The 71,865-nt window shown below is 45.2% G+C and overlaps 2 protein-coding genes across 2 annotated transcripts; one reads left to right on the top strand and one right to left on the bottom strand.

Annotated features, from left to right (window-relative positions):
* Nucleotides 1-42,905: 42,905 nt before the first annotated feature.
* On the top strand, nucleotides 42,906-49,993 carry NEFL (neurofilament light chain). The gene is made up of 4 exons (XM_038385105.2): nucleotides 42,906-44,075; nucleotides 46,484-46,608; nucleotides 47,761-48,077; nucleotides 49,426-49,993. Exons 1-4 carry the CDS (start codon nucleotides 43,017-43,019, stop codon nucleotides 49,593-49,595), a joined length of 1,671 nt encoding a protein of 556 aa, XP_038241033.1. The 5' UTR covers nucleotides 42,906-43,016; the 3' UTR covers nucleotides 49,596-49,993.
* An 11,553-nt stretch (nucleotides 49,994-61,546) lies between these two features.
* On the bottom strand, nucleotides 61,547-67,180 carry NEFM (neurofilament medium chain). Its single transcript, XM_038385068.2, has 3 exons — nucleotides 66,079-67,180; nucleotides 64,908-65,032; nucleotides 61,547-63,480 (listed from the first exon to the last, which is right to left on the bottom strand). The coding sequence occupies exons 1-3, from the start codon at nucleotides 67,138-67,140 to the stop codon at nucleotides 62,115-62,117; spliced, it is 2,553 nt and encodes an 850-aa protein (XP_038240996.1). The 5' UTR covers nucleotides 67,141-67,180; the 3' UTR covers nucleotides 61,547-62,114.
* Nucleotides 67,181-71,865: the final 4,685 nt, after the last annotated feature.

The raw sequence follows: 71,865 nt of genomic DNA, 5'->3' as shown, positions 1-71,865 counted from the left end.
TTCCCTTTACTCGTGGCTGGATGAAGCAGTCTCCAAATACCATGCTCGTACAATATTTATTTCAGCATTGCAGGGAAGGGGCAAATCTGTGGAGGAGGCACATGATCAGCCTGCCTGGCTGGAGGAGCTTTTAGCTCTTTCCTTTAAGGTGGAAAAGGAAAATTAGCAGGACCTAATTCACCACTAAGTTGTTCCAGCTTTTTTGCTGGTGTGCCCCCGCCCCCACATTGGGGTAAAGCAGCAGTGAATCACCTCTACACTCAAGGAAACACTGATGAGTTACAATCAGGCAGTAAAGAGGGACATAATCCATGGAATTCTATAAGGCAATGACAGGTTTCAGAGTAGCAGCCGTGTTAGTCTGTCTTCGTAAAAAGAAAAGGAGTACTTGTGGCACCTTAGAGACTAACAAATTTATTAGAGCATAAGCTTTCGTGAGCTACCGCTCACTTCATCGGATGCGTTTCGATGAAGTGAGCGGTAGCTCACGAAAGCTTATGCTCTAATAAATTTGTTAGTCTCTAAGATGCCACAAGTACTCCTTTTCTTTATAAGGCAAGGGGAAGTGATGGAAGCCCCCTCATTTGGGACAATCAAGACTGTGGCTAGAGTATGTGCTGTAAGGAATAATTCTGCCTTGGGTGAGGCACCCACTCCTGAGAGGGGCTGAGCAATTCTTGCCATGACAGTACGCCCCTTGCAATCAACACGATTGATCCGCCCCACTCACTTATTCTCATGCTATAAGGAAGAGCCTCCTGGAGAGCTACACCGTTGCTAGTGTAAGTGAAAGGAGAATCAACTGCAGAAAGGATGCTCAGCACATTAAAAGGTTTCGGCACCTGATGTAGGACCAGATCCTCAGCTGGTGCAAACTGAGGAAGTCACTGGAGCCATGCTGATTTACACCATTTGAGGCTGAGCCCCATTGCCCATATTGCAGTCCTTTCTCTCATCACTGGGGAATGGGTATGAGTCTTTAATTTCTATAGTTTTCTGATCCTCCTCTCCCTGTGAAAAGAAAAACAAATAAGGAAATGCAGGAAACCCAGCAGACAGGGTCCATTTCAGAGTCTGCTTCTGAAAGGCTGCTTCCGCTCTAATTACTGCTGCTTTGGCAAGATAGCTTCTCTGAGATGAAAAGTGCATTATCTCAGTTATCATAACCTTCAAGCAGCCACAGTTGCATCCTACAAGAGCATCCTCTGTCCTTTACTTTCCTTCATCCCCAACCTGCAGAACTGGCATTCAGGGACCAAGAGAATGAGTTCTAAACTAATTCAAAGTCTCTAGACTAGATCCTCAGTGATGTAAATTTGGCCCAGAAGCAGTTTGACTTTTAGGGAGTGGTGGGGGAGGAGTGATGCTTTTCTTGCTTGATTTATTTTAAGTGCAGGGTCCATGATTTTTCTTTTGAAGAAACATGAGGCATTCGTAGCTGTAGTGTTTTTTGTTGTTGGGGTTTTTTTTTTTTTTTTTTAACTCTGGTATGCGCTTTTAGGTCACATCTCAAAAGTCTGCTGAAGAATCTAATACTGAATCTTGTGGTCATGTGACCAAGAAGGTGCTCAGGATTTAGAGCCAGATCCTCATCTGGTGTAAATAAGTGTAGCTACAAAGTTTAATGTTAGTGAATTATTTTATCCACTGCAGTCAGTAGAGCTGTGCTGACTCACAGATCAGGGTGTAGTCAGATATGTTTCTTAACTACCCAGTTAGGGAGAGGTTTAAGGTCCTTCCGGAATCTAGGTTGAAAATCCTGACTACAAGGCTTCTGATTTTTGTGGTCCAGGGTAGATTCAATCAGTTTTGCTTTTGGAGGTCCCCAATGCTGCTGCTTTTGGAGGTCTCCAATGATGCTGCTGCCCTGGAAACAAGGGTGTCATTTAAAGTGATCCAAGATATATCAGTAAGCCAGTAATCTGTTTGTGGACACTGCCAGGAATTGCACTCTTGCTACGGACCGACACTTGATGGCAGTAGAACTCAGGCAGGTGACTACAAATGTAACAGATGAATCAGCATCACTAGGAATGTTGACTCAAGATGATGAACAATCTCACCTAGGTCTGTTTGCTTTATACTGGAGTTATCACTCAAGTTTTGAAGCCTGCCTCTGAATATGTAGCTTGTAAAATCCTGTATGAAATAATATCTATTTACAATTCTTTTGCTTTCCCTTACAAGTTAACATTTTATTTGAAATGTAACTGAGGCTTGGAATTCCAGTGGCATAGAAGGAATGAGTTCTTGCTGTTTTATTTATATATAGTGCCAAAAGTACTGTGGGCAGATGGCCTCTGCCCTGATATGATCATAGGCCCAATCTTGCAAACAGCCCTGTAGAGGTGGACCCTCATGCCATCATGGAGACCTATTCACTTCCGTGGGATGCCATATATTGGGCAGAGTCAGGGCCATAATCATGTAAATGGTGCTACTAAATCTACAATCTAGGCCCAGTCCTATCACCAGCAAGGTTAATGTGACATTTGCCATCAGCTTCAATTCAGTGGACACAAACCCAAGCCCCTGGTTGTATATTATGAACAAAACTACAGTTAAAAAAATCCCACCAAGAGAGGTTACATGCATTTTGGTACATTAGAGCATTTCTTTTAATAATGCAACTTTAGTGAAATAATAAGCTACAAGCTGCTTTGAGAAAGCTTTAGGTTCTTGCTGCTTAAAACAAACAGCTGTGAGGTTTTTGGATAGCTCTGGAGTGCAGAGTGAACATGCAGTTTTACAAGATTTATAACTAGGGCTGTAGTTCCAGATATACGTCTGTACATTTTTAATGTCACACCACATTCCTGGAACCAGTGAAGACCTTGCATAACCATGCCAACAAGTAACCCATAGGGACGCATCTGGTATTGAACTACCACCTGCCTAGTAAAGCAACACTAGCACTGCAGTTCTGCTGGCTTAGCAGAAAAGCCATCCCGACACTTTCTGATATTTAAACACTCCAGCAACAACTGCATGAAATGTGAAAAGTTGCTATCTTCCATGCCCAGCGGGTTAGTGGGATTATTAACCATTGCAAGGAACTTGAACAGCTCACACGAGCTCAATGGTATTTTTGCTAAATGGATTCAGCAGTGCCATAGCACATAGTGTCTGACGACTACACAAAATGACTAAAAACCATAATCATTCTATATAGTACTGAAAACTCTGGCTAACCTTCATTGTATACAGCTGAACAAGGGATCCTTTCTGCTCAGTGACACTTACAGCATCAGTACCCCTGAAAAAGTTTGACTAAGCGGAGCAACAACTAACTAAACTGAGGATCAATCAACTGGATTGGTGACACACCCTATTAAGAGAAAAAAATTGAGTCCTTGTGGCACTCTAGGGACTAACCAATTTATTTGGGCACAAGCTTTCATGGGCTACAGCCCACTTCATGAGATGCCCTATAAAGAGTATCCCTTAGTTCAATAGGCTAACAGTTTCAATGACCAATGACTAGGTAAAACCTCATTGCAGTAGAGACTGCAGCAAATGGGTTGGACAGGACCTGTTAAAGATGCAGTACATCATTTCTGCCCTTCATACATACCTCATCCCCTTTGCTGCAGTGCTGTCGACAAACAGCAAGCTTAACCCTTCGGAGCAACCTTCAACACTGCATTGGCAAAGAAAACAGACATCTGACGCAACGTCTAAGCTGAAACCACTGGGACGTGTGGGGGCTGGGTTGATGCAGGATGCTTTTATGTTTCAAAGCAAAACAGTTTCCATCGATAAGGCCAGCAGATATTTCAGCCGGCAGCTTCTCAGCTAGGAAGTGCCTGCTGCAGAGAGAAGTTTGTCAAATTGCCAGCATGGCAGTCTAGACTCCTGGATCCTCTGGATTCAAAGAGCTGGTACAATGCAGACATGACAGTGCAAGCTTCACCCAACCCACCAGTGTTTAGACTATAAGATTTTTGGGGCACAGGCTGTCTTCATTACAATACATGTGTACCTTTCCAGCACAATGGGGCCCTGATTGGCATTTCTCATTGCCAGAACTCTCCCCCACTGACTGCTGAGCATTAACTGGCCTCCCTCCACTCACAGCCCCAAAGCTAGGAGAGGAGGGAGCATGGACAATGATTGGCAGCTCAGCTACTCTTGGCTGCCTGATGGCTCCACAGGGAGCTGTCACAGGCAGTGTAAATTAGAGCAGCCCCAGGAGCCAGTCCAGAGTTTAGGAGGAGCTAAGCCACCTTTGTCCTCACCCTTCCTTAGAGGTGCAGCACAGAATCTGGCCTTCAGCCTTCACCTAGGTGTATTCTGGGAGAGGCCTATGGAGTTTATTAGCTGCTGAATGGGCAGCTGTGCCATGTAGACAGAATTGATACTGCCTTGATTGCAGGAACTCCCCAACAAAAGCAAATTACTGCTTGAAGCAATTAAAATATATTGGCTGGCAATTTGCCAACATATAATATTAAAAAGAGGTCAAAATAGGATTGCAAACACAAGCAAAGGGGACCCTTTTGCATAAGCATGACACAGGAACATAATGGGGAGTAGGCATCATTTTGTATTCACATTGGAACCTGAACCTGCATGTAAGGAAAAAAAAAATATGAATGCAGGCCCTCTATTCAGTTTCTCCATCTGTACCTTTGCCAGATGACCCAAGGATCTCATTAGTCGACAAGGATTTGCCTGCAGTCTGAGCAGGAACTGGGATTAGGCTTCAGGATTTTATGATTGGGGAGGGAAGACTGAAAAGGAAGCGTATCTGACACGGTAGACATTAAACAGAGCATAAACAAAGAGTTGAGCACTTTTCATACATAGACTCTTATTTTAAGAGGCAGAAATGGAGGCCAAGCAGCAAAATCCACATCTCGGTCAAGCTCCAAAAAACCTCTCAGTCAGAGGATGTTTGCATGATGGTTTTTGTTCCAGCCCACTGTGGACTTAGGGATCAGAATGGATGTTGGGGGCCAGATCCTTAGCTGGTATAAATTGGATTTTGATGGAGCTTGGATTTTCCAATACCTCAGGCCCCAGATTTGATTTAGAGGGGGAAAGCAAGGGATTCCTCCAGCATCCCTGATTTTTCAAAGGCTTAACATCACAGGGGCTTTCCCTCTGCTGAAGAGGATTGGACAAGCCTAGATCAGAGAAGGCTCTTTCCACAATACCCCCAACCTATGCTAGCTATACGTGCTCAGTTTGAAACCCCTTAATTTGGGGTCTGACATAAATCCCAGAAGCTGATGAGGCCACTATTTTCAAAGGTGGCTTCTAATTTGGGGCAATTCCATTCCTAGGCAGCCATGTTGAAACACCCTGAGCCTGATCTTTAGAAGCATCGATCACTCAGCACTAGTTGAGTAGAACAGGATTTAGCCCCTCCTAAAACTCACGTCTAGTGGTCAGAGCAGGGGACCTGCGAGTCTGAACTCCTGGGTTCCATTCTTGGCTCTGGAAATGGAAATTAGTGATTACAAAAGGGGCCCCCCTTGTCTCAAGTTGGGCAATCAAGATCAGTCTACTGTTGGAAATTTTGACCTTTAGCAGTTTCCAAGTCTTTATCCACAAATCTAGAATGTACTGGGCAAGCATCTTTTCAAGCTGCAAAATGTGATTGGCTTGCAAGCTTGTTTCACAGGAACTCTTACTTATATCTACAATCCTTAACTAAAGTTCAGGTGCCATGATTTGTAGTGGCACATCAGCTGAAAAGTCTGTTAATCCCCCGTATGCGATTAGGTGCCCTGTCAAACCATGATGATGCACAGATGTTCTGACCAAGACCAGCAAATTTAAGTTAGTTCATTTAAAGTGTTTTAAATCAGGCTAGCAAGAAACCCCAAAGACAGTGTCATTATAGAAAGGTTTCAGCTATCTTCAGTACTTGATCAGACAAATTTGTCTGCTATAACTTTTGCTGGTAATTTGTTACAGATTTTGTACACTGGTCCCCAGCTTCTGATATGCTAGGGGCATTTTCTCGATTACAGTCAACAAAACAAAACACAGAAATTGCACGGCATTACATTATTGGACTGAAAGTTCAGGAATAGATGAACTAATGAGAAAGTAGACTGGTCTGTAGTGCACCGAATCCTGGGATTACATTGGAGGACTGGTAACAAAAGGGGATAATCTGAAGTAGGGGGCAAAACACTGCCCCCTTTTTTGAGTGGGGAGGGTCCTATGGCAGGGAGCTATTGAGGTTCTGCCACGCAAAGGGAGGAGCAGGATTTATGGAGGCCCCGCAAGGGCTAAGCACACATGGTACAGAGCCCAGCTCCATGGGGGAGGTGTAGAAGCAGGAGCATTCCCTGCTTCATGGATCTTCCTGGCTTTCCCTCGCTCCATCAAGTAGCTTCTGTATGTTTTCAGTGAAAAGCAAAGGTACAAATCTAGCGCAGGTATACCTACCCAGGCCATCTTTAATCTAGCTAGTATGGGTAACTATAGAGCAAAGATAGGGCAATGTGAGCTTTTACAAGTCCATTGGGGACCCTGGTACATTCTCTGGGCACTAGCCCTTGCTACCACACCCCACCTGTGCTACCGAGATGAAAGCCTACCTATGCTAGGATCACATCTTCCCCTTGCCATGTAGGCATGTCCTTAGAAGTGCCATTAGGCCGGAGGAGGGTATGCTTCCTAGGAGAGGGAGGGTTCTTCTCTCATGAAGAGCCCAAGTCCTGTTATTTGGTACAGATGGGGAAAACTGACAAACCTTGGGGCTAAGTGACTTGCCCAAGGCTACAGAGGAAGTCTGTGTCAGAGCTTAGCATAGAACTCAGGAGTACATGGTTGCTAGTTGTCCACTCACTCGGAACCCTGCAATCACTCCAACCTGGTCCAAGAGCAGCACCCTGATTGACTTAGCCATTGACACCGTAAGCTGGAGAGAAGGTTATTTTCAAGAGATTAAAGGTTTTTTGGGGGCTTACTGATGTATCTTTGATACTCAAGGACCATCAACTTGCTGTTATCTACCCCTGTAGAAGTGTGTCGTTTTTTGTGTCATTGTTCATTGCTGCAAGCCTCACAGACACTGACTGTTCTGCTACAGATATTCAAAAGCAGGTTAGATAAGATGATCTTGGGAAAGATACACAAGTAAACCTTGTTAGCATCTATCCATACAAAACATCCATTGACTCACCAAGCAATAAGTAAGCAGTTAAGATTTGATCATAGTAACAAATGCTTCACAGTTTGATTCTAGAGAAGGATTGTAGGATTCAAGTAAAGTTTCCTAGCCTCATTCCTGCTGGCATTTGACATTTCATCAGAGGTATAAAAAAAGCTTATCAAATATATAGGAACAAATATGGTAAGTATTAGCTGTGAAGAAGTACAGTGACACCCCCCCCCCCCCCCGATGTGCACAGATCCATGAAGAGCATCAACCAATACTGGAACAATACACTGAATAGAAAACATTTCAAACAGAATTGCCAGTTATTTAAATATCCATGGGGCTACCCACAACTAACATCATATCTTGATTTATAAGCCTTCACATCATGGACCTGATTTTTCCAGTCACTCAGGGCTAGATCTTGTGCTGCTGGAATCATTGGCAAAGCTCCCATTGACTTTAGTGGAGCAGGTTGTTCCGATGACCTGATTCAAAGCCCACTGAAGTCAATGAAAAGACTCCCAGTTTCTTCAGATGAGGACTTGTACCAAAAGAAACTCCAAAGTCCATGGAGTTAAACCAATGCAAGTGAGACCAGAATCATACACTGAATCCGTTTTTGATTTGGATACATTCCTTTTTGGTTTGGGTGAATTGCAACAAGGTAGGCAGGGTTGTCTAGTGGATAGGACACAAATGGGTCACAAGACACCTGGCTTATTCCGATTCTACCACCAAATTGCTGTGTGATCTTGGGCAAATCTACTTCCCTGCTTTCTGTATCTTGTCAATTTAGATGGTAAGCTCTTTGGGGCTGTGACGGGGTCAAGACTCACCACCGCTGGCGCCTCTCACTGGTTACTCCAGGAATTAGCTCTGTCCACTCATGGAGCACTTTTTTGCGTGTGGTGCCTTACCCTTTGTCTGCTCTGCTGCTTTGGGGACCCGCGTTGCTCCCTGCTCAGCAGCATCCTCTTCAGGACACTGCCCTCCGGCAGTGCCCACTGCTCCAGTCTCACCCCCTTCCGGGGGTTTGGTGTCATCAGAAGTCTTCAATTTACACCAGCTCTAGTGGCCAACTGCAGCCTCAAAGTCTAGCCCCTTTGTTGCAGGGGCCAGCCACAGTGTGCATCAGGCCAGGCTGCTCCTCAGCCAGGTGTAGTACAAGGGGGAAGGCTGGGGGGTCCTCTAGCAGCAGCCTCTCTGCCCTCCTTCTCTCCCCTTGTCAAACTATCGTCCCTGGGCCGCTTCCCCTTCAACCCTGTGCACCTGCTCAGCCCTTTGAAGCAAGGCCTGCAGCCTGGGCTTTTCCTGGGCCACAGCTCCTTCTATCCTTCCCCACCACTGCTCTGTCCAAGGTGCTACCTTTCTACTCAGAAGCCAATCCTCCCCCCCTTGCCAGTCAGGGAGAGGCTGCCCTGCTTCCTTGCTGGGCAGCCTTTATATAGGACCTTGCCCGGTCCTGACTGGTTGCCCTTTCCCCCACGCAGATTGGCTCTCCCCAGGCCTTCACTGATTGGCTGCTGGTTCACGCAGCCTCTGTGGCCTGGTTCAGCCCTTTTCTCACGGGGTGGGGCTCGTCCACACCACAGGGGCATGGACTGATTATATGTCTATACAGCACCTACCACAGTAGGGCCCCAATATCAGTTGGGCCTTCTAGGCAGTATTATAATAATGCCCACATTATAACGATATTCCAACTAGAGCAACAAGTACCCCTGTGTAAATGCAGCAAGCGGAAATAGCTCATTTAGGACATGTCAAGAGAGCCAGTATTCACTAAATTGCCCGTTTCCATGAAGATTGTATTGAATTACTATCGCCTGCAGCTAGCTTCTTCCGGAGGGGAACTAGGCGAAAGAATGAGAGTTAATTGCTGTGCTAGAGTCTACAAGCATGGCCCAGTGGAAATCAAGACTGGATAGCAGAGGCTTCAGACACCTAGCTCCCTTCACTTACACTGAGGAATGGCATAGTGAGGAGCTGTCTTAGGCCATGTTTACACTCACAAACATACAGTGGCACAGATACAGCTGTGCTGCTGTCAGGTGCTTGTTAGCCATCTCCCACCGACATCACAAAACCAGCCCAATGACGCTCTCCCGCTGACATCGCCCTGTGCGCACGAGCACTTCTGCCCCCGGAGTGACAAAAGTTTTGCCAATGTAAGTGCTAGTGTAGACATGGCCCAGCCTCCCCCTATAGAAATGAGCAGTTAAACAGCTGCATCCTAGCGAGAGACTGAATGGGCAGGTTGTTTTAAAATAGGACATGCGAGTGCCAGAGGGCTAGTGTTTTATTTTTAAATCATATTTGGGCTCAAGAGTACAGTTGGCAGCCATATCTGCTCAACCCAGAGCAGCAGTTGCCCTTCTAATAGGGCCTTCAGACATTTGGAAGCCAGTCCATTGATTAGTTGCAAGACATCTACATTTTTTGTCATCATTTTCATTTATTTATTTGCTTGCTCTGAGCAGGACTGCTAATCAATGAGCACACTCTGAGGCAGGCAGAAGTAATTTAATAGAAAAAAAGCTTCCTGGGCAAAAGCACTGCTAATCAAATTGGGCTCAGTGACTAATCAGCGTGGATTTCCCTATTAAATGCAATTGCAAGTTTAGAAAGATTGTAGATAATGAATTATTAGAGAGCCTTCCTCTTTACTCTTATTGTTTATTATTTATTCTAGGATAACTCCCAAGAATTCCTGTCATGGACCAATATTGTGCTAGGCACTGAATGTTTCTTTCAAATAAATATGCAGAGCAGGGTCATCCAAATAAAATTCTATATTGGGATGGTGGTGTACATCTGTGTCACAGTAAACAAAGCTTCCTTTTTCTTCAGAGAAACAGGCTACTCAACTAATTACAGCAATGGCCTAGAAATCAGGACCCCTGCGTTCTCTTCCCGAGGCTGTGGGGGGACAGTGGTGTCCAGTAGATAGAGCAGGTGGGGCAGGGAATCACAGCCCCTAAATCCTATCACTGCCTCTGGGAGGGAATAGGGGCTAGTAGTTGAAGCAGGGAACTGAAAGTCAGCATGTCTGGGTTCTATTCCTTGGTATCATTGTGATGTGCCTCAGTTTACCTACCTGTAAAATAGAGACAGTAGTATGTACAGATCCAAAGTTTAGCATGAAGTTATTGTTATTGCTGACTTTGCATATCTTCAAGGAACAGCAGCGGAGGTAGGTAGATACTACAGCAGTGGCTGCTTTCAAAATACCACAGATAGGGTGCTATTGGGCCTGATGCTACTTTTACTGAAATGAATAGCTAAGTTACCATTGGCCTCAGTGGGAGCAGGATTAGGCTCACCACAGGGGATCTAACTTCATTGCAAGGTACTTGGCAGCACGAACAGCTAAAGAGAAAGAATCCTGCAGCCAGACATCTATGTCACATAGCCCTGCATCATCTCTCTCTCCCACCTCTCCCCAATGCTAGTCTGCTGGTCTGTGTGAACAAAGGATAACTGTGCCCGGCTACTCCTTTGTTTGTAATTTACACTGTACCGAGGACATGACTGAGGGTAGCATATGGCATTAGGTAATGGCACCGACATCCATCACCTCCTGATAAGGAGAGGATTTAATAGAGATGGTGTGTACACCCTTGCCTCGATTGAATTGAAAAAGTGTTGCCACAGCTTAGCATATAAGAAGCTACAAGATTTCCTTTTATGACATTAAACTGGTCACTGACGCAGCAATATGCCAGCAGAGAGATAGCCAGACGCTGGAGTCAGTTGTTAAGAGGCACAGCAGTGTGCACAATGAGCACCATTTATCCAGGCATTAAAATTCAGAAACACAACAAAAATGTCATATACAGGCAGTGTAACTATTAGGCCAGGGCTAGTCTGGTTCTCTCTGTGACTACGAATCCTCCACCTCAGAAGGTAGGATAGTCTAGTAGTTAAGCTGTGAGGCTAAGATTGGGAAGACAGTAGGGAACTGACCACTCCCACAGACACCTTGAGGTAGTTACCTAGGGCCAGATCCACAAAGGTATTTAGGTGCCTAGAGAAGCAGATACCCTGAGAGATTTACAAAAGCACCTAAGCAGGTTACGTGCCTAGCTCTCTGTGAAAGAGAAAGTGAGTGAAGCCCCTCCCTCCCTAAACTCACCTGGCACTGATAGGTACCTCAGCACCTTCGAAAATCCCACCTAAGCCTCTCTGTGACCCAGTTCCCCATCTATACAATGGGGATAGCAGCACTTCCCTACCTTACAGGGCTGTTGTGAGGGTAACTACATTACTGTTTGTGCAGTGCTCAGATACTACAGCAGTGGTGGCGGTATGAGACGCTGAGGCAAATTTTCTTGTTAATGTACAGTCCCATCATTATCGCCAGAACACTTGTTATGCTTCTTCAGACACAAATGGATACTTGGGGTCAGAATAGCCTTCATCTTAGAGTTAGAGAACAAAGACAAGAACAAACAAAAGGAAAGTTGCCATGAGGAAGTGCGTGACCCACACTCCTTCTTGATGTGGTGTTCTGTCCCATTTAGTGCCACCAAGAGATTAATGAGTCTGCTCTGCAGCCTTAACTAAAGGCCATGCATCTTTCAGCTCATGCAGTAAAGGCTCATGCACTAAGCTTCAGCGGTCCCAGGTTTGATCCCGCCCGCTGACGACCGGGGTCTGTCGGTGTTACAAGTGGGGGCTCGTCCGGGATTTCAACTGGGAAATCTCTGAAGCTCAGCATTCATTTCCCCAGGTAGGGGGAAGTATGTAACCCACACTCCCGAGTGTGGTGCTCAGATCCATCTAGTGGCACTCAGACACTTAGAGAGAGATTAAGGAGTCTGCTCTACAGCCTTCGCTAACAGCCATATGGCATTTAGCTCCAGAGGTCCCAGGTTCTATCCCGCCCACCGACGACCGGGATCTGTCTGTGTTACACAAGCACAGAACGCCTGCGATAGCCTTGAATGACCTGGACACAAAATGGCCGCCCATCTCTGCAGACACCAAAGTACAAAGGAAAAGGCAGAAAAGGTAGCTAGCAAGATGCATCGTACAGCAGACAGATAAGAGGCATTATTCTAAATATATGGGCAGACATTCCTGTGGGGGACTTCCATTGCTGTCCTGCTTTGGGGGCAGCTCAAAGTGGCATAATAGACCCCATAGGGACCTGGCTAGCGGAAGATGCAGCAGGGATGTTCGGAAGCTATTTCAGCAAGATACTTAAATATACACCTAACTGCAAATCTGAGAGCAGTGCCATTGAAAACAGGATTGCAGTGTGGCCTACTGGATAAAGCACTGGACCAGGGGAGCAGAGTTCTATTCCTGGGCTACTGGCTAACGTTCCAAAAGGTCACTTGACCTCGCTGTGCCTCAGTTTCCTCATTTGTAAAATGCGGGGAATGATACTGACCTCCTTCATCATGTGCTAAGTATTATTGTTTAGTTAGGCACCTGCCTAAGTTCCTTAATGAATCAGGGCCTGAATCAATGCGTTGCCCAGCTATTCAGTCAGTTACACCAAATTTACACAAGTATTACAGGAGAATAAGGTGCTTTTCAGCCAATAACTAATCACTCCGATCTACTACAGCCGTTTTCCCTCTCACTACAATCTGGACTGAATTTTAATATACAAGGTAACTCCTGAGGTGGGTAGCCTATCCTCATAATGACTGTGCTAACTAACTCCGCTCCCTGCTGATGCATCTATTTCACACTCCATGCTACCAAGGCCTATAAGTGAAACTGCAGACTCATGCCTTTCCCTTAATGAAAGCCTTCAGGACGACAAGGAGACGGCATGAATAATTCACAGCATGTTACCAGGAAAAGCAGCCAATCTGCAACACAGTTCCCTTTTCTCTGTTTGCTTAGATGTAGGGTTAGCAAACAAGTAAATAAATAAAACCTCACCAAGCAACTACAAACAACAACAACAAAGCAGCAGCTTCCATGCATCAGATCCTGGAGAAGATGAGCTAATTGCTGGAAGAGTCTGATGGTGAAAAATTTAGGAGGGAACATTTCTCAAAACCACTTCAGCTCCTGCTGCTTGGAGCCTTCAAAGCAGAGCAACTGAGGGTGAATTGGGTGAAATAACCCCAGAAACATCAGCTTCTCTCTGTGTGTTAACTTGCTGATATGACAGGCACATTTTTAGCTGTTTTAGGAGTTGTAGCATAAGGTACCATTTTTAGCTGTTTAAAACCAAAAGGTGACTAGTACCCACCCTAATAAATCACATCACAGCTCTTACCCCACCCAGTTCCATAGGCTCACCTGGGAATGCCTCCTTCCCTCCCAAGTGATACTGCTCCAGAGACCCCTCTCCACCAGCCATCTGCTCCTTCTCATTCTCCCCTGCCTTACTTCCTCTGATCGAGCAGAGATGTGTGACAGCAGCTAGTCCAACACGGCCGGTGTTGGTACCACTCGACCTTCCTTAGTCCACACCCCCAGGAGGAGAGAGATTCACAAACCAGAGCACCCTCTCCTGGCTGGGCACAGCACTGAAGGACCTTCCCCTCAGCTGCCTCCCTTCTGACAGCCAGTCAGGCCCTGTGGTGGTCTGGTTCTTCTGGTGACACAGCCCTCCAGCCAGGTCACATACCATCTCTCCCATTCCATGCTAGCAAAGTCCCAAATAAAGGGCATTCAGCACCAACCTGGAAAAGAATAGGATATCTTCCACCTCTCCTGGGCTCCTCTTCAATCCCTCTCTTCTATCAGAATAGGGAGTTTCCTGGCTTCTCCCTTGCAGAACTCAAACCCCCCCAAAGGAAGCCTTTTAATCCCTCTGGGCTCTCATCTCTGTTCTTGTTCCTCAACACCAATACATAGAGCTACCTCTCTGAAGCCTCACCCCAACTTCAGGACCCACCAGAAGACTAGCTCCAGTCTTATAGTTTCTTCATAGACAGAGAGCACCCTAGACCCCTTCCCTCCTGGTCTCTCCCCTTTCAGTCCTGGGTTCCTCCCCAGCTGCATCAGATAATGAATTGTATCCAACACATCCTCCGGGTGCAACCAAGTGAGCGCACTGGGCACACAGGCTCCTGTTAATCCTTTGTTAACCTGTGAGGGGTTCTGACATCCCACCACAGCATGTGAAGCTGCAGCTCGAGCTCTATAGAGCTTTAGCAGCTATAGACAAGGCAATTCCCATGGGACCTTCTCTGTGGGCAAGTAACATGCCCAGCCTGTGGGGGGCCTAACGTAAAATTGTGCCCACCAGTTCTGTCCTGCTGTGTCTCGGCTGAGTGATCTCTCTATCTGCACACAGAGGCAGCCTCGCACCCAGACGGAACAGCTGCCTGCATTGCTCATACCAACTAGCTGGGACTGTGCTTAGGGAAGTGTTTCAGGTGGGCTTGAACCCAAATCTGCACCTGAACAGCAGGATCCAGCTCCAGATCCCAGCTGTAGGACTGAACCTTGTTTCTCTGGAATGGGCCAAACTGGAACCCCCGATCCAAGCATCCCCTGAGCTTTGAGGCAATCTCCATCTTGGATCTGATCTTTGTGGGTCACACCATTAGCTGTGCCGAAGCACCTGAGGATGGGGGGGAACAAAGTGGCAGTAAGCTACCTATCTCATCTCACCAAGGAGCCAGTCAGAAACTGGGAAGCACTGGAGCACAGAAACACCCTCGTCACGCCACCCTTCTGCCAGACATCACTCCTCTGCTAGCACTCTAGGAGAGGAGGAATAAGAGCTGCTGCATCACCTCTATCCCACCCCAGGAATCCTAAGGGAGCTGGATGAGCTGGCTTTAAGGAGAGGTGCTAGAGAAGAGTTGGTCCCAAGGATGACACCTATGTAACCCCTGTTCGGGGCTGCCTGATCTACAGAGGCTATGAGTCTGCTATTATGCCCAAGCGGGGATTAAGTCTGTTAGCTCAAGCTGTGTGCTCTTAGCTCCATGGGTTCAATCCTAAATGGTGGCCATTAGACTTCCCCTAAGAAACAGTGCACGTTGAAAACCCATTAAAGATCTGGCTGTGGACGTTGCTAAGGAGTCAGTGGTGTTTAGCATCCTACAGAACAGGGCACCAACCTCTTCTACTGCAGCATGTGCACTTTGCCAAGCTTTTGATACACAACTTCCTTTTCTATAAGGCAACTGCATTCTGTCCCTAGGATCCACTGACATTCACCACAAACATCCCCATTTGCAACATGCAAAATGCTTTAGCAAACGTAACACCTGAGATCCATTCTCAATCGAAAAACCCCGCTGACTCCCTGGAGTTACCTCGTACAAAAGGAGCATTGTAATTAAACCGGTCAGACCCAAACACCCAGAATGAATCATTTTCAAACCTAATCATGGTTGAATAGGGGGCTCTGGTGTATGGCTTGCAATGGCCGAGGGTGAGGAGGCGAGTGTTTTGCAAACTCAAGTAACCCGGCATAAGTCTAAACACAGGTTAAATTTCATTCAGCTCTGGTTCTTGCTCTGCTGAGCATCTTATTATGTCAAGCCAGATAGATTATTTTATGATTCTGACTGAGAGCAGGAAGCAGGGTGAATTGCACTTCAGGTGGGTTTTTACTCCTCTTTCCTGTCTGAGTATGAAAATGGATGTCTGGAGGGACTGGAAATGTAAATAAAGCTCTTTTTATTTTTGAAAGGAAAGAAACACAGAACTCTGGAAATAACCCCAGATTTTGGAAACAGTCGTCAGTTACTGGTCTGACTCTCCACCCACAGCTGCGGAAAGGCCTGATCCAAAGCCAAAAAGTCAGTAGAGTCCTTGACATTGACTCCTGTCTTTCTTAGGTGGTTATCTGGCCTTTATTTCACCACCCTCCCCCCCCTCCGGGTGCCATTATCCCGTTTTACTGATGGCAAGGCACAGAGGTTATGTCTACATGGTAATTAGACACCCATGGCTGGCCGGTGCCAGCTGACTTGGATTCCCGGGGCTCAAGCTGTTTAAGTGCTAGACATTCAGGGTTGGGCTGCAGCCCAAGCTCTGGAACTGTCCCACCTCGCAGGGTCATACTGCCTGGGCCAAACATTTACACCACAATTCAACAGCCCCAGGAGCCCAAGACAGCTGGCACGGGCCAGCCGTGGGTTATTAATTGCAGCATAGAGGCTAAGGGCTAGTCTACATGGGGAAAAGGCTTGCAATAGCTGGTGCACACTAGTCTTCGTGTGCATTAACTTAATACATTTTGGAAGTGCATTAAGCTAAACCACCTGAGGGCACTGGAAGAGTGTCCACATGGTGAGTTAATGCAGAGTAGCTCGTGCGCTTTCAATTCACACCCTAGCTTACTAAGCACTAACTTCCTTGTTTAGACAAGCCCGCAATGCAACAGGAATTAAAGAGAATAAAGCTCCTTGGATCCATCTAGAAAAGATGAAGGTCTGAATTAAGGAGTGGGAAGCTACCAGGGAAGGTAAGAGTCACTAAAAATCTTGGGTGGGGGGGAGGGTAGGAACACATAATATGAAAGCTGTATATTTCTACACATAAGCGAAAGCGACAGACACACCACATAAGAAGGAATTTGATAGATCTGTGTCATCTCTGTAACATTTGAGCTGGTCAAAAATATGAGAGGGACCGCATGACAATTTAATGTTTCCTTCTTATCCCTCCCAAAAATATCATTAAGCTTTGAAAAGTTTCAACCAGCATGAGTCTGTGTTGTCAGAAAGCGGCTATGTGGTTGGGCTACAAAGTCACATCATTTGTCTTAATTTATCTTGTATTGACACATTATGGGCCAGATCCTCAGCTGAAGTAAATGGAAGTAGCACTGTTTAGGTCATTGCAGCTGTATCCACCTATGCAGATGAGGATCTGTCCCAAGATCTTTAAAGGAAATGACCTCGAGGGGCTTTCCTTGCTGTAGCGGATTGCTTCCGCGCTTCTGAATGAAGGGGTCTAGCATAATAATACCAAGGCAGCAGAACCCAAAGCAAGCAAGATATTCCAATCCATTAAATGTAATCCTGTGAGGTTCCATCCAATGAAATCCCTATGACCCACCTCCGCCAAGGTGCAAGGAGCACACATGGGAGATAAAAGAATCAGTTGCTCAAGATTTCATGGAAGCATTGTGCCTCATGATGGCCACTCCTTCAGCTTACATGCAAGATCCTTATCTCCTTCAGGAGGTTCTAGCATTTCTCTCCAAACGGGGACATAAGGCCAGATGTTCTGACATCTCAAGTGCTTTGCTAAATGAAGGCATAGAACGGGAAAACAAATACATGAAACTGCTAGAGGAAGGGAGAGCTGTTGAGTGAAAATTAAGGTAAGCAATCACTGTAACATGCAGATCCTCTGAGGGCTCCTTTCATTCATTAGGCACCTAAACACTTGAGCTATGCCGGCTCTGGTTTTGCTCTGTATTGGCTTTGTGCGGGAGAGAAGAGCATACTGCATGAGCAATGCAGAAAAGCTAGAGACTCTCACAGTATTTTCTGGTCCTATCTTCCAGTCTCCTGCTGTTTAGTGGATCTCACATCAGACTCCCTGCCAAATTTGGAAGTTCAACCCAGGAGTCCTGTCTTCCAGTCACTTCTTCTATCCTGTAGGCACAGCCTGAAGCCTGTTTTAACTTATGCTGAGATAGTGTGGCCAAAAATGGACCAGTATAGCTCGTGGGCATTCTGGCCATACCCTCTTCTTTCCAGCCATGCTTCTTTTCCTCCACCAGGCCTACATGGGTTTTACATCAGTGGAGATTTCCCCTTATACTGAGCTAATCCTCCCACAGCTGGTTGAACTTCATTTAGAGGAAGACTATTCCAGCCGTCATGGAGAATCTGGCTCAGGATCTGTATGAATTGATTTATTTCTTCCCAGTGAAGAGCATATTATTTGTGCCTAACCTATTCATGCAACATACATTGACTCATACTGATCATATGTTATACACATGATGCAAATCCCCTACTCACTAGAAAGGATGGATTGCCCATAGGGAGAAGAAATCAGACCACAACAGGGTACTATTAGTCATTACAGGGCTCGGATGGTATATGCTCATTCCTATTATGCGTGGAACGGCAAATATAATTCTGTCCCTTGTTGGGAAAATTGTTCCTTTGGTGGGAATGGTTTCTGTACCCAGTGGAGTGGCTGGCTGAGATAAAAGTTATGTTTTGCTCGATAATCTTTGCAGATGACAACGAGCAAGTTACTGCTATGGCTGCTTTTGGTCAATAGTGTATTGTTGATTGGCCCTTGCAATAAAGATGCGACTTGCTAAAAAAGCCTGAGCAACCTCCAAATTCCTAGGGACAAGGTTAATCAAGTTTATTTGCATGAAATACTACACAAGGAAGTCCTCATCCCAGTCTCATGCCTCCCATTGAAATTGATGACAAAACCTCCTGTGGCAGGCCTGGAACCTTACTACCCCTTTGGGGCAGGAGGGATGGGGGTGTCAGAACCTCACCACTCCCAAGTTCACGTGCTCGCCTCTCTGTGGGCGGCCTGATGTGGCCTAATGGCCTCCCTCCACACAATCACCCCTTAGTCAGCATTGTGTTCCCTAACAGCCAGATTTCACATAAATTGCTCCCAGTGTCAGAGCGGTGCAGCCCAGTGGCCACAGTCCATATGATGCCCCCCACTCGCAGGCAGGGTAGTGCAGCCTAATGGCCAGTCCATGTAGCTCACCCTAAATGTCAGGGCAGGGTGGCCCACTGGCCAGGGTCCATATAAACTGCTCCCCACCTTGGAGTAGTGTAGCCCAATGGCTAGAATCCATATAATCACCCCTCACTGGCAGGATAACACAGCCTAGCAACTGTAGTCTGTATGATCCCCGTGCTGGGCCACTCCCCGCAAGCTGGATGGGGGTGGTGGGGGAGGGCAGGAGACCCAAGCCCACCCTCTCCACCAGGTCCTGACCCAGGTAGTGGCAAGTTCCCCTTGCCACCGGCTCGGTGGGGATCCGCTCAAAACACATCATGCCTCTGTGCGGCTCTAACACCATTTTCCTCTAGAGTTCCCCTGGGTCACTTCCTACCATAACCTCCGGATCCTCCGTGTCCAGGGGTCTTCCGGTCTGTTCCCCTGCTGTGATGTGCTCCATTGGGGGGCATGTCCCGGCTTGGCTGGCTTTCAGATCCCGGAGCACATGCTGTTCCTCCTCCTCAGGAGCCTCCTTCCCCTCCAGCTGTCTACCAAGACTGAGCAGCTCTGCAGGCTTTTATACCTGTTCTCCAGTTGGAGCATGCCCAGCAGAGCCTCAGGGGCATGGCTTCCTCTGCTAGGAAGGAAGGGTTAACCTCTGCGGTACCAGTGTGGGGCCGCTCTGCCCCATCACACCCCCATTGACTTCCATGGGAGCAATACTATGCACCTATTTTCAGAAGGCCTGAAAAATGATGGGTTTCACTCTAACGCATGGGGTAGAGAACTCACAAGACCCAGTTCAGTTCTTGGTTCCCCCATAAACTTTCTGTGTCACCTCGCACCACTCAGGGCCAGGTTTTTCTAAGTGCTCAGCACCCACAATTGGGGCCTGATTTTCCAAAGAGCTCAGCTCCCATTTAGGCACCTAATTAAGAGCCAAATTTTGAAACAGAGCCCAGCATTTTGGGTGCACATTGGATGCTGACTCTTTTGAAAATCTGTTTATAAGTGTCCCAGATGGGGCTTGCTGGGAGGCACTGGGCTCTTTTGACACTCTCTCCTTACTTAGGAGCTTAAATGAGAATTGAAAATCTTGAAAATCTGGCCCTGATTGTGGGTGCTGAGCACTTGAGCATCTGGCCCGTAATCTCTCTGTGCCTCAGTTCCCCATCTGTGAAACGGGAACAATGCTTCTCCACAGCACAAGGGTGTTGAGAGGATAACTTCATTAATACTTGTCAGATGGCCAGATACTGTGACGATGAGGGGGATATAAACAGATAGAACAGCTTTTAGAAAACATTGGTTGTGCAGATTCAAAGATACCCAACTGCAGTTTAGGAAGGACAATACTAGAGGAATATAACAGTAATGTTTATGTGCTTTGAGATCTTCTGATGAAAGGCTCCAGACAAGGACATTGTTTTATTACTGTTTTATTCAAGCGAAGGAGCCACATGCTAAAATGAAATACCAGGACAGAGTCCTTGCGGTCTTTTCTTTCAGTTTTGATTCTATTTCTTTGATAAATTATTATACTTAAAAAGAGCCAGGGCCTTAATGCTCCCTTTGCAGCAAGACAAAGTGCATTGGAAATGATCTGCCCATTAGCTAATGGAAAAGATTCATAGACATTCGCTTCAAATGTTCTAATGCAGTTTACTGTGCTCAGATAGCTTAATGATGGAGGGGGAGGGACAAATAGATAAACCGATAGGGTGAAATCCTGCAAAGTTTTGCTCATCCCTGTAAGGACTATTCCTTGAGTAATCCCTGTAAGGAGAATTCCCCCAAAACATGATCAATAGCTGCTATACTCAGGAAGACTGATAGACACTTCTACACACTGCAGAACTTGGCCAAAATGAATCCCCCATTCTGGGTACTGATAAAAACTGTCTTCCCATAAGGAAAATGATGCATTCATTATTTAACATCTGCATAGTCAAAAAGGAATCAAACTAAACATGGTGTGAGCTAAAAAGAAATCTACAAATGGAGGCATGAAAGGCCCAGTGTATAGGCAGGGAGTTTCTTTAAAATATGCTGAGGAAATGGGACTTTTTACCCACCGGGACATGTTTTACTGTATCAGACCAATGTTTCATCTGAGGCCAGATTTTCAAAAAGGCTCAGAGCCAAATTTTCAAGCACCCAGAACCAATTTTCGAAAGAGCTCAGAAAACTCTCATTGTGACACTTGTGGCCAGATTCTCAAAAACTCCCAGGAGCCAATGTGCTGAGTACTTTCAAAAATCTGGCCAATTAATTAGATGGCTAAAGGAGAGCTGAACTCTGCTGAAAAGCTGGTCCTGATTATAGGGGCTGAGCAGTTTTGAAAATCCTGGCTCATAGTCTGGTAACCTGTCTCCAAGGGTGGCACTATCATTATTAGTAGTAACAATAGTAGATTATAATAATAATAATAATGCCCAGAGGTCACAATCAGAAATCAGGGCACCATTGGACTACAAGTCCCTGTGCCAAGAAGCTCCCAAAACCAGCATAGTATTTTCTTGATGCTTCTGAATATTTTACTTTAGTGAAACAAGATTATCACTTGTCTAACCAATTTTGGTCCATTGAGTTGTGGAAAATCTCTGAAATAAGGAGATTGTGAGATTGGATTTGAACAGTTCACTGTACAATTAAAAAAACCACTCAAAGCATTTAATTCTTTTCCTGGAATTTCATACTTAATTATGGTGATGGCAAAAGGCACCTCCCTGACACAAATGTGATCACCCTGCTGCATTTCAATCCTCAGTTCCAAAGCATGGGGGTGCTAGAGATTTTCAAAGAAAAGGTGGTCAGATTTTTTTTTTGTAAAGATGAGCAAAACAATGCGTTTTCCCCCAGCATCATTCTCAGAAATGCAAGAACTATTGTGGCTGACATTTTCCAAAATAAATACACAAATAAATAAATTCAAACCTGAGACAAACAACTGGCATGTACAATTTCAGCCTGAGTGGTTAAAAATCTGGCAAAGTTATAAAACAATTGAAAACAAGGTTTCATAATGGGACGGGTCAGGTGACCTTAAAAATAGGGGATGCTACCAGCCCTGTCTGTAATAAACTACGGAAGGTACAGCTATAAGATAGCAAATAATAAAGATGTAAGATATATAAGGCAATGAATGATCCGCTCACAGTAAAAAATGCTCCAGTCGTACTTGGATTTGGGGGAGGATAGGGACTAGTGTGTCATATAAATAACTTTCTTCCATTCAGATCTGTTATCACAGACATAAACATGCCATTAACATTCTGAAAGGACAAACAAGAATAAAAAGCTGGTGGAACATTTTTCCCCCGCCATCCATCAATATTTATGCGGCATCTGTTTCCACCCCAAACCCAGCCTCTCATGAAACTGACCAAATCCTGCATTTAGATTCTTGTATCACTTTCTCTTCTCCCCGGGAACATCTCTCCAAAGCTGTGTGTTGCGTGCATCGCATAACTTTATTGAGATGTCTCTAGGGTGACCAGATGTCCCGATTTTATAGGGACAGTCCCGATATTTGGGGCTTTGTCTTATAGAGGCGCCTATTACCCCCCACCCCCGTCCTGATTTTTCACACTTGCTGTCTGGTCACCCTAAATGTCTCTGCAGAAATCCCTAAAGAGGGAGAGGTTAAAGAAATAAGCTTTTGTGGCAGCCTTAGTAGAGCACTGCAGAGCAGAGGGTTTGAATGCTGCCTATTCCAGCACAAGCAAGAAAACAGGTTTCTCCCACTCCCAACCTTTCTTCCAGGAACTGCCTGCCTGAAGCTGCATGATCACTGCCCAGGAGGTTGTCTTTAAAGGAGAAAATTGCTGCAGCACATACTGGATTCATCAACTATTACTGCTGCTCCCTAGAGGAATGGGAAGATCTGTTACCAAAGGGGGAACAGGTTCAGCATCTCCTCATGGTGGCTACCGCAATAATTTATTTTCAAGCCAAGGCCGGCACCCAGCAGAGGAGAGCGAGAAAGCTGGGGGCGGGCAGAGAGGGAGCTGAGCTGTTTCCATCAGCCTCAGTGTCGGAGGGGAGGAAGGGATGGGGAGCTCAAAGGGAGGAGCTGATGCTGCAGAAGTGACTCTGCATCATTCTGCGGCAAAGAGGGAGTATCCTCCTCAGACACCACCGACTTTCCCTGACTGCGTCTGCACAAGCTACTGCCCCATCTCCACCTGCTGAGCGCTGAAGGAGAGACACTGACCCCGGCCTCTCCCTGCCCTGCCCTACTGCTTATTGGGAGCCCCAGTGGACTGGATGCACTCTGCCCCAGCCACAGCATGAGGGATGCTGCCACATGCCCCTTCCCCATCCAGTACTCCCTGAGACCACCAAAGGAGCTACCACATCCCACCAGACCCTGATTAATGCAGGGGCTGTAGCCTGGGCCCTCATATTTTGAGCCCCCGCAAACATATATCCCATCCTCAGGCACTTATGTAAATAGCATCACTATGTGCATGACTTCCAATTATGTGCTGAAATTAAAGTGCTTTTGTTCGTTTTAACTGATGGGTCTCTCACATTTAAAACCAGGAACGGATATAACTAAGGTAATTTATGGCCTTGGCCATGGGTGGAGGCAAAAGAGCAAGGGGAAGGAATTGAATATGCAAAGAGGGGCCTCCAAAACTGTAACAGCTGCAGACCCGCATCAAACTTAATCCAGGCCTGTCCCCCTGAGAGCAGTAGCGAAGTTGCCACACTGCCCCATACCAGGTTACTACCCGGGGATACCACTATGATCCCCCAGCTACTAACAACTGAGCACTGCAGAAAAGCTAGCTTGTCCTCCCCTCACATACCCAGCTCCTATTCACTCCGAGTGGCAGAGAAGACTCCAGGCCTCTCATTCCCAAGTGAAGACCACAGTGGGAAAGCCAGGGCAGCAGCCTGCACCCCGACACACACTGGTGCGACGCCGGCGGGACTACTCTTACACAAAGCGTGGTATAAGAACATTTATAGACTAGAATGGAAGTGCTCACCACCGTGATTAAGGGATGCCCAGTGCGGGCCCCATCAATGGATAGATTCAAACCAGTCCCTCCAGAAGTAAGGTGCACTGAAGGGGGCTCGTGTGGGGAAAGGAATCATCGCCTAGGTAGAGTGAAGCCCAGTGTGGGCCAGGAGGAACTTTGCAGACAACTGCATGCCCCAAAACGCTTTATAATGTGACTAGGCCAGTTATAGATGGCGTGCTTCATCCTGCATGGTGCTGAGGGCCCTCCACTCCCATTGCAGGAGCGGACCCAGTTGCTGCAACCCTTACTCATGGGACTAACACTTACTTGATTTCAAGCGGGCTGCTCATACCAGCAAGCACTGCTTAGCATAAGAGTTGCAGAACTAGGTCTAAAGGAAGCTAAGAAGGGGTACAAGATTTGTATAAAGTCCCCCTGTTTGTTCCTTATCCCTTCACCTATTTCCTGCGATGTCTGGTCTGATTCCCTGCCTGTTACATTTTTCCATCCTCTCTCTATTTCTCTTGCTGGTTTTGTGGTTTTTAACCCTTGCCTCTCCTCTCTTTCTTAAATGACTTTATTTGCATGGCCCCCCACTCCCCTCCTCATCCTCAGGGTATCTCAAGGAATCAGGTGACCCAGTGTCACTGGGTACAAGAGATGGGGAGGGTGGCAGTCCTGTGGCAGATGCACCGTTTGGGTCAAAAGCCCTTAAAGTGGAAGCCAAACCCCTCATCTCTTGGATAAAACCCGTTCTAAGGGGGGAAACGTCTCTGGATGAGTTTTGGTACCACAAGGGAAATTTTGCTCGTTGGGGTAGGTGAGAAAGGCATCGAGACCCCGAGTTCACAAGCCCCGTGCAAAGGGACAGGGTTGGCATTGAACAGTAACAAGGCAGGCTTGCTGCCTCCCACTCCCTTCTCCCTTACAGCAGCTGGGCTCCTGGCCAGGGGCAGCCTGGAACACAGTCACTCCTCCTCTATGCGGACCTCTCCTCCTCCCTCTCTTCCTCCCCCCCACCCCCGCTTTTCCTTTGCAAGTTGGTGCAGTGTTGAACTTTTGCCAGCAACTGGTCTCGTTGCAACAGCAAGAAGCAGCAGCTTCAGACTGGGAGGAGGGCACAGGAGGGCTGAGTGATGCTTCCCGCACTCCTCCCTAAGCCCTGTCCTGGGGACAGCTGCTGAATCCTCACCTCCTGACCTCCCCCCCAGCCCTCAGTCACATAACCCATGATGACTGGGCAGGAGGTACCGCTCAGGATGGCACCCGCAGCTCTCTCTGCATCTACACCCCTGCCCCCGGGTCACATGCAGAGGACGCTGCCCACTGGGCTGTAGCCCACTCTAACTGCCCGCCCCGTCCATACCCAGGGGCTAGAGCTCTCTGCATCCCCTTACACTCCCTGTGGTACAAGGGCGGTGGGTATAGCTCCCTCCAGGTCCACCCCTTAATGCACAGGGATTGCCCCTGCATTATGCACAGGTATGTGTGTGTGTGGTGGTGTGGGGGGGCTGTAGCCCATTTCACCCCACCCCCAATCACAGGGGTTGTCTCTCTTCGTCGAAACCTCCCTCCCTTATTATGCACAGACAAGTGGCGCTGCCCAGGGCTGCAGCTTTCGCCTTCTCCTTCTATTCCACATGCAATCATCTCCATGCACAGGGGGGTTGCCCTGCCTATCCCAGGCCTCCTGCCTCACCCCAAGCCCGGGGACTGCAGCTCTCCCCGCTCCCTTGCATAAGGGTTGGTCAGGTGCACTGGGGCTTCAGCTCTCCCTAACCCACCCAGCCACCCCTCCCGACCCCCAAGCTGCAGCTCCATCATGGTGACTTACAGGCAGGAGGCCCTGCAGGCGCAGGTAGAGGAGGGAAGCCCGGGCCATGCCCGCGGCCTTCCAGGCGGCTGTGACTCAGGATGAGCTCCTGGGCACCCAGCCTTTCCCTCTCCCCCTGTGCCAGGGCATTCAGTGCAGGCTGCTATGAGGCGTGAATAGCCAGGCGGCCAGGAAATCTACATTCCTCCCCAGAAGCAGCCCAGCCAGGTGCAGGGTCATCTGCAATGCGCTTTTCTCGGTGCACAGCAGCTGATGGCTGGGCGCAGGGCTAAGGAGGAGAACTGGGCTCTCCACGCATCGTGTCACTGAGAGAAACAACTCGTTCTCACCCTCACTTTGAGAACAGACCCCAACTTCTCTACTGCCGCTTAGATTGGGCCGCATGTGGCATCTCCTCGCTACTGACGGTGCAATGCTGCTGCAGCAGCTCTGTGCCGGGGCTGCAAAGTGGCCAGCCAGCTTCCCTTTTGCACACTCATTGCTTCTTATCTGCATTGCAAGCATGCCTCTGCTGAAAGGCTTATTGCTGGGCCCTTGGACGTTAATCAGAACTAAAGACCACGTTAGCTACAGGGAACAGTCCATTTAGCCCCTTCGTCCATTGTTATAAACAAATAAATAACAAAGAACAACAAGAATGACATTATTATTATTATTACAGCTGGTTGCAAATTGGCTGGGGAAAGGACGGGGAAAAAAAGAGGAATGGGGGCGGGGGGGGGGGAACCCTGAAAAACCAAAAACAGCAAAGTGTCCTGAGAAATTCTGGGGGGAAAGGAAGAAAATATATCAAAATTTCCCATGATGATCTTTGATGACATTAATAACAACAACAGTATAATGAAGCATGTATTATCTGATCTTATACTTCAGTTCCACTCATAATGTGACTAGAGAAAACAATTAGCGATTTCACCTTCTTTTCTTAAATTAACAAGTGATGCTATAGTGTTAATTTGGATAATAACCAAATATGAATAGAAATATGTCCATGATTTTTACAAAATGTAGGGAAAACAGAACACACACACAAACAAAAAGAATCACAGACAGCCACTAAGCGTACTGAATAAACAATTGAATTACAGTAACTGATTTCTGTTTTAAGCTTCCAATAGGTGCTATAAACAACAGAGAACCTTTATTTTTTTTTCAAATAGTGAAAAGTAGTTTGATAAATTCTTTCTTCCTCCAAAAAAAAAGAAAAAAAAGAAAAAAAAGTGAATTTTACTACTCACAAAATGTGCTTTACTGACAGCCTTGGAAAATGAAATCTTCCTTTATAGGAATAACACAAGATCCAGCAGTGTGATTTTCCTTATGCTGTCACTGTGCCTAAACTGATCTAGAAGGGCCACCTGGATAAGTTTATTATTGTTTATGCTGCATTAATACCTAGAGGCCCTAACCGCCATCAGGGCTTCATTGTGCTAGATGCAATATACACACAGAATAAGAGACAGCACCTGCTTTTAAGAGCCTACAATTTAAACCAGACAAGATATAGAATGGAGGAAAAAATGCTTTATTGTTCGTATCTTGCAGATAAGGAGCTGAGGCAGGGAAGGGCTGATCCTAATTGATGGTGACTTTCATGGAGATAGACAATTTACATCAGCTGAGGCTCTGCCCTACAGGGGAAGTGACTTGTCCAACATCATACAAGAAGTCTGTGGCAGAGGCAGGAACAAAGCCTTTTCTCCTGCATTACCCACAAGGCCATCCCTTCTTTCGTGAGAAAGGGGCTTGTCTCTGTGGCCCAGTTAGTCCTCATTCTCTCTGCTGATACTTCAGACAAGCCTGTCAAACTGTATTGATAGCTTTTGTGATACGGACAGTTGTCCACTTGGAACCAGACAGTGATCCACTAGAAGTTTTTCATGGAGTCATAGAGTTCAAACCAGAAGGGATTGTCTAGTCTGACCTCCTGTATAACGCAGGCCATTAAATCTCACCCAGTTATTCCTGAATTAAGCCCTATAACCTGGATTAGACTAAAATAACACAGCCCTCTGGAGACTAAGCTATTGTGTGCCGTGGGCAGACAGCAGGAGTATTTCATGAATGCTACCAAAGAGTCATGAGATGGGGAGATGGGAATGAATTCCTGTCATTACTGGCTGGTACTGGGTTTGAGCCGGTCCCCTAGGAGTGAAAGGTTGTCTAGTAACAATCAGAGTGTCACTTTTAAGTTCTTTCTAGATGTGCAATTATGGAAGGCTCTAAACAACCCTTTAAAGAACCAGCCAGGGTTTATGCAACTCTGAACAGCTTTAGTAAATAGTAGAAATAACAGAATAATCAATATGTAAAAATAGTAAAAGTCACTGACCCCACATATTCTTCTTCTTCTGCAGAAGAGAAGAGTGAGGGGGGATTTGATAGCTGTTTTCAACTACCTGAAAGGGGGTTCCAAAGAGGATGGATCTAGACTGTTCTCAGTGGTACTAGATGACAGAACGAGGAGTAATGGTCTCAAGTTGCCGTGGGGGAGGTTTAGATTGGATATTAGGAAAAACTTTTTCACTAGGAGGGTGGTGAAGCACTGGAATGAGTTACCTAGGGAGGTAGTGGAATCTCCATCCTTTGAGGTTTTTAAAGTCAGGCTTGACAAAGCCCTGGCTGCGATGATTTAGTTGGGGATTGGTCGTGCTTTGAGCAGGGGGTTGGACTAGATGACCTCCTGAGGTCTCTTCCAACTCTAATCTTCAATGATTCTATGATATAGGGAAGTGGCAAGAAAGAAGAGTATATAAAATAATAATAAATATAATTTACATTCTGGAAAACAGGGGCTTGATTAGATCCGGTGGCAACAAGTTTTGATCCTATTTTCGAAGACTGTGTTTAAATTCCAGGTGTTTGTAGTGGGGTTGGCCAAGGAACCAAATGCAATACTTTCCTGTAATACAGTACACAGATAATGTAAGTGTGCTGGATTATTCTTCTGAACACTGTAACAGGCAATAAGCCACTAATGCCATTTCATGGGTACCCTAGCGAGTATAGTACCCTGTCATTAATGTCATTATGTGGGATGGTAACGCTTACTGGGAATAGCACGTGGTTAACAGTGGTAACATTTTAGCCTATACGATGTTAAACGTACGAGACGTGGTTTAGGCCTGCTGATACAAAATGGGGTCCCCGGGGGGAGGAGATATGGTGTTTCCACCTCCTCCCTGCTTGGTGGCATTCCACTGAGGGAGGGTAGATTTAACCTAGGTGCCTAGAGCCACAGCAGCTCAGTTGCTGGAGGTTGCCTGGAGAATGTGCTAAATAAGCCCGTACTCCAGATTCCCCAGCCATGCTTGTTTCTCAGCTAGCCAGTCTGTGAACCGTGCCAGCTGGCTCTAGGCTCCCTAGTGGAATAGGGTTAGGAACTCTGCACTTTCTTTTGGGAGCTCTGTTCTGGGGTTTCTGCTAGTGGAAATCAGAGAACTTGAGGATGAGTATATCCCAGGGTGTACAGCCTTGTAGATCCCTGGGATGTGAGAATCAATTTTACTCTGATCCTGGGATCGCTTATAATGCCGATAACATTTGTTTATAATAAGATGCTAAATAAATCTCCTCTTGGCACCCCTTCTTGTTTCAAGGCATTAAGGCGCAGAGCCTCAAAGGTATTTAGGCGCCTAGCTCCCATGAATTTCAATGAGTCATGGTCAACAGTCTCCTGCTGAGCCCGAAAACATCTGTCCTCATTGTAATAGAACTTGTGGTTCAAGGACTGGCCTTATTAGCCACCTGAGGACCCATAACTCCCACGGAAGATGATCATACTCGGTAATGAGTGATCGCCCATCATCATCGTTAAAGATCTGGGCTGTAGAGTTTGATCCTAAGCACACACAACTCACGTTGAAATTGAAACCTGTGGGCTGAATGCTGCAATCCTAGGATTTGAAAATACCTTATACCCCAGTTTTCCCAAAGGTGGAACGGCCTTCTCCAGTCCAAACTTTAAAGCACTCAAAGTCAAAGTACACAGCTGAACGGTAGGTCATGACTGGATTTACAATTCATAAAGTGATGGAGCAGTGGCCTCTTACCTTGACAGTGAAGTGAAATGCATACTTAAACTCACTCTGCAGCAATCGGCCATCCTATGCACATTTACTCCTCACATCTACTCTCTCACTTTGGTGGCATTACGTACATGGACCCGGTATGTTGACAAGAACTGTGGATTAAGACAAACTCTCTCTTGGTGTGCTGTAAAACCTTATTGGTGTTTTAAATCAACAGCACAGTTCTCACTTTGGAATTATAATCCCGCATTGGCTTTATCTGTAAATTAACTGGCTCAGCATGAGTGCTAGATGGGGAGATGTCTGATAGCATTCAGCTGACTAAATGCAACAATCTGTGCTGATTTTCACTAGAGGAGCTGTCACCGTAGTATCGAGGGTGTGCAAGTAACAAGAAAAGATATGTCATTAGAGCTGTCATTTTACACCAGCTGAGGAGCTAGACCTAACTGTTAATATTGATCATTCTGCTTGCATTTTTCTCTCCGGTTTACATGCATGTTGCATGCACATTTCCTAGGACGTTAAAATGTGTACTATCTATATATCTCTACCTCTCTATATCTCTTTCTGTATATCTGCATTCACATATCATTTGCTTCTATGCCAACACATATGTTTAGCAACAATATTGACTTGAAATAAAATACACCCAGCAATCAGCCATGTGTATATCTGAACACCTGAGTATGGCTGCCATTCAAGCAGCTGTGACAGGGTTTAAATTGCTTTGTAACAAGTGAGAAACAAATCAGCCCAAATCTGCCATAGCCTTGTAGCTCACCCAACACCAATAGCTATTCCCTCGTCATCTCTGGCTGGAGAAATCCATTGAGAGGTGTCAGGAATTAATAATGCTGCATCAAAGACTGTGGAATCCTGTGAAACCCTCAGATGGGGGAAAGAATCCAGCCCTACTCTATTGCAAAGTCTATTTCATTCTTTCCGGTGATAGCAAAACAACAAATACCTTTTATATCACTGCTTGATGCTGTCATTCTTCCGTGCAAAATGCAGCTGTTGTTGAAATTACCGCTCATGTTTGGCTTATTTAAGTGTTTGACATGCACCTTATCACAACATCCACCCATGAATTCAAGCAACAGATGCATGGAAATGAGAATTAAAAGGGGTTATTATCTTGCCCATCCCACCTGCCAGTGCAGAGTTATTCCTTACATTGTAGCCTCAGGGGCTATATCCAGTCTCAGAATAAATAGACAAGTAGTTCTCCTGGAAAGCAAAGTTAGTGCTATTTCTGGTGAACTTTGATGGCTGTATTTGTGAATCACCGGGCCTCTTTGAAGAAGATTTATCTGCTTTCTTTAACCCAATAAATGCATTACTGTATCTTGCTAATGTAGTTCCATCCCAGCTGGGGCAAAGCAATCTAGATGAGACAAACAATCCCAGCAACTCACGTGGATTAATTATTGGTCCCACAGAGAGTCTGTGTTTCACAATTTCTGCGGTTAGACAGGAAGCGGACTGTCACTTAGAAGAGAATGCTTATTACCATCTGCTCAACTGCCACAACATCCCATTGAGATTTTGGAGTAATTAAAACAAATGAGTGAATGCCTTTTGGCAATACCACATATACACAGACTGGGTCTGGTTAGCTACCTAGGTTAAATGTGTCTGAAGTTGAAGTTACAATGAGAATATAGTTATTTATTTAATACAAAAGCTCATTTGTTGCCATAAGTTGTTACTGAGGTCATGACAGTATGGTAGTGTGGAAGATACTTAGGCCCAGATCCACAAAGGTAGCTAAGCACCGAACTCCCATTGAAATCGATGGGTGTTGGACACCTAAATGCCTGTGAGAATCTGGACCACTGTGTGGGTGGAGGCCCTCCAAATACCCTTGCTAGATAGAAGGGTACGTATGGCAAGAGATAGACAGACAGCACAACTATTAAAGGGTTTTATGAATGCCTATTTTACAAACGGAAACAAAATATGACTAAAGTGATTAAGCCAAAGATCTAACTAAAAATCAGTAGGAATTCATTCATATAAGTTTTTTGGAAATATTTAGAGGATACAAGCAAAATATCCAGACCAATGAATGGCCAAACCTTGCTCACAGGAAAGTCTACGTTTTTGCCTTTGACTTCAGGGGAAGATCAAGAAACATCTAAATGGTAATGTACACAAAAGATAATGTACGGATACTCACCCACACGCCATCTCAACAGCTAATTAGCAACAGCTTTCTTCTGGGAATGGCCCACGCACATTTTTGATAATTGTGTTGATCTGCTTTCTTTCACTCACGTAATGAGCACTCTCATTGTTATTATTTGCATTACAGTGGTGCACAGTGGCCTCGCTGGAGATCAGGCTCCCGTTTGAGTAGGCACTGCACATAACCTCAGTAAAAGACTGTCCCTTCACTGATGAGCTCACGGTCTGATATTTGCAGAGCATGCTGCAGCTTGGAAAAAAACGCTGGCTGCTCAGGCCTTAGGCGAGCCATGCTAGTGTGTTTCCTCGTACGGCACACCTTGGTTAGCCCGGTCCTTAGCTTCTGAGTGCCTTGAAGCCCCAAATGGCTATATCTGTTTTTGGGTGCATAGCGGTGAAGAGCTTTGATGCACTCCTATTCCTCTGTAAAGTTACACTGACAAAGTTTTCATCTTGCGCTGTGACTATGTATTTGGCCAACCCATCTTTAAATTGTAGTTCACTAACCCACTGCTCATAAGACCCAAATCCTCCGCCAGTAACTCAACCTCAGTAGCTCAAATGGGTGATGGCAAAGTCTGTAACAGCAAAGGAAGGAATCCTTGCCCCCGATGCTGCTGGATTTGGGTCTAAAGGCATTGTTGCAATTCAACTGATAGAATTAGGTTGGGAGAACCTCCTTTAATCCAGCCTGACTTCCTGTCATGAGAGGCACTGGACTTCCAAAGGCAGTTCATATTATTTATTCTTCTTGTGGGACTCATTCATATAAGTGTGTAGTATTCTTGGGTTCCCCCTCTGGCAACAGAACAAAGTATATTCTAAGCTCTTCTCATTCAAGGTGAGGACGATCTCTACTAGACCAGGAACAAAGTGATGGGATATCCTATCACAAGTTATGTCAGTATGTCACTCAGCTCAGAGGATACTAATAGCAATCAGTGTCATACAGGGTATCATTACAATATGCAACATAAGCAATAGAATACACATAGGCTTAGCTTCATTTGTGTTACGCTGCAGGAGTTTGTCGTGCCTTTTCAGACTCTGACAAGGAGCTCCGGGGGAAGGGCCAGCTTTATTTTGTATCTTGCACAGCACTGACAGCACATTCTTGGTGCTTAACATAAAAACGATTAAGATAAGTAGTGTTCAGTGATGGAGCCAGGTTTTGCAACCAGTGGGGTGACAGGTCATTGGTGGTGCCCCCCGTATCCAATGGGTGCACTCCTCCTCCACCCCCGCTTCCTTCTCACCCCCGACCCCGAGAGGACACGACCACCCATAGCAGCACCTGTCGTCTCTGCACTGCAACCCTAATCCTGGCTCGGAGCAGAGGGGAGGCCCTGGGGTGGGTGCTGGAGGGTGAGCCTGCCCTGCACTCACCGGGTAGGATTGGCTCCTGGCCCTTGGGGCTGGGCTAGCTCCCCACTCCGGATATTCTGACCTGGCGCATAGGACTGCAGTGCCATTCAGGTTTGGTCCGGCCATTCCGGAGGAGTGGCCAGGCAACATTTGAGTGAATGGCATTGTGATATGGTACCATACATACACCTAAAGGCTGCCCCCGACTGGTTCTGCTACTGGTGGTGTGAGTATATTAGTACAATGGGTCAAACATTTTCTTTTGACATTTTTTTGTTGGAAAACAGCTTTGGGAGGACATGGAAATTTCCATGAAAATATATCCCTTTTTGGTTAAAATGTACAGGGTTGTGTGTGTGTGTGTCAAAGGCCCCAAATCCTGAGAAATGAAACTTTTTCAGAGTTCAGCAATGGTTTTCAAATTTAAAAAAAATCATATTTTGGGTTTTCAATACCCCCCACTCCAAAAAAAATTAAATGTGGACAAAAATGATTTTTTTCATGTTAATCAATTTTTTTGAAAGAAAAAAAATCATTTCCTGACCAGCTCTAATTATGAGCAATGATAAAACACATTCATTCTTTCATTTAATGCATGATGTGAGAGCCTGGTGGATACTCTCATCCAAACGGTATAAATTACTATAGCCCCACATTGAGGTGATGCAAAGTGATTTTGCTCAGGGAGAAGCACTGGGAGGGATTATTCCTTAGCAGACACATTGGTTTCAACAGAGTTATACTGTTGTAATATTGGAGTAGTGGCATGAATTTCTCATTCCCTCCTGTATGCACAAGTCCTTGTCAATCGTCTCTTTGACCCAAGTGCGATGTCTGCAGCCTGATTTGCACAAAAAGATCTGGTGTAGGAGATTAGGTGCATTGCCTGCCTAAATGCTTTGCATTGAGACTGCAGAGCTGAACAGCCACGGCTGTTCTCTGCTCCCGTACTCCATCAGCAAACTCCAGCACGACACTCAGAGAATTTTACTGGCATCCTTTCCTCCACTTCCCACTACCAGCAGCACATGCCAGACTGCTCCATGTCTGGATACTTGTGTCTTGCTAAGCAATATTTTATACATATATTAGCGGGCACGGCAGGGTCTGTGTGTAACTCACATTAGTTGTATTGGACTTCTGCCTGTACAATGAGGCAAGGAGACTCTCAAAACTCTACAGAAGAACTAGTAATTTCAGTAAAAAGGGATGAACTCCCCAATGGTTTAGTTAGACTCCCCACTCCAGGGAATGATGGTCTTATGAAGCCTCTGGAGGAGGGATCTGGGTTCAGTTCCTGGCTCTACCACAAATGTCTTATGTGATCTTGGGCAAGTCACATAACCTTTTTGTGCCTCGGTTCCCCATCAATAACAAAGATAACTATACTTCCTTTGCCTGTCACACATCCCTTTGCCTGTCTTGTCTATTTAGACTGCAAGTTCCTTGGGGCAGCGACTATCTTTCACTTTTTGATGGTACAGCAACTAGTACGATGCGGCCTCAATCTCTCTTGGGGCCTCCAAGTCCGACAGTAATACAGATAAATAAAAAATACTAATTCATCTGTGCCTGAAATCCAGAAACCTTATACTCTCTGAATTGTGTGGTGAACTCAGCTTTATCCTTCACAGACCTTTACACACTGTACCCCCAGCAGTTCCCACTCAAGAAAGGCCTAAGGGTAGCATAGCCATTATGTGGCCAGCTAGGATGGGGATGCATTAGTAGAACTGGACAGGGAAACATGCCCACTGTCAGCCTGTGGATTTGTGTCTGGTATGGTCACCTGGTCTTAAGACAATATCTGAAGCTTAATTTTCTAAAATGTTTGCTGATTCATTATAAAAGCTCAATGAATTTATTAGTAGGAGTATCAATGCTTAATAAAAGATTGGTATGCATCCTCGTTGCAGGTGACTGTAGTTCTTATCCTGCAGGCTGATGATGCAGTTATATATTCACTGCCAAGGGCTCTGAAGCAAGCTATACCCAGCAATATTCAAAAGGGCTAAGCAACAGAGAGGCAGACAACATTCACTTGTGTAAATTGCAACTGGTGATTATAAGCTCTCCACTACTTCCACGTCAGAGCATGGAATGGCTCTAGAAGGGGAGTGGGAGTTAGGATTCTGGGGTTCAACGCTGGGCTCTGCCACTGATTTCCTGTCCAACCTTAAACCAACTCACTTAACCATTCTGTGACCCTTCTGTAAAGTAGGTATAATACTTAGAGATGTTGTCAGGCTTAAATAATATTTGCAACCCATTCTGAGATTGCACTAAAATGTGTATTTCAGCCAAAGTACTGTCTTTATTGCTGTTACTGTTCCTATCTGCTCAAGTATGTGGTTTTACAGCATGTATCTCTAATACACAACGGTTTAGGCATTAGGTTATTTTTACAAAATTTGTACTTTGGGTCTGGCTTTTAAAATGTTGCACACCATAGCATATGCAAAAATGCATGAAAAACTGTGTGCCTAGCTTGCATGTACTTTGGCTGTGATTGCAAGCAGAAATCAGGCAATTGCTCAGAAAAATGGCCATTTCCATTCATGCTCGTCCATTCGCTTGCACAGCTAATCAAGGATTTCGGTGCACAAACATGGTAACTGCTCATCCACTTTTGTAAGCACAGATGTGCAAGCATACTATTAGGCTGAGATTTTCAAAAGGAATTTCAAGGAATTTGGTGTCCAAATGTTATAGAATTCCAACGGGAATTGGGAGTTTAAGCTCTTTTGATAATCTGAGCCTTAATCCCTGTTAAACAGGTTACTGTGTGAGCAGAACACTACCGCCTCCTGTAAACAGGTTGGATACAACAGCTGCAGAGGTTATAATATCTTTTGAGAGTGAGAAGGCATCAGGTCAACACAACGGCGCAAGAAGTTTGAAAATAAGAAAGCACCACATATTTGAAGAGTTCAGAGGAAGCTTCTTTGTGAAGAGAAAGGTTTCCAGAGATAATGATGGAAGTTACGTGAACAGGTTCAAACAATGACTTAGAGAAGCAGTTGAAGGGGGGGAAATGTCAATATGGTTACAAATGCTAGTAAGATAAGTATGATACGTGGATGCCTCTAAAGCGGACTTTGTCTTCTCCTTCCAATCCTGATGTGTTCCTGTTATGGGTTACCTGGATGTTATGTTGCATGGATTAGCTGGGTGATATATCACAAGACATAACGGGCTTGATTCTGACCTCACTTACTCCTGACTTATACTAGAGTATCTCCCCTGAAAGCAATGGAGTTCTACTGGGATACAACTGATCAGAACCTGTCCCATAATTCACCAAGCAGTGAGAGGAAAAAGGAAGGGAGGAACTCATGATCACCCAAAGCCACCGTTATTCCTACTTCTTTTATGGCAGCATAAAATATTGTTCTTCAAGTGACAAAACCTTGAGATGGGGAAGATCGTCCACAGGGAAATGAGATGCTTCATATCCAAAAGCCAGATCCTTAGCCGGTGTAAACTAGCATTGTTCGTCTATAGCACAGTGCCAATTCATAGCAGCTGAGGATTTGGCCTTCAGAATCTGAAACTTGCACCTATTTTCTTACTTAGACAAAAGATCCATTGACTGCCTGAATAAGGAATGAGTGAGCTCTTCAAAAGTGGTCTCAGGATAGGCTTGTTTTATGGTACTCTCACCATCTAGAGTGCCTCACTCCTGGCAAGCCAGGGTAGTTTGAACTCATCTAGAATCAGTTGTTCTTTGTGTTTAGGTTTAATGGCTTGAAGCAGACAAAACCAGAACATCCATTTAATTGATTTCCGGGGCTAAAACCTAACCCCTTGAAGCTGCAAGGAGGGATTTGCCATCTGATTGTGCGGCCTGGTTTTGAATCCTGATCCAAAAAGTAAACAGAACTAATGACATCTAATTAAGCACTCACTGGTGGAGTTTAAATGAAAGAAGCTGCTGGATGTCTCCACTTGCTCTTGTAATCATGTGGCAGAACAAACTCAGAATGGAGAAGTTAATGTTATTGTGTGGAATATGGAATTGGCTCCAATAATAAAATAATGACAGCTGCTCAGTTACTACGGAGGCAAAAGCAAACAAGAACTCAATGGAAACAAAAATACCTGTAAGCAAATTTTTCGTCGTCTTCTATATGTGCCCAAATCCTTTACTCCACACAGGCAAAACTCCCACGGGCTTCAATGACTTGTGTCAGGATTGCCTCCTAGTAAAGGGTTATTAAGGGTGCAGGAAGCTGAAACTTTTAGTAAAAGGTACGATACATCCCTAGTTCACATAGCACAAAATGCATTTGAATTAAACATAGAAAAATCTGAGACCTAGGGATAGTTTCTCCAGTTTGGCTCAGAGCTGCGGCGCATTGTGGACATCGGCTACCCTTGCCGTAACTGGTGGTCTGCAGGTGAAGAGTGGGTCTCAATGTCCAAAGCTTTCCTACGGTGCTTTTAAACCGGCAATACATCTATGAATGAGAAAAAGCCGTAGGGGAAGGGGAATCCCCGAGCTGCAAAGTAAAATGCGTAATAGCATCTCTCTATCGCCATTCGTCCGAGTGTGGGTGATATGTAGTGAAAGATGGCATCACACCACAGTACACGGTACATTGTATATGGTAGCATGTGAATGACATGACATTACATGGTAACATAACATATTAAACACGGAGAGGTTTGATTCTCTATTCTGACTCAGCTGTGCTTGTTTGGAGTGGAGAATGGCAACTTCAGAGAGATTGTTTGATCAACGTAGCTTTGGTGGAAATTAGGACTGCATAGGGGCAGCCTAACTTACATCGCTGGTGTAAGATCTGAATCAGATGTAGCCAGCCTCTGCTCCACCACACCCTTTCCCCTCTGTCTCCCACCCCAATACCCTACCCCAGACACCTCCAAGATGTTCCCTCTCACTCCTTATGCTGGGAGCCAGGGGGATGGGGACTGGCCCAGGAGGGAGCAGAGCTATCTCCACTAGCTTTCCACCAGCAGAGATTTCAGAGTAGCAGCCGTGTTAGTCTGTATTCGCAAAAAGAAAAGGAGTACTTGTGGCACCTTAGAGACTAACAAATTTATTAGAGCATAAGCTTTCGTGAGCTAGCACAGGGGGTATTCGCCAGTGGCTGTCTCAAGATCACTCCGTGCTGCTCAAAGCGGCCTTAGCAGACCAGAGAATCATCCGTGGGTCTGTAATCCCAATGATGGATTAGGTATATAGAATATAACTGCATTATATAGAGGAGAGGGAGGTTTGCTAACTGTTTATTACGGATGTTTATTTCCATGGACCTCTTACTTGCTTTTGCCTATGCAGTGCTCGTAAATGGCTGAACAGCTGTCAGTCCTTCGGCACTAGAGTTACTTCCATAGAATTCAGAACGAGCCCGGACTTTGGATTCTTTCCCTGGAAGTTTAATTGGGATGGAACTGGGAGACCCATAACTAATTAATACAGCAAGGGTGCAGCCTCAGGTTTTTGCTTCAGCATATGTAGCTGAAGCAATTGCTAAACTGCTGGCTGACTCAGCACATCTCTATTGACCACATTCATGTTTTTTTCATGCGAGTACTAAAAATGCAGACAGCTTTTCAGGAGAGGCAGCAGGAACACTTACATGCTAATTGATAGACAATCTTCTGTTCACTACCACTTTTAGGTTGCTTTTTATTTATAGTAAAACAGCAGGGCCTAGACGATGCTCCTCACACTGGAAACAAAACAGCAGTAGGACACAGGTAGGTAGAAAAATCTGAGCCAGCGTTACCCTAAATACTTATGAGCTTCCAAGGGATGATGGCTTAAATGATGACTTTTATTTGTTCTGTTCTCTTCCTAGCTCACAATGTCGCCACTGAGCCACACAGAAGCTCAACACCGCCGGTGGTATGCAGAGGTCTCTATAGGGTCCAGGGCTGGCCTTACGGATGGGTGATGTAGGCGACCTCCCAGGGTGCTGTGGTCAAGAGGCTAGGAGTGGGGCGGGCCTGGGGTGCAAGGCCACAGAAGGGATCTCGGGGCAATGGGGTGGGGAGGGAAGAAGCAGCGGGGGCCGGGGCGATGGGAGAAATGGGTGTGGAGCCCGGGGAGGCAGCCGGGGCCAAAATACAAGTTTGCCCAGGGTACCATTTTCCCTTCGGCTGGCCCTGATGGGTCTGGGAGCCGGGGACGCTACAGCTCTTTCTTCTTGCTACCAGTTGTTGACCCAAAAGAATGGGTTTTGCACGCTTTTCATCCCTACCCTGGGACTACTTGAAAGTGTTAGAGCTCCAGTTTTTTAATACTATATAAGGACCAGTTATTACTATTACGAATCCTATTTTCCTCAGGTCTGAATCTCAGATATTATTAAAATAATAAAACAATACTACAAAACTTGAGGGTCAGCTCTCCAGTGAGTGTAAATCAGTGTAGAACCATTGAAATCACGGGAGTTATGCCAATCTACACCAGCTGAGGATCTGGCCCATAATAACTTGATCCAAAGCCCATTGAAGTCCGTGAGAGTCTTTCCATTGGTTGGGATTTAGATCAGGTCTATGCAGCACACTAGAATGTAAGAATGGCCCTACTGGGTCACACCAATTGTCTATCTAGCCCAGTATCCTGTCTTCCAACAGGGGCCTGTGTCAGATGCTTCAGAGGAAAGGGACAGAACACTTATTGAGTGATCCGACCACTGTCATCCAGTCCTAGCTTCTGTCAACCAGCAGCCTAGGGACACCCAAAGCAGGTGGTAAACAAAGTACTCACTTGAAAGAAACATGAATGTGGTCAATAGTGATGTGCTGAGTCAGCCAGCGGTTTAGCAATTGTCCCATCTGCATTCCCCCCTGCCACCACCCCCCCCCCCAAGGTCTTTGCAAACTACACAAGCCACACAGACAGGAAGCACAATCCCTATTCAGCGATGTGCAGCCATCTCCACTGCATAATTGAGACTTAGCAAAAATCCTGAATTATTTTTATTTACTTCGGCTGCCCACTGCATAGGTTACTTCTAGAGTTCACGGTCCTTTTCCTAATCTAATGGCCAAAATAATTTTCTTGGTTCAAAGTAAAACTTTGCAGGAACATAGGGCCATACGTAAAACTTTCCTAGCGAGAGTAAACTGGCATAATTCCAGTGACATCAAAGGGATTATGCTGATTTACACCAGTTGAGCTACAGGCCCTTCATTTACTACACAGGACCTAGTTTTCAGGCTGTATTTACTGTATCACTAACATATTTCAATAGTCGTAATGGTTCAATTGGCCACATATTGTGTACAAAGGAACTGTGGTATCAGGGTAGGTCTACAACGCAATTAGACTCCCGTGGCTGGCTCGGCTCAGCTGACTTGGGCTGTATAATTGCTGTGTTGACTTTGTAGCATTTTAAATGTAAACACAGCCTCTGAGACCACCCCAAGGTAATGGGAAAACAATCCTGATCCATCTGTATTAGAAGATAACGGCATTAAGCAAATCATTTTTGCCAGTCCCTTGTGGGGTCAGTGCCTAGAGGCTACTGTGACTGGTGCTATCTAAATATATTAGATATATCTATTTCACAGGTGTTATACCAATAGAGATAGATCATTTCTCTTCCTTTGTGAAGCAATTAAGCATGTTCAGTGTCTGCTGCTAATAAACGTGGATCAAATCCTACCATTTTATTTAGCCTTTACTCAGACAAAGCTTTCATTGAACAGCTATTTTTGCCATTAAAATAACTTCTTCTGATCCAGAGAAACATCATATGATTGTATTCAAGCAATCTATGAAACTTGCACTGCCTGCTTTTATTCTTTCAGTATCTTCATCTCTTATACTTAGTGCACAGCGATCACGGCATAAAGGTTTTTTGGTTTTAACTAACCAACAGCAAATCCTTCAGAACAGATTAGGGAAAAGTATTGAATGCAAATCAGTTGTCCAGTTGCTTTAATATGCCTGTGGAGTTCTTCTCAGCCTGATGCTAAGTCTGTCTGACTAGCTATATTCATTTACCCTTGACTCAAACAGGCTGACCAAGCAAATTTCATGGGGCACAAAAACAGAGATGTTCAGATAGATACTGATGTGTGTGGGTTGGTGTATTTCATTGCAACAGGCAACAAGCAATCCTAACCCACATATTAGTTTCTGAATTCATATAACTGGCTGGTTTAGAAAAGGATAACACAAATATTCCAGAAGAGAAGGCAGGCAAAGATAGAGTTAAACTGCAAGTGTGTTAGATGAATTATGAGAAAAGCAAATTAAGCTGCCGAATAACTTAATCACATTTACATGCACCTATATGCTAGGATTTTCAAAAGCTAATAGAAGAGTTAGATACCCAATTCTCATTGAAATCCAAATGGGATTGGGCACCTAACTCCATTAGGCTCAGACCTTATCCATAATATATATATATACACACTTTGAATTAGGTATATTCTCATTATAAGACTAAAATCCCTTTGTATTACTGCCCTGTCATAGGAGGCTGACCTAGGGGGGTGGGGGGAATATGCAAAGTGAGCTGGCAGGTTGGGAGGGAACCCAAGAGCCAGTGGGGTGGGCTCACAGGTACTGATGAGTGGTAAGAAGAAAATGATAGGGTGAGGTGAAAGTAGGTAATGGGGAGATTCCAGGAGATGATGGGGTGGATTTGGGTGAAAGGACTTAATGGAAAAGCCAGCCACTGATGGAGGAGACAATTTAATTGGGGGAAAGGGTTGGAATGGAATGAGATTGGGGGAAAGAATTGATGGGATGAGAGGAGAAGAGGGTGGGGACAAGGAAGGTGCTGGTGGGGGGATGGGGACAAGGGAGGCGATGGAAGATGCTGTGGGGGGAAGGGGACGAGGGGGTCGATGGAAGATGCTGCGGGGGGACGGGGACGGGGGGCGATGGAAGATGCTGTGGGGGGACGGGGACGAGGGGGAAGATGCTGTGGGGGGACGGGGATGAGGGGGGGATGGAAGATGCTGCGGGGGGACGGGGACGGGGGGCGATGGAAGATGCTGTGGGAGGATGGGGATGAGGGGGGAATGGAAGATGCTGTGGGGGGACGGGGACGGGGGGCCGATGGAAGATGCTGCGGGGGGACGGGGACGGGGGGGAAGATGCTGCGGGGGGACGGGGACGGGGGGCGATGGAAGATGCTGTGGGAGGATGGGGATGAGGGGGGAATGGAAGATGCTGTGGGGGGACGGGGACGGGGGGCCGATGGAAGATGCTGCGGGGGGACGGGCCCGATGGAAGATGCTGCGGGGGGACGGGGACGGGGGGCGATGGAAGATGCTGTGGGAGGATGGGGATGAGGGGGGAATGGAAGATGCTGTGGGGGGACGGGGACGGGGGGGAAGATGCTGCGGGGGACGGGGACGGGCCCGATGGAAGATGCTGCGGGGGGACGGGGACGGGGGGCGATGGAAGATGCTGTGGGAGGATGGGGATGAGGGGGGAATGGAAGATGCTGCGGGGGGACGGGGACGGGGGGGAAGATGCTGCGGGGGACGGGGACGGGCCCGATGGAAGATGCTGCGGGGGGACGGGGACGGGGGGCGATGGAAGATGCTGTGGGAGGATGGGGATGAGGGGGGAATGGAAGATGCTGCGGGGGGACGGGGACGGGGGGCGATGGAAGATGCTGTGGGAGGATGGGGATGAGGGGGGAATGGAAGATGCTGCGGGGGGACGGGGACGGGGGGGGAAGATGCTGCGGGGGACGGGGACGGGGGGCCGATGGAAGATGCTGCGGGGGGACGGGCTGAAGCGACTCCTGACGGCGGGAGGGCGATCAGTCCCGCCCCGCCTCCGAGGCGGAGCCCGGCGCCTTCCCGGCTCCTGGCACCGGCGGCCGCTCCCCTCGCGCGGGTATAAGTAGGGGCGGGCGGCCGGCGGCCGGGCGCAGAGCCCCCTCGTCCCCGGCGCCATGAGCTCCTTCGGCTACGACCCCTTCTTCCCCGCCTACAAGCGGCGCTACGCCGAGAGCCCCCGGCTGCACATCGCCGCGGGGCGCGGCGGCGGCGGCGGCGGCTATGGCTTGTCCCGCTCCCCCTACTCCAGCCTCTCGGCGCCGGCCTCCTCCCTGTCGGTGCGCCGCAGCTACGCCGCCTCGTCGGCCTCGGGCTGCCTGCTGCCCTCGGTGGAGAGCTTCGACCTGGGCCAGGTGGCGGCCATGAGCAGCGACCTCAAGTCCATCCGCAGCCAGGAGAAGGCGCAGCTGCAGGACCTCAACGACCGCTTCGCCAGCTTCATCGAGCGGGTGCACGAGCTGGAGCAGCAGAACAAGGTGCTGGAGGCCGAGCTGCTGGTGCTGCGGCAGAAGCACGCCGAGCCCTCCCGCTTCCGCGCCCTCTACGAGCAGGAGATCCGCGAGCTGCGCCTGGCGGCCGAGGAGGCCGGCGGCGAGAAGCAGGCGCTGCAAGGCGAGCGGGAGAGCCTGGAGGAGGCGCTGCGCGGGCTGCAGGCGCGCTACGAGGAGGAGATCCTGAGCCGGGAGGACGCCGAGGGCCGGCTGCTGGAGGCGCGCAAGGGGGCGGACGAGGCGGCGCTGGCCCGGGCCGAGCTGGAGAAGCGCGTCGACAGCCTGCTGGACGAGCTGGCCTTCCTCAAGAAGGTGCACGAGGAGGAGCTGGCCGAGCTGCAGGCGCAGATCCAGTACGCGCACCTCTCGGTGGAGATGGACGTGTCGGCCAAGCCGGACCTGTCGGCGGCGCTGCGCGACATCCGGGCGCAGTACGAGAAGCTGGCGGCCCGCAACATGCAGAACGCCGAGGAGTGGTTCCGCAGCCGCTTCACCGTGCTCACCGAGAGCGCCGCCAAGAACACCGACGCCGTGCGGGCCGCCAAGGACGAGATCTCCGAGAGCCGCCGCCTGCTCAAGGCCAAGACGCTGGAGATCGAGGCCACCCGCGGCATGAACGAGGCGATGGAGCGGCAGCTGCAGGAGCTGGAGGAGAAGCAGAACGCCGACATCTCCGCCATGCAGGTGAGCCGCCGCCCCGGGGCCCCTGGAGCGCCCGGGCGGGTCCCTCGGGCGGGCAAGGCTGGAATGCGCCGGGCAGCATCCCCAGCGGGAGCGGCCCAGCATCCGCCGCGCCCAGACGGGCAACTTCAGGCACCATCCCCAGCGCCCTAGCCCCGGGAGCCGCGCAGCGCTGCGGGGTACCCCCCCCCCCGCCCTAGCCCCGGGAGCCGTGCAGCGCTGCGGGGTACCCCCCCCCCCGCCCTAGCCCCGGGAGCCGTGCAGCGCTGCGGGGTACCCCCCCCCCCGCCCTAGCCCCGGGAGCCGTGCAGCGCTGCGGGGTACCCCCCCCCCGCCCTAGCCCCGGGAGCCGTGCAGCGCTGCGGGGTACCCCCCCCGCCCTAGCCCCGGGAGCCGCGCAGCGCTGCGGGGTACCCCCCCCCCGCCCTAGCCCCGGGAGCCGTGCAGCGCTGCGGGGTACCCCCCCCCCCGCCCTAGCCCCGGGAGCCGTGCAGCGCTGCGGGGTACCCCCCCCCCCGCCCTAGCCCCGGGAGCCGTGCAGCGCTGCGGGGTACCCCCCCCCCCGCCCTAGCCCCGGGAGCCGTGCAGCGCTGCGGGGTACCCCCCCCCGCCCTAGCCCCGGGAGCCGCGCAGCGCTGCGGGGTACCCCCCGCCCTAGCCCCGGGAGCTGTCCAGCACCTAGGTAAGTGATGAAGGCAGTAACTCCAGCATCTGTCCAGGCACGGGGCAGAAATCCCCATCACCTAAACCCGGATCCAAAGCCCATTGAAGTCAGTGGGAATACACTAATTGTCTTCCGCGAGATTTGGATCAGGCCCTACTCAGGGAATTGATCCCCTGCAGTCTTCTGGGCAGGTAAGAGCTCTCCCCCTGCAGGGACCCCCAGATCATAGACAGTGCTTCTTCGCAACTAAAAGCAAAATGTCCGTGGTGCTTGTATCCTCAGCTATAGGAGAAAGTAGCAAAAAAGGTTTGCATTAAGCAGGATGTATAATAGTTTTAAAAGGGTTAAGTTAAAAGCCAATTCCGGTTAAATAAGCAGAACTCAGCAATAAGAGTAGCATCTAAAAAGGTGCCATTCGTTATGATGAATGTTTTGCAATGCTTATAACACAGTGCAGTTAAATGAGCTGCATTACTTACAATGGTGTTTAACACCGTGCTAATTACATGACTACAATTAAAAACACTCGTAGTTATGATCACTTTGATAAATGTTGGCATACCGTTCTATTAACAGAATTAAAATTCATTGGTTTGGGATATTTATGGATTGTATATTGTAGTTCATGAATAAAGCCAGAATGGGTGGCATTAGTTCTAATGCATGCTAGGTGATATTCATTACATGGGTACATTTTTAAAGGATTTAATTGATCCTTTAATGAAAAAATAATGTAATTAATTAAGAAGATAATGCTAGAAAATGCAAAAGGAGTAAAGAATAAAAGATTAAGAAAAAAATGAAGGGAGTATGTGTTTAAAAATACAAAAATCTCAGGAATAATTTAGTCCTTGAATCACTTATTACTGTATGTAAAATCTTGTGGCCCTTACTCAGGCAAAACACTTCATCAGCACCTGTCAGGAATAGTCTAGTTATTACATAGTCCTGTCCTGAGTGCAGGGGACTGGATTAGATGACCTATTGCGGTCCCTTCCAGTCCTACACTTCTATGATTCTGTGATTAAAGGCATTTGGAAGTTTTGCCATAGTAAGAAGTATCATTAAAATAAAATGTGATTCGAGAGGGTCGTTCTCTCCTTTAGTAACCAGCATATTAGGAACTAACTAGTTTGAAGTAGCAAAGAATCCCTCACTTCTTTGATGGAAGTGGAGTAGATAAACATATCTGCAAATGCAGGTAGTGGGCACAAAATCTAATGGGCCAGATCTTTAGCTGGTGCAAATCGATATAGCTCCACTGAGGAACTATGCCAGTAGATACCATCTAAGGATCTGGCCCCTTGTGTTTATTGGCAGGAAGTTCCATGAATTAAAGAAAAATGACATTAGGCTAACATGTAAAATAGTATTGAACTAGTATAGCTTCACAACATAACTTGCTTTCTGTCCTCAAATAAGCACCTCTTCTTTTAAAAAAAAATAGTGGGGACTAAAATGTTGGAAACTGTTTGTGGGAAATAAAGAAAATCAAAACCACTTTGGATCTTAAAAATATTAAATGAAATGGAATCATATATGCTAGACATGGAAAAACCCTATCAGATGATGCGGCACTTAATGTGAGTTTCAACCTTCTATTTGAAGCCAGACTTGGATCCATTAAATACATTCCCTTGCTGCAACAGGATTGCATTTAATTGGCTTGTAGTATTATTTTACCCCATCACTGCAGTACATAAGAAGAACTAAAGATTTTGATTCTGAATATTCTTATTCCCAACAGGACACCATTAATAAATTAGAAAATGAACTGAGAACCACAAAGAGTGAGATGGCCCGTTATTTGAAAGAATATCAAGATCTTCTCAATGTGAAAATGGCTCTGGATATTGAAATTGCAGCATACAGGTAAGATGGAGAAAGTGTTGAGTGAATCAGAAATTTTCTCTTGCAGCTGGAGAAATTCCATTTTATTTTTCTTGCCTCTCACCACCTTCAAGCCCTTTATATAATCAGCTCTAATATTTGGCAAGAATTATAGCTGCTGACTGTTAGTCTTTCATAGACTAATAGGTATCTGAAATAGATAGGAACTATTAGGTCATTTTCTGCACTCTCTTGTCACTATAGAAAACATTGCTGCGCGTTTCCTATAGAATTCTATTTTATTCTTCAGTGTTTTTAACAACTAGCCCCTTAAACCGCTCACAGAAAAAAAGCCAACCAAAGATGATTTGAAGGTGAAATGTTTGCTTCAGGACAAAATCTTCACTATATAAAAAACCTTCCATGCTTAGATTTGTTGAATACAAAAAAGTTTGTTAGAACCAGCAAAGCCTAATTAAAATAATAAATACAAAGGTTGGGATTATCAATGGTGCCTAAGTGAGTTCGGAGCACAACTCCCACTAAAAGTTACTTAGGTGCTTTTAAAATCTAAGCCGAAGGCTAATGTTTGGGAGCAAACTTACTGCTACATCATTGTTTTATGCTTGACCCTAGGCATTAATGGAAACTGCAAACCTCAAGTTAAAATTATGTTGACTGCCTGCGTCTGAGTGTAGAGACAGGGGATTATTTTTTCAGTATAAAACTGCTTGGTATGTTTATTAAACTTGGACTCCCTGGAACAAAAGGAGGAGGTCAAATTGTTGGGTGTCCCTACTCTGTGCAGTCCTACAGTGTAACAGAATACAGTCATCTTCCAGTGTTGTCGTAGTGATGTTATTTTCGTGCTGTTTTTCATTAGTTCTCTTTCAAAGAGATCTTTACATCCAGTGATGCACACTGATGTCTAATTTCTACCTTCGGTAACTCATTCTGATAAAGTGCCATCCTGTCTTTTTGGGTCAATGTGTAATTGCCAGACAGTTGGTTATTGTAGAATAATGGTATTTATTACTAAAAGTGTGTAAGATGATGATCTTTTGGGGGGGCAGGGACCATCTTTTTGTTCTGTTTGTACAGCCTCCAGCACAATGTGGCCCTGGCCCATGAATGGGGCTTCTAGGCACAACTGCAGGACAAACAATACATAATTGTTTCTTTTTCCTCCTCTAGAAAACTGTTGGAAGGTGAGGAGACACGGCTTAGTTTCACTGGTGTTGGAAGCATAACCAGTGGCTACACTCAGAGTGCCCCAGTCTTTGGCAGGTCTGCCTACAGTGGTTTACAGACCAGCTCTTATTTGATGTCAGCCCGTTCCTTCCCTGCTTACTACTCCAGTCACGTTCAGGAAGAACAGATAGAAGTAGAGGAGACTATTGAGGCAGCAAAAATGGAAGTGGCCAAAGCAGCACCCCCTTCAGAAGGAGAAGGTGAGGAGGAGGAGGCTGAGGAAGAGGAGGGAGGAGAAGAAGCTGAAGAAGAGGAAGAAGGTACATTTGGTTACTTTCAAAGCATGCTATTCTAGAATTCACCTATGTTCATATATGAGGCCTCAATCTGCAAATCTTTGTTAATATAAATACTCCTAACTCAAGTGAATAGACCCATTGGCTTAAATGGGGCTTTTCATATAAGTAAGGAATTACTGGATTGACCCCATGATACATGTGTGGGAAAACCTAAGTACAATATGAAGGATGAAATCAGACAAATATTGAATGTTCAATACATTACGGGGCCGATCCTGCTCTCCTGGCAGTCAATGGGAGCTTTGCAATTGACTTTCAAAGGAAGAGCACTGGGCTATGTTAAGAGAAAGTGCTATTGGCAAATTCTCAAGCCAATAAACAATACTTAATTTACCATTTGCAGACATTCCTGAAAAGAACAGGAACATCTTGAACTCAATATTAATTCCCAGAGAGCATCTTGAACCAGATCCTCGGCTGGCATAAAGGAATGCTATTGAGTTCAGTGAAGCTGTGCTGATTTACATCAGCTGGGGATCTTGCCAGTTATTTCCACTGTCCTCCTTCCACCAAAGTACTTTTTTCCCATTACATTCTTTACTAAACTCGGAAGTTTTTAAAGAAACATTTAAAAATAATTATTCTCCGGAGCATTCTTTCCCAGTTCCTGTTGCAATTTGTTTTGTTATTCTGTGTCTTTGAACTAGAGTTCCACTGAGAATCTTCATTCTCTTTTTGATGCTATAATCATTCTCGGGGCATCACAGTCTAAGCAATGGGTGGTAAAATCTTAAATGTGGGGAAAAAAATTAAACAGGCAGTTGTTAATGATTTGTGGTGATTAATCCTTGAGGGAGGATTTCAACCACATACATCTGAAAGCAAATTTGTTTTTATTTAAACAGTTACCTAAGATCCACTTAGTATGAAAGCTCATCTGTAACTAGAGAGTGTATTTTCTAGTGGATCCCCAGTGTGCTCATCCAAAGTTCACTGAAGTCAGTGGAAAGACTCCTTTTGACTTCAGTGGGTTTTGGATCAAGGTTTAAAATGAGTTGCCAGTCAGTTATGGGTTTTTTTAAGGCCAGGATTTTCAAAGGAGCCTAGAGAAGTTAAACACCCAAATCCCTTTGAAATTCAATATGATTTAGTGCCTAACTCCCTTTTTCTCTTGAAAGCCCTAGCTTAAATAAACACACCCTAAACTTAATGTACGTTTTTTGATGCCCCCAAACTAAGTTCATTTATGCTCCCGTTGAGGTCAGTAGGGGTTTTATTATTGACTTCAATTAAAGCAGAATGGAGACCCTGGCTCAGCAGCCACTACATTCAAGATGTGGAATTCTTTATTGCTGCTCAATTTTTAAAGGTGCCAAGGAGGAATCTGAGGAAGCCAAAGAGGGTGAGGAGGAGGAAGGAGGAGAAGAGGAAGAAGCAGAAGGAGAGGAATCCCAAGAGGCTGCTGAGGAAGCTGAAGATGGGGAGAAGAAGGAAGAGGTAGCAGGAGAGGAAGAGAAAAAAGAGACAAAGAAGGATTGATTTAGACTGTGTGTCGGTTTCCCAATCAGGTCACAAAACTATCCATAAATTTACTGAGCTAAAAATGTCACACCATGTATTTAATTCAGAGACAATTTAGGTTTAAAGTTAAAGTTCTATGGTGTTTTTTCTCTATGCACAGTATCGGTATGCTTGCAGAGTACCCATTGGCTTGCTTTCACAATATGCATGGTGTTTACTTACTTTACAGTTCAGGAGCTATGTTCAATTTGGATGATTCAAAACCTTAAAATTAAAATAAAATTAAGTCACTTGGGAGACAAAATATGTTTAAACTAAATTCAAAATAGCTATGGAAACTTTGAGTGGTAAAGTAATGAAGGCTTCAATAAAGTATGTGTAATAAAGCTAGACAATAAAGTTAAAGAACTGCATACACAATTTTCTCATAGTGTGCGTGTCATATGTTACCAAATACATCTGGAAAAGACTGATGAAATTATACACATGATTAGAACAAAGCACTAATGTTCAAATCCTATATAGGTGGACATGTAATACTGGTAAATACTCCTTTTCAGTTGGTGCTTTTGGGGACATAAACACGGAGTTATCATTCACGAATTCTTCATGTGTCTAGAACATAATCTGTATTGAACAGTCTAAGTAGTGAAGGAAATAATGGGGAGGGAGAGGCGATTTATAAGCCCCCTCTAAGCTGCAAAGTGTAGCACATGGACAGACTGCCAGCTCTATGCAGAACCCCGCTGAAGAAATAGTGATTCCATACAGGCAGAGCAGTCCGAGTACATGCTCTCAGTTGCATGATTTAAAGCCATAGTCACTACACTTCTGGAAAGGTTTTACATTGCAGCTTGGGAGTTGCATTGCACACATAGTGGCATAAGGGAGAGGTTTAGTTCAACTCCAAGGTGAGAGAATCCAATGTGGACAGAAAGGGGAAAATATATATATTAGCATATTCTCACACAAACACAGTTCTCAGAGGGCGTCATTTGTAATTCACTCAGGTCCTTTATGCCCCCTGAAGTTAATGGAAATTCACTTCAGGGAGCTTTGGATCAGGTCCTTAATAAAAATGATCAAAGCTGTGTTGCATTACGAGAAACTCAAGGGGAATGACAGCAAACATTTATATCTTTCTACTTGAATGTGACCTGCTTTCCCACAGAGCTTTCACTAAGTTACCTTCGTACCTTCCCCCCAGGAGTCTTCCTTTCTACTGCAAATCAGCTAATGATTTTCAGCTTCCAAAGATCAGCCTAAAAGTGCATGAAATAGAATCACAGAGTAGACAAAAAATGAGAGCAACTAGAAAGGGAAGAGCGAGGCAAAACAAGACAGCAACTCTCAAAACAAGATAAGTATCTTGTTCTGAGCATATTTATTTTCAGTGCATATAAATGAGGCAGCATGGGAGCTAGTGTATAGGGACACAGGATGAAATTCTGCCCCTATGCAGAGGGCCAGCACAAGACTTACACAACACTTAAGTCCCACTTAGGTAAATTAGCAAGTGAAGCTAAACCAATTTAAGTAAAGATTACACTGGGGCTGGAGCACATGATTTACAAGGAGAGGCTGAGGGAACTGGGATTATTTAGTCTGCAGAAGAGAAGAATGAGGGGGGATTTGATAGCTGCTTTCTGGGGGTTCTAAAGAGGCTGTTCTCAGTGGTACCAGATGACAGAACAAGGACCAATGGTCTCAAGTTGCAGTGGGGGAGGTTTAGGCTGGATATTAGGAAAAACTATTTCACTAGGAGGGTGGTGAAGCACTGGAATGGGTTACCTCGGGAGGTGGTGGAGTCTCCTTCCTTAGAGGTTTTTACAACCCGGCTTGACAAAGCCCTGGCTGGGATGATTTCATTGCGGATTGGTCCTGCTTTGAGCAGGGGGTTGGACTAGATGACCTCCCGAGGTCCCTTCCAACCCTGATATTCTATGATTCTACACCAGTTTAAATGCATCTACATCAAGGGTTTGCACAGGTTTAGCTAAATTGATTTAAAACTGAGTTAAACCAAAGCAAGTTTTCTAATGTACAGCCCTCCTAAGAGACGGAATGAAATGAGCCATAGATAGCACTTTAAATAGTAGGTTATTATTTCCCCCCACTCTGCCTACTAAACCATTCAAGAGATAGAGGGTGTATTTCATTCTTCAAAGAGTTTTCAGGTGTTTTTTCCCAAGGTGTCTCTCAGTGTGATGGTGAGAAAAGAGCTCTGAAGAGGCGATTGTGTGGTGCCAGCCTTTAAAAAGATTTCTCTCCCCCCAAACTCCCAGGAAACAGTGGAAAAGAGACTAAGGCCAGGTCTGTAGTAGGAAATTAGGGGGATATAACTATGTCGCTCAGGGGTGTGAAAATCCACATCCCTGAGCGACAGTTAAATCAACCCAGCCCTAGATCAATGGGAGAATTCTCCTGTCAGCTTAGCTACTGCCTCTTGTGGAGGTGGATTCCCTATGGGGATGGGAGAACCCCTCCTGTTGGTGTAGATAGTGTCTTCACAGAAGTGATGCAGCCCTGCCGCTGTGCCACTGTAATGGTTTATGTGTAGACAAGCCATAAGGGAGTTTAGCAAGAAGGTATTCAGAACCTTGACCTCGCATAGAGATAACAAAAGTAAGGTGTAATTTTTTAAGGGTGAGAGCAATTAAACAGTGGAACAACTTATCAAGAGTCATGGGGGATTCTCTATCACGGTCCATTTTTAAATCAAGATTGGATGTTTTTCTGAAAGATCTGCTGTAGGAATTATTCTGGGCAAGCTCTATGGCCTGTACTGTACAGGAGGTCAGACTAAATGATCACAATGATCCCTTCTGGCTTTGAAATCTGTGATAACTGGAGTGACTGCTGGTTCTGGGCAAGGAATCCTAACGGCACTGTCAAAGCTTGTTTTTTCAAATTCTACTTACATTTGGTAATGCTTGTGAAGCTAGACAACACAGAATGCTTTTCTTTTTCAACATCTTTCTTGATGGGAGAGTTTCTTTCCAAACTTGGCCAATTCTGCTAACCACGATCAAAAATGTACACTGTTAGATTCTTGCTGTTTTAAACACATTTTCTCTCCCTTTCCAATGAAGCAAAAACAACCATGCATGGCAATTATGGTAAAAAGGATGAGGAAATCACAAGCAATGCTATTTGCCATTTGATCAGAAGGCAGGAGAAATTCAGACTACCTGATACTTCCTGTGCCTTTTGCTAAGTGGTTTTCCTGGCCACCAAAACAGAATTTAAGTACAGCAGTGTGTTATCAGTGTGAAATGGAATACTTGAAATTTCATTTATGTGCCTTTCTTAGACAAGCCGATAATTACCACATTCGAAGGGCACCACAGTCTGATCCTACATAGGGTGAACAGACAGCAAATGTGAAAAATCGGGACAGAGGGCGGGGAGGCGGGGAATAGAAGCCTATATAAGAAAAAGCGCCAAATATCAGGACTGTCCCTATACAATTGAGACATTTGGTCACCCTAATCCAACAGGCAGAACTCCTGTCCACCTCAGGATCAGGCCCCAGGACATTAAAGCAAAACTGCAAAATTAACAAACTTGCCTCCTACCTGGGGGCTTGATCCAGCAGAATGCTGAGTATCTACAATTTTCACAGACTTCAGGGGGAGCTTCAGCTCCTCACAAGGTCAAACCCTCTAGGAGCATCAGCTGTTGATCCAGGTCTCACCTATCATCTGAACTGACCTCTCTATACCTCTGTGCTTGCTTTGCTCACCAACAGTAGTAGTTGGTCCAATAAAAGATATTCCCTCACCTGCCTTGTTCCTCTATTCATGTTTTTTTCTGGGATCAGGCCCCTGTCCTGTTCAGGCCTGTGCATTTCTTTTGCCTACAGGAGTTGCTTTGTTTAAAGCAGTTATTCTGCCACTTCAACTCTACCTGAAATTTGCAAATAAACAAAGATCAAAGAAGCCTAGCGAGAGTCCTGTCATCAAAGATTTCCTCTGACTGCACTTTTCTTGTAGAAGATCCCATTTATCTTCATCCCCAAGCCCTCCCTTTTGAACGTGCTACAGGCTAGTTGGAAGAAAGGTCGAAAGGTTTAAGCCAGCTCTTCAAGAAATGTGCAAGCCACAGACAGGGAAATGTACTGCAGATATATTTACAGGTTGCAGGGACGGCTCAGCCTTGTTTGGTTCCTGGAGTTCTGCTCTGCTGGTAAAAGGGAACAGGACAATCTGTATTTGCTGTGTGTGGGAGTTCGAACAGACCCCAGGGCACCTAGTTATTCTGCTAGAAACACTTGTTTCATGTTTATAAACCTGGGAGCTCTTTTTGACGCAATGCAGTAAACCAGACCGGCAGAGGGGGGAACATGAGGAAACTTCTCCTCCTCCCACTTTAATCTGGGCAGCATTTTAGGGTAGTCAGTGAAGTTGCCATCCCTAGGCTCTGTCTTCATTACAAGATCTATTGTGTCCCCCCCAAGGCTGGGCCTGAATCTTAGGTGAGCAAGACATCTATAGGTCACAGCTGATCAGAAATGGATTCAAACCAATGATTTTTCCTATTAATCAAGTTGGTTTAGTTTTGTTTTCCTACTAGGTAGAACAAAATGCTCGAAAGCTTCAGGATGTTGCATTATTTCACCATTAATTTTTTGCTGCTTTTCATTTATTATTTAATATTATTTTTTAGCATTGTTGGTGGGCGGGGGGTGGGGGGGGAAGCCACAAACAAATGAAAAACATGCTAAATCCAGGTGTTGAGAGTAATGTGTGACATACACTGGGAATGGGGACTCATTTGTGTCCGTTTGTGTACAGCTGCTAGCTTCCCAGAAAAGAAGCATATTTTTCTTCTTCTAAATTGGGTTTTAGTTCTGGAAAATTTAGTAACTAACGACAATGGCCAGAACAAGTCATTTTGCAAGCAGGTGTTGTAGGCATAAGGTTCCTTCCAAACAACCCTCCCCATGAATCTCAGTCCTGACCTATATTTGCTTTGCTCACCTTTTCTTATCCCTTATTTGAGCAGTGTGGTGCTTTTATGACTCTCATTAATCATCCATTAGTAATTTATCGCTTGAGCCAAAGCCCATTGAGATCATTGGTAGTCTAGTGGTAGTCTTTGCATGTATTTGTGTGTCCTTAAATTTACACACATGCATCTGCCACACATAACTTCAGATTTTTAAAATTCCTTTCACGGGGGCTTTTGGATCGATTAATGAACTTCTCTGGGGTTCCAGATTAATTAATCCCTCCAGTGATTATGCTGATTTTAAGAAGTAACTGGCACAAATAAGGCAAATGAAATAACCATTTTGCCTCCGTGAGCGGAATTTATTCTCTCTCTTCAAACTGTTTGATATGAGATGTCAGCAGACAAACCCCCCTGGCAAATTTAAATATTAATTTAATCTAAAACATGCAGTATTATAAATATTTAGAAATATATGTTATTCTGTTACTTATTCCGCCTTGCGCTGTGTTTCCTGTGGGTTAGTCAAACAGATCAGATGGAAACATTTACTTTGGGAATATTCTGAATTCACTAACATATTTTATACATCAGAGTTTACCGAGAGAAAATCTACAGCTAGAAAATAATTAAAGTCTGAAATATTACTTTTTTCCTTTTGCTCAAAAGAGTGATAATACAAAACAAACTTCAACAATGGCTAGGCAGCAGGTAGTTGTGACTTTGCTTTTCATGCTCACTAGTATATTATTTCAGAGTAGCAGCCATGTTAGTCTGTATTCACAAAAAGAAAAGGAGTACTTGTGGCACCTTAGAGACTAACAAATTTATTTGAGCATAAGCTTTCGTGAGCTACAGCTCACTTCATCGGATGAAATGAGCTGTAGCTCACGAAAGCTTATGCTCAAATAAATTTGTTAGTCTCTAAGGTGCCACAAGTACTCCTTTAGTATATTATTGTTTCTTTGTGCTTCCCTCATTGATTTTTTTATATCTACTTAGTGCCTATAGTCTACATGCTGGTTTTGTACCAATTTAACTATAATATTTTAGAAACCAATATAGTTAACTTGGTGTAACCCCCTAGTGTGAATGCCATTATATACCATTATATGGATACAAAAGTGTTTTTTTTTAGTATATATTATTTTTCACCTGATTGTAATGGGATTTACAAACAGAAGAGAGAGGAGAGCCTTCCCTTCTTACAGGTAACCAGGCTGGCCAGTCATGGAGGCATGCATCCACAGATGGGACCAATAAGGAAGATGACCCAGCTATAAAGCAAGAAGACAGACTGAGATGGGGAGGTAGAAAGGCTTGGGATAGTGAAGAGGTAGCAGTCCCTGCCCCAAGCTAGCCTGTCTTTAAGATACTGGTATGAAGATGAAGGAAGACTGCAAGCCCTGAAGTTTAATGATTGACTCAGTTTAGGGTAAATGGATGGACTGAGCTAATTGGAGATGACCAGAGGGAGATCAGTTAGGAGACAGCTGGGGCTTCTCTAGAGAGACTGCCCCAAGAGCGGTTGACACCGGCACTAGGGGTGCAAAGATTGTGGGTAGGAAAGACTGTCTACTTTGATTATAAGTTCTTTGGGGCAGGGGCTGACCGTTGTATGTGTGTTCAGTGCTGACCACAATAGTGCTATCACAATACAAATTAACATGAGGAAATGCTGGTGTAAGTCACTTTTTTGTGATAAAACTCTATTTAATCCCATGTGTCTCTCTGTCCCCTAGGCTGAGAGTGGACTGGTGTGCCTTCCTGATTTTACAAAGTCTGTGGTTTCTCAGAGACCTTTATAAGGATGGTGTTGAGGGTAAGACAAAGGACTCATTAGACCTGGTTTCCAGTGGCCGCTTGGCTGCAGACTTTCTGTGGTCCCTTGGCAAGTCATCTAACGTCTCATTTCTCCATCTACAAAATGAGGTTAATAATGCTTCCTTTGTCTATCTTACAACCTATTTAGGTTGTAAACCCTGTGGAGCAGGGATTCTCTCTCACTTTGCCTATATAGGGCCCCTAGCACAATGATGCCCTAATCTCATTTGGAGCCTCTAGGGTGCTATCCTAATATAAACAACTACAATACTAGAAATCAAAATTTGTCCATATACGTATGATATCATAAATGTGGAAGAGGGCATGACACAAAAAATATCAGGCTAGTTTGTGACTCCAGATATACCTGTGCAAGTCCACTAAGACTGACGTCAAAATCTAACTCACTTCACATAGTGAGCATCATTAGGCTTTGATCCTGCAGAGTTTTATGCAGATCCTTAACTTGATGCACTGTGAATGGACCCATTGATTGCAATGGAACTACTTGTCTATTTTACACATATATAGCACCTACGGATAATTCTGTTTGAACTATGGATCACTGTTTTCTTTCTTCCTTTTTAGCTTGGTGTAAGACTGAAGGACCACAGAGGGAAGCTAAATGTTTTTTTCGAAGCCAAAGAATGAATCGGAAAAATCTAAAATGCATAATGCCCACCGAGTGGTGCAAACCTTACTCAAAAATTCATCTCTTGTAACTAACCTAATTTCACTAGGAGGGTGGTGAAGCACTGGAATGGGTTACCTAAGGAGGTGTTGGAATCTCCATCCTTAGAGGTTTTTAAGGCCTGGCTTGACAAAGCCGTGGCTGGGATGCTTTACTTGGTGTTGGTCCTGCTTTGAGCAGGGGGTTGGACTAGAAGACCTCCTGAGGTCTCTTCCAATCCTAATATTCTATGATTCTAATGATAATGCCCAGTATTTTGACCCAAGTAGTGGTCCATCGAGCTGAACATTCCTTCATGCTTTGGAACCTACATAAGAGTTAATCGGTGCCATAATGAAGTAGCACAGATGTAACATAATCTCAGCTGGTGATAGACACAAATGAAATGTTTCATTTTTTTACACTAGAGCTGTTATTCTTGGCTTCTATCTGTTTCTTCTCAATGAGCAGGGTCAATTGAGGTAGCAGTTCAGAGCCCTCAAATCCAACCCGTCTCAATGAGCATTGAGGTTAATTAACAGTTCTTGATACTGCAGAGAGTTTAGCCCATTGCAGATCCTGCTACCAAAACCTGATAGCCATTTAGATACTGATTTCAGTGAGACATTGGCATAATGTTCCTGGACTGGGTTTCTTTGCAGGAAAATGGTCTCTGGCTGCCAGACAAATGCCAAAAGAATTTTGGGTTAAAATAAAAAAAGAATAAATGTGCAGGGAAAGCCAACTATATTTTCACAGTGGAAGACTCTGGATCTTTGAAGTGTATGTTAGGCATATGGGGCCAGATTCAGAGATGGCGTAAACTGATGCAACTCCTTTGACTTCAAGGGAGCCATGCCAATTTACACCAGCTGAAAATCTGGCTCATAATGTAAATTTAATTGCTGGCCAAAATCCACATGCATCCACAGAAGTTGAAAGAATTCCTTCAGATTTACCCTGGTGTAACTGGCAGCATTGTTGCATTGTAACTCGAGGATAGTGGTCCAGTAGACTGATGTTTGCCCTCTATGAGTCCAGTTTAACTCCCATTAAAATCTGTGAGAGTTTTTCCACTAACTTTAATGGGAACATAAAAATGTAAGAACGGCCATACTGTGTCCATGCAGCTTAGCATCCCGTCTTCCAAGAGCGGCCAATGCCAGGTTCTCCAGAGGGAATGAACAGAACAGGCAATCACTTAGTGAGCCATCCTTTGTATCCACTCCCAGTTTCTGGCAAACAGAGGATAGGAATACTCAGGGAATTGTGTTACATCCTTGTCCATCCTAGCTAAGAGCCTCCATGAGCTTATGTAGTTCTTTTTTGAATCCTGTTATAGTTTTGGCCTTCACAACATCCACCAGCAAAGAGTTCCATGGGTTGACAGTGTATTGTGTGAAGAAATACTTCCTTTTGTTTGTTTTAAACCTGCTCCCTATTAATTTCATCGGGTGACCCATAGTTCTTGTGTTATGAGGAATAAATAACATTTCCTTGTTCACTTTTTCCACACCAGTCAAGATTTTGTAGACCTCTTTCGTATTCCCCCTTCGTCGTCTCTTTTCCAAGCTGAAAAGTCCCAGTCTTATTTTTTTCTTTATAGATATTAAAGTCAGAAGGGACCATTATGAGCATCTAGTCTGACCTCCTGCACAACGCAGGCCTCAGAATCTCACCCACCCACTCCTGCGATAAACCTCTGTCTGATCTATTGAAGTCCTCAAATCATGGTTTAAAGACTTCAAGGAGCAGAGAATCCTCCAGCAAGTGACCCGTGCCCCATGCTGCAGAGGAAGGCTAAAAACCCCCAGGGTTCTTTCAATCTGCCCTGGAGGAAAATTCCTTCCCGACCCCAAATATGGCGATCAGCTGCACCCTGAGCATGTGGGCAAGATTCACCGGCCAGAAAAGAAAAGTCGCCCAGGTTTGTGAGATCCCTTTGTAACCCTTTGGTGTCTGCTTTGGACTTAACTGTCTTGAGTAATTTTGTATCATCAGCAAATTTCACCACCTCACTGTTTACCCCTTTTTCCAGATCATTTATGAGTATGTGGAACAGCACTGGTTCCAGTACAGACCCTTGGGGGACACCACTGTTTACCTCTCTCCATTCTGAAAACTGATCATTTATTCCTTTCCTTTGTTTCCTCTCTTTTAACCAGCTCCTGATCCATGACAGGACCTTCCCTCTTATCCAGTACCTCTGACTTTCTTTAAGAGCCTTTGGTGAGGGACCTTGTCAAAGGCTTTCTGAAAGTCTAAGTATACTATATCCACTGGATCATCCTGGGGAGTTAAATATGGCTGCATACCATTCTTCATTAATTCTGATTGACTTGACGAACAGTTCTGTGTGGTTCTCCTAGTTGGTGTATCTTATGCATAAAAGTGCAGTTTTATATATATGAACTGCACAAGTCCATTCTTTATGCCACTATATATATATATATATATATATATATATATATATATACACAGAGAGAGAGAGAGAGATGCATCTTTTATGAATAAACTGGCTATTGAGATGCTGCCATTTAATTTGCTTTTTGCTTTAATTAAACATCAGTCATCCCGCAATCTGTTGAGAAGAGATTTCATTAATGATAACAGCAGGAGAAACATTCCTTATTTTGCTACACAAAGGGGTTTAGATTTATTTTAAAGGATTTCTCCACTGTGGACGTTTTACATTTCCTTCAGCTACGAACACACACATCTCCTTCCATTAAAAAACTATCTGAATTTCAATTATTGACAGAGTACAGAATTAACACCCTCTCCCCCAGAAGACATATGTAAATCACTGTTTTTTTTATCAGTGCTACATTTAGCCAATGAAATTCAGGCTGCTTCTCGTTCTGAATACAGACAGATAAAAATGATTGGCAACTCTTTTTTCGCTGGTGGTATTGTAAATATTCTGTTTAACTGATATACTAAGGTAACAGGAAGCAAGTAGTATTCTTTATCTGAATTCCACAGATAAAAGCATTAATTACACTGAATATATGATTTATCTTGTAATAGGACATATTTGATCAGCTCCTCAGCTGGAATAAATTCGAGGTGCTCCACTGACTTCAATTGAACTATGATGATTTACACCAGCAGAGCATTTTTTGTATTTGTGATTTTTTTAGATCTCTTTTTATTAAGCTTTTAATAAATCATGGATGCAATTCTCCGCTGTCTTGTGCCTTGTGCAGTCATTTAGGTGCTACAGTAATACAAATAGCAATTTACATGTGTGAAAAATAGGTGTAAATCAGAGTGGACGTGTTTTCCATTCATTTTACACAAGTCTCATTGGTCACACAAGATGGAAGGCAATGGAGAATCTGGCCCCATTTATACTGTTCTTTTGCTCTTATCGCCTTGTTTTATTGTGTATAAAACTTTTATTTTCTATATAGGTTGGAATTCAGAGGGCCATTGCTCCTGTAGAGGCCAGTGGTTGACTTTAATGGAAGCAGAATGAGGCCATTGCTGAGCTCTTTTGAAAATCCCATCTTTTGTTCTCATTTCAGTGGGATGAAATTGATGCCTTCATTTCAGTTTTCTGTATGACTCATAGATGCTGTAATCTGAGCAATCGCTAATTGGAGTTGTGTGTCTGAAATACTCTCATTAATATTTTTTTAATGAACCGCTATTTAAAAAGTAATCAATTATATTACATGCCAACATTGCCTTTAGGGCAGTTTTCTGTTCCCGAAAGAGTGTAATTACTCTTAACTTTTGAACTGTGTAATGGTGTTTCGCATTGACAAGGAAGAGTCTCAGATATGAGTTGGGGAGCAGATGATTTTAGGGATTTGGTCAAGGAGGCATCCACCTCTAAATTGCTGGGCTAAATCGTAGCTAGAGCCAGAGCCATCAGCAGTCACTGCCTTTTGATGGGTATTTGGAGACCTTTGTGAAATGTATTGATGGTTCTCAGCCCACTTACTAATGGACAAACACCTGTATCCAAAACCCATCACAATCCCTACTGGCTCACTTGGTGGCAGTCTCAACTAAGGGGCCAAGGACTGTATGGGCCCTAGAGACCCTCTTCCACCCCTAAGGTGGTCCCTACAGATTGGGGTACCGTGTGTACAGGGGAAATTTAAACTACTCCTATCCATGCTTTAAAACATCAGATACCATCCACCCTAATCACCCAAGTAGTTCCGTGAGAGTGACTCATGCAAGTAAGATTTGCAGGATGTGACCGAAACTGAGACATTCATTTTTTAGGGCTGTGAATCTGGACCTTTTTTACAAGCCTGTGAGTTCCAATCCAACACCCATTGAATTCGACGGTAATATTCCCATTGGTTCCAATGGACATTGGATCAGATTGTTAAATGTTTGTTTAAAGAAGCTCCCAGTGGTTGGGAAATGCAAAGACATTTGCAAAAAGCCCAAGCAATTTGTAAACTGAAGCTAATTTACTATTAATGCTGAATCATTTATATTAAAAAAAAGCCTGCGGAGAAATTCTACTCATGAGAGAAACACCACAGAGCAAGGCATGTTTCCAATATGACCTTTATTGAGCAAGTACTGCTGTGACGGTTCTACATCGAACAACAAAAGGTTGCGTACTGTGAATGTCAACTAGGTTCTCCCATGAACAAAAGTCCATCTTAATTGCACCAGTGAGGTAAACATAATTATTCATAAGTAGCTTTTTTTAAGGCTAGAAGAATTCTGGTTTTTTTCATGATTGTTTTGTTTTGTTGTCTGTTTGTTCTTGGCTCAGTTGGTTCTTTGCATAATACCCCTTAAGACGTTCCTCAGATGTGTTCCTCTGACAGTTTAGGAATTCAAAAGCTTCCTTTCTTCATGCATTTGTTTATTTATTTATTTATTTATTTATTTAATTCCCCAAATTCTGTGGAGGGAGAACATCTTGAGCTTGCATGCATTTCCCCCCAGTATTGCACACACACACAAAAAAAGTAAAATAGAGTGTGTCTGGAGCCTCCATGAGAGAACCTGTTTTGCTTTAAAGCTGTCACTCACATGCATTTTGCAGCTGTCATATGGCTTAACCGTTTTCACCAACCCAAGCTCTTTTCAATTTTTTTAATTACTATTTATTAGTCGCTGTCTTTTACTTGTTTTATTACAGCATGAGAAGTGACTTTCTCAACCTTCTTGGTGGACACCATTTTCTCTTCAAAAGTTTCCTCATGCTCCTCTACCTTTTGAGTGACCGTCACAGACTTGGTGATATATTTGGTTGTACTGTCCGCACCGTCGCTCATGATTTTCTCCACCTTTTTGGTTACCACAACTTTCTCTTCACTCTTCCCTTTCTTCTCTTCAGATGGACTCACATCCAAGCCATTGGTGACCACACCCTTGTCTTCCTCCTCCACTTCTTTTTCTTTGGATTTCTCCTCCTCCTTCTCATCCACCTCCCCGTTCACTGCAATGTTTTCTTTCATGGACCCTTTGGAGGCCTGGTCACTTTCCTCTCCTTCACTGCCCCCTTCCTTCGTTTTGGACTCTTTCTCTACACTGACTTTTGTTACCTTTGTGACCGAGACGGTCTCTTCCACCACCGCCTTTTCTTCTTTCACTGGGGATCCCGGCTTCTCTGGGGATCCCGGCTTCTCTGGAGATCTCGGCTTCTCCTCCTTTGTTTCCTCCTCTTTACCTTCCTTCTCCACTTTCTGTTCTTCCCTTTCTCCTTCTTCAGCTTCTTCTCTTGATGCCTTCTGTTCTTCCTCAGTCTCTTCTGTTGTAGGAGATTTAGGTGGAGATTTAGGTGGAGATTTGGGTGGAGATTTTGCTAAAGATGCTTTCACTTTTTCCACCTTCTCTTCCACTGCAGCCTTTTCAACCTCTTCCTTGCTCTTCCCTTCAGGTTCCTTTTCTTTCTTAGTCTCAGCCTCAGCTTCTTCTCCCTCAACTTCGGCCTCACCTTCTTCTTCTTCTTCCTGCTCAGCCTCCTCACCCTCTTCCTTTTCACTCTTTTCCTCTGCTTCTTCTTTTTCAGAACCTCCTTCTTCTGCTTCATCAGATTTTGCAGCCTCCTCCTCCTCCTCCTCCTCTTCTTCTCCCTTCTCCTCTTCTTCTTCTTCTTCTTCTTCAGCTTTGGGTGCAGCTGCTTTCACTGGAGCTTTCTTCTCAGCTATAATTTCCTCTTCCTCTGCTTCTTCCTCTTCCCCTTCTGCTTCTTCTTCCTTCTTCTGTTCTTCCTGCCTGGCTCTGGTTGCCAATTCCTCTGCAATGGCTACCAGGGTATCATCCATTTCAGACTTTTCATCCTCCACCTTTGTCTCTTCAATGATTTCTTCTACAAATTTGTGCTGGACCTTTAGCTTTGGCGGCTCAGCTTTTGATTTCTGTATTTTACTAGATGATATTGTGACCGTGGGTTGCCTGTGTGTAAATGTGGGACCAGTAATGCTTCCCGAGAAGGCACTGAATCTTGTCTCTTCACCCTCTAGTAGTTTCCTAGGGAAATAAAGAGGAGGAGGAGAAGTTAGCATGTAAAATGTCTGTCTTGTGTCTGCAGTGTCTCAGAGAATTAGAAAGGTGTTTCAAGCATGTGGAATATGCTAAGGACAATGAAAATATCTGTTGTTCATGTTCAGTGGGACTTCAGTAGGCTGGGATCAGGCACCTTATGCCCACCATGGTAATATCTGAGTGCTGTCTACAACAACAGTTCTTCTTAGCTTGGTTTAAATCTTGTGGTTGTCAGGCTTGATCACAAAGTTTGGGTCTTGTAAAACTATAACAAAAATGCATCAGCCACATTCTCAGTCTGGGATAAATCAGCACAGTTCTGAGCATAGTCTTTCACTTCAATACAGCCATGCTGATCTAGACCTTCTGAGGATTGGGCCCTATATGTTTAAAATATAAATATTCTAGCTTAGATTGTTAAAGCCAATTAGGGCATTTGAATCCCTATTTCTCATTAATTTGGAAATCAAAATCCCTTATATGATTTGAAACTCTCGGCCATAATATGTTCACCAGAATAAACCATGTTAACCTTGGCAATAAAATAAAAAGACGTCCATTCTCTGTATATTTGATAAGCCCAGCACATTGCAGGGTTCTAAAGATGTTTGCTTTCCAGTAGTCTGCTTTGATATTTATATTCAGAAATGCATTTTTCCCCATCTAGTCCTCTGACCCAGAAAATCAGCGCTTTCATGTTTTATTTTAAAGCTGTTGTTGCAGTCTATTTATTTATTAAGATACCTGGTTTCAAAAAGAAAAGTGGCAAATAAACAATTACAAAAGCCATGCAAAAGAAGCTAAAAAAACCCATCCTGCCAGATGATGGCAATAGCAGCTACATCCCTGCTCCAGGATTACTTCACAGAGGATTCTGAAGGAAAGTTAAGAAAGAAATGTGAAAGTGTTTTGCAATGTGCAGATTAACAGTGCTCATCGGATACCCAAGTACATCCGTGTTCTAAAATAACAAGAGCGCATTAAAACTACCCACGCTGCTTGCTCGACATGCTCAAAGTGAAGTGAAAGAAAATAATTACAGATTAAAACAGTCTTCTGCTTCCTACTTTTCTAAACAAACAAGAACAGAATGCTGCATTATGGAACCATTGTACTGCAGTTAATGGTCCTATCCCATTCCCGGTGAAGTCTATGGAGTTTTGCCATTGACTTCACAGAGCCAGATCAATTATTACTCAAGAAGATTTCTTAATGTGAAGAGGTCTTGAATTTGCACAGATTTGAAAGCGTGCTAATAATTTGGCTGAGTGTCTATTCTTGCATTTGTTTGATGCTTATAGGGGAAAAATCCTTGCCAATTGTAAAAGCTGTTTGGGCAGAGGTTGGTTGGAACCAGCAGCATCTGCAGTGCAATTAGTATTCCAGACACATCCACAGCATTCCTATGGTACCTGTATGCAGCAATTTCAATATCCAGCGCCATCTTGACATTGAGGAGATCCTGGTATTCCCTCAAATGACGTGCCATTTCCCATTTTGTACCCCTCAGCTCGTTTTCCAACTGCTGGATTGTGTCCTGCAACAGATACATAAAATCCCCATAACATAATTACACTTGCATCCAAAAAGTATCCCTGCTCAGATAATACTATTAACTCCTATACTGTAGCTTAATAGCAGCACTGAAAAAGTTCTGTAAGGAAGCCTTTTAAAAGCCCACTCTTAAAATCCAGGGCTAATATACGAAAGGGATAAACGCACAAAAGGAGTCTGATCCTGGTCTCACTGCATTGGGCGTCTGAATCAGGCCTATCGTTTCACAAATAATTGTGCATTACAGTAAAGGTTTTGGGGCCTGATTCCGCAGTCCTTACTCAGGCAAAACTCCTTCTGCTGGAGCATTACCTCAGCAAGGACTGTAAGTTCGACCTTTTAACTTTCCCCATATATTTTAAGATATTTATTAGTTATCAGTAAACTACTGTAAAGAGTTAAAAGCTGTGTTAAACAGTTTGAAACATCGTTTTTTTGGGTCAGATTATTTTATGACTAAGCAACAGCAAAATGTAGACCAAATATTTGCAAATTGTTAAACATCTCTGATAAAGGCCATTTACTATAGCCTTACGGTTCAAAGTTTGCATAGTAAATCGATGTGGGATTCTAAAAGAACAGTTAACAATCTAAGAGGGAATATTAAACATGCTCTTTGTAAAGAGGTACTGTGGACTAAATATTTACTATCAGAGGGAAGAGCAGAAAGCTAAGGGACTGAAAGTCCGGACACAAGCATTGAACGCTGCTATTAGACCTCGGAATTGCATTGCACAGCTGGTCTTTTTGCACTACGCAAGCCAATTTTGCCTCGCATGGATTTTTTTCTTTATTTTTTGGCACCTTTGCCGGTACTTTTGGTTTGTTTTGCACAAGCCACGTTTGCATCTCAGCGGTGACTCATGCCGTCTGCGCTCCTGCCCTGCCCCGGTCGCTCCGCTGCGGACGAGCTCATTTGCGTTGGTAGAGGCAACTATTTTTTTCTTTTCTGGTTGCATTTTGCATCGCGCGGGCCAGCCCGCCGGGCGCCCCGCTGTGCTTTATACCTGCCCGGGGTGGGGCCCTTACCTGGTAGGTCGAGAGATCGTTGTTGTGGCGCTCCTCGATGTCGTTCAGCTGCCTCTCCAAGGACTCCTTGGTGCCCCGCACCGACTCCAGCTCCACGCTCTTGGACTGCAGCTGCCTCCGGTACTCGGCGATCTCCTCCTTGGCCGTGCGGATGGCCTCTTTGTTGTGCTCCGCCGCCTCGGTGAGCTTGGCGTAGCGGCACTTGAACCACTCCTCGGCTTGGTGCATGTTCTGGTCGGAGTGGCACTCCAGCTGGCTGCGGATCTCCTTGAGCGCGGCGGTGATGTCGGTCTTCATGTAGTCCTTCCTCTCCACCGTGATGTGGGACGCCTGGATCTGGGCGAGGAGCTCGGCCACCTCCTCCTCGTGGTTGCCCCGCAGGAAGGCCACCTCGTCCTGCAGCGACTGCACCTTCTTGTCCAGCTCCGTCTTGACCATGGAGGCCTCCTCCATGTCCTTGCGCAGGGCGCGGATGGTGGCTTCGGTCTCATCGCGCAGCCGGGCCTCCTCCTCGAAGCGCTCCTTGAAGCGCTGGATGTCCTCCTCCACGTGCTCCGAGTCCAGCTGGAGCTGCGCCTTCTCGTGGTTCACCTGCTCCAGGGCGCGGCGCAGCTCCCGCAGCTCCTGCTCGTAGGCGTCGCCCAGCTGCGAGCGCCCGGCTTGCTTCTGGCGCAGGGCGGCGATCTCCGCCTCGATCGCCTGGTTCTGCTGCTCCAGGCCGTGCACCTTCTCGATGTAGCCGGCGAAGCGGTCGTTCAGCCCCTGCAGCTGCTCCTTCTCGCTGGAGCGGCTCAGCTTGAAGTCCCCGGCCCCGTTGAGCAGGGAGGACTGGCTGAGGTCCAGGCTCTCGGAGGAGCTCAGCACGGCGGAGCCGTAGGACACCCGCGGCGCGCCCAGGGCGCTGCGCTTGTACGGGGAGGAGACGGTGCTCGGGGAGCCCCGGGACCAGGACTGCGACCTGAAGCCGCTGGACGGGGAGGCGCTGGCCCGGCTGTAGATGGCCCGGCTCTCGGTCACCCTCCGGTAGGAGGGGTTGCCGAGCGTGTCCAGGGTGTAGCTCATCTTGGAAGACTTTGGGATGTGGGCGGCTTTCACAGCGCGGCTCCTGCCCCTGCCCGCACCTTATATACCGGAGCCGGGCCGGCAGCGCCACGCCAGCCACATGCTCCGAGGGGGCGGGCCGGGGAGGCGACGCGTGGCAGCTAAAGGCACAGCAGCCGCCCCCGGGGTCCTCCCCCCCGGCAGCTGGCCCCTCCCACCTTTCCAGCAGTCCTCCCCCCCCCTTTCCAGACCCCACTTTTCTTCCTCCCTCCTCGCCCTCCTTTTCTTCCCTCTTTCCCCTCCCCTTCTCTCCTCGCCTATTCCTCCCCTTTTTTCTTTCTTTCTTTCTTTCTTTCTTTCTTCTTTCTTTCTTTCTTTCTTTCTTTGTCCCTCCTCTCCTAGCCCCCTTCTTCTCGCCTTTCATCTCTCATCCTACCCCTCTTCCCTTTTCTCTTTCCATCCTCCCCCTCCCAACCTTCCCTCTCCTTCCTTCCCCTCTGCAAAGCACAGTGGAGCAGAGTCAATTCACTCCCTGCAAAAGAGCGCGACAAGCCGAAGGTTACGCTGGACAGGGAGGTGGGTGGGGGTGCGGAGTTTCTCCAAGGGGGGCCCGGGCAGGCATTCTGCGTTAGCGTTGAGGGAGAGCCCACTGAATACATTGGGGAGGCAGGTAAGGGGTGGGTGTGTGTCTGTGTCTGTGTCCAGGAGAGAGAGAGAGAGCCATGGCGGTTTCAGCACCACGGCCAGCGGCACAGGCAGCTGGAGAAGGGATGGACGGGGAAATCCATGCAGAATAAAAACACGCCTCCGGATGGTTTGTCTGGTGCTGTGATTGCCCCCCTCCCTGCGCAACTATAATAAAGCCTAGCTAGTGTGCTGTTTGTTTTAAATGAGCAGCGTGCAAATGTCAAGCCGGGGCTCCATCCGCAATGCAGAGTAGGAGAAAGGATCCGAGAGTGACTAGATGTTCCCTCCTGAAGTCATTTCCTTTCACATACAACTGTAAAATTCTTAGCCCGAGACATTCCTATTAAGATGACTCCCGGGAAGCAGGGAGAAGATGGGATAACAGAAACACCCCCTCCCCCCTCGCCCCAACAAGGTCTGACATTTGAAGGTCGACAGTGCTTTGGGAAAGAGAAGAAGAGGTTTGGGTGGGAATAACAGGAAAGTGGATTGCTGCTTTGTGATCATGGAAAGCACCAGAAGTGGCTTTCGAGTTTTAGGGGGTAAATATAAAAGCAGAACCGTGAAGTTCTGCAGAAGGAAGTTGATTGCATTCTAGCATGTAACCCACTGCAGGGATAGAGCACCCACAATGTAATTGGTACAGTAACAAGAGTTTTTCAAAATCCCCTTGGGTCGAAAGTCTTTTATTACTCATTTTCTGGCTCTTGGCTTTGTTTTTTCCAAAGATGGATCGATCTATCTATCTATCTATCTATAAAAATAATGCCTGGTGCATTTTCTCTTTGAAGACTTGTTAATACTTATGTTTTGGTGGCACAGGGTAATTTTTGATGAGTACAAGGTGGTGACTAGCTAGCATCCAGTGGACTTTGCATTCTTGGATGTACACAGTCAATTAACTAGTTAATTACAGGGATAAATCATTGCTGATCCTAGAATAAAAATTATCTGTGGTTCCTGCATTCCTTCCTTATTGTAGGCACCGAAAATGTATGCCTGTTTCTACTCAGAAATCGGTAAAATTTGAAAAACAAAACTATGTTCACTAATTACCTTCTTATTTTTAGCCCTGTGTATGAAATGATATTTAAAACGCTGCAGCATTTCTTCACTGTGCAGCTAGGAAAGTCTGAGGGACAGGGTTAAACTTTCAGACCACATGAAACACTGTACCCCAGTTCGCTCATTAATATGATGTTGTCATAGGACTGCAGCACTGCAGTCAGTGGAGAAAGGAAGTCAGAATTAACCAAGGTATCTGCTGAATTGCATTTGCAAACAGAACCTATCAGATCCCCAGTTTAACCTATTTGGAGTTGTATAGGACTGGCATATGGAGAAGGTTTTAGTGTAATTGAAGCAATCAGGGATTCTAAATGCATTCTATTAATTTTGCTAATAGTTTTTCCAGGGTGGGGGTGCAGGGAAGAACTCTCTAGACTCAGCAGGAAGTCAACACAAAAATGCTATTAACAATGATACTGCATTTTCTTAATTGTCAGGATAAAAGATGTGTTATGATCTGGTGTATTGTTATTTTTCCCTTTGATTAAAGAACTGTAGAAAAAAAAACAGAATATGTTCATGTTGAATTACTCATAGGGAGAACTTACTGTAAGAGAAAACATAAGGTTAACACTGGTGCCTGGGACTTTTATTATTCTTTTAATGCTCTGAAAACAAGACAATTGTGCTGAAAGACAATTAAAAGAAGACCCATATTTACTCTTGCAATAAAATCCATTTGCATTAAATATGTTTATGCACAGCTTATTCAAAATCCAATTGGCTAGTATGCAAAACACATTGCTACTGTGTAATCAAGTGCTAATCCAGTTTGACTTATTTATTGAAAACTTAAATTCAGGCAATGTAAAGTTGTATAAAATATCATAGTATATATTGATTACCTTATAAAAATCAGAATTTTATAACAAAAAGAGATGCACACACACACACACTTTCACACAAGTCTTCATGAAATCACTTTACAGAAAGATAGTTTTATTTCATTTTCAAAAATCACTGTTCTGGTAGCATTCACTTCAGATCTATAATAAAGTGTTTGTAGACAAAACAGATGCTACATTTTTATGAAGGTGATATGGAGGTTAGAATGAGCCAGCAAAAACAATCTTTAAAATATTTTCCTTTTTTTAGAAACTAATTCCTTTCCACCTTATGTCAATATCTGGTTTAGGATTTTTGAGATGAAGACTGCTCTTTCTAAATATGGAAAACTTCTTGTCTCAGAGTTTAACACACAAGTATCCTTACTTTTGACCAAAGAGCATCACAGTATCTCACTCTTTGCAGAGGAGGACTGTAGATAATGCTGGAAAATGCTGCCACTTACACAGAGTAGAAAAGAAATACATTATTTTTAATCTCGATTGTGCATTATTGGGAAAACCAGTGTTAAGAGGAAAGACATGACTGATTTTTGCAACTTTCTTGTTTGAAAGAAACAAAAATCAGGATATAGACTATACTACCTTCTGAAGGCTGCCATAAAAATATTACAGCAAATAAATATCATTATAATGAAAAAAACTTGAGAATCTTTTAAGAAAACCCATGCTGGGATCTGACAGAGGGAAGGATTTGATTATATTATAGAGAGATATGGCAGTGAATTGGACAGGCTAGCTAATGCAATACCTTGGGGGAGGGGGGGGGAGTCTATAAATAGACTAATACATCAGTTTAGAGCCTTTTCCTCAGCAACTAGCAGTTTTTAATATAATCATGTTGTATATACATTAGGAGAGCATTGATAATGTTCATGTAAGGTGGAGTAAATTTGCTTCAATGGGGAGTTTATCTGAGTAAAGACTTCAGGATTTGGCCGAACATTTGTCCTTTAGCGGTAGTCTTAAAACCAGGGGCCAGATCCCCAAGTAGTGTAAATTGGTGTCGCTCTATGGAAGTCTAAAAAACTACCCTAGTTTACATCAGATGAGGATTTGGCTCCCTTGGAATCTTAAATATGGTGGTGAATATGGCATCCAGCAGATATGTTTACCTTTCTCCTTTTACTTCTAATTTATGATGGACCAGATCATCCCCTGGCTTAAATTGGACTCATGCCAGTGAAGGCAATGGAGTGATGCCAATTTACTCCAGCTGAGGATATGGCAGTGGCTAAGGAAGAAAACTCTCAGGTGTATGCATCAGGAGCCTGATCTTGCAAGGTCCTGATGCTTCCTGAAAGATGCTTAAGCCCCTCAGCTCCTGTTGAAGTCAAGGGGGTACTCATCACTTCAAAGGAATTGCTCTGTACCTGGCCACCAAATGAATAAGAAATCCAATTATTCAGCCTCACATGAAGTTGCTGTTAGAAACTGCCTGTCAGCGAACAGCCTTTTTTGCCCTATCATCATCTGCTTGGGATCTCACAACTGAAACTCTTGGGCTGTGCTTTTGGATTAAGGATAGATGATCATTTACATGTTTATAGATCATATTCAGCACTGCCGTGAGATCCATCCAGTGCAGTGAAGGGAAGAGAAGCAAAAGCAAAGAGAGGATGAAAAACATGGGGTTTTAGCACTCTATTTCAAATTTCATAGGACCGATGGATCAGTCTGCATAGTCTGAGCAATTTAACTTTTTAAAGCTTTTTGATAAGGTGTCAAAGAATAAAATATGAATCTTTTGATGGGGGAAAACATTTGCTTGCCTGAGAAATTCCCACACACAATTTCCTTTCTGTTCTAATCATAGTTGCTCGAGGCAGGGCTAAAACACAGTATCACTTCTCTGGCACTAGACAGCTTTTCAACATTCACATTCAACTCGTGCTTGTGCTTTATTACTTTAAATCAAATATTTCCACACATATGCATTATTTTCTGTATGCAGAAGTGTTTCATGTTGCTGTTGATGATAATAAACTGCGCTAAGAAAGGAGTACAATCCTGAAAACCCAATCCTAAACAGAACGTGCATTCAGTATCTGGATGAATGAACGTTTCTTGCAGAATTCTGGTTTCCACTCACACTTATGCTAGAATGCAACAGGCCTGTGCTTCTTGCAAAGCTCAGTATGAGGCC

The sequence above is a fragment of the Dermochelys coriacea genome, chromosome 26, assembly GCF_009764565.3.
Source record: "Dermochelys coriacea isolate rDerCor1 chromosome 26, rDerCor1.pri.v4, whole genome shotgun sequence".
NCBI lineage: Eukaryota > Metazoa > Chordata > Testudines > Dermochelyidae > Dermochelys > Dermochelys coriacea.
Note: the sequence above shows the minus strand (reverse complement) of the source record. Positions and strands in the feature narration are given on the sequence as shown.

Coding starts and splice junctions, on each gene's coding strand:
- NEFL (XM_038385105.2), top strand. CDS start 43,017: ATGAGCTCCTTCGGCTACGACCCCTTCTTCCCCGCCTACAAGCGGCGC. Junction 44,076..46,483: donor CCGACATCTCCGCCATGCAG/GTGAGCCGCCGC, acceptor TATTCCCAACAG/GACACCATTAATAAATTAGA. Junction 46,609..47,760: donor ATTGAAATTGCAGCATACAG/GTAAGATGGAGA, acceptor TTCCTCCTCTAG/AAAACTGTTGGAAGGTGAGG.
- NEFM (XM_038385068.2), bottom strand. CDS start 67,140: ATGAGCTACACCCTGGACACGCTCGGCAACCCCTCCTACCGGAGGGTG. Junction 65,033..66,078: donor ACGATCTCTCGACCTACCAG/GTAAGGGCCCCA, acceptor TATCTGTTGCAG/GACACAATCCAGCAGTTGGA. Junction 63,481..64,907: donor ATTGAAATTGCTGCATACAG/GTACCATAGGAA, acceptor TTATTTCCCTAG/GAAACTACTAGAGGGTGAAG.